Raw genomic sequence first — 71,255 nt, 5'->3', positions numbered from 1 at the left:
ACCAAGTGCCCTGGGTCGTTCCCTGCCCAGACCCATGACACATCTGCAGGGTCTGTAATTGCTGTTCCAGGCAGCTGCAGCTCATCTCAGCAGATATCATCTTCCTGCCTTCAGAAATGTGTTTTATCACTCCTGATCTCCAAACTGAAACAAAACCTTTTCCCCAGAACCTGGAAATATAACAGAATAAAAAATTCTTTCGCAAACCCAGCCTCCCAGGCTGGACTGGGGCACTGTTGATGTGAACTTTTGCTCTGCCATTTTCCTGCCGGTATTGAGCCTTGGGCAGAGGAAGGACAGATGGCTGGGAGAGAGCTGATGTACTTCTGTGCCCCCAGCTACAAATCTGCCTGGAAGGGTGGCCCTGTGCCTGCAGCAGAAAGCACATCTAGGAAAAGGGGAATTCTGCTGTGTGAGTCACAAGATGCACTAACTCTAAGCAGTGTTTTCTCCTCTGCCACCAAATCCTTATGGGACCTCAGTCACATCACTTAATCTCCTGGCACATCCAGTTCCCTCATCCAAAACATCCCTTTTGCCTGTTTATTTCCAGTCAGACTCCCAAGTTTTGTTGGAACAGCTTCCTGCCATGCTTTGCACCTACAGATGCCAACACCTCTGGGTCCCTGCATCACTCTGAGCACTGATGTAGTAAAACCCAGAGTGCTTGCCTTTCAAATGCCCTTAAAAATGTGAGGATCAAGATGTATGTCCTTACTCCTATTTATTCCCTCCACCTGCTACTACCTTTTTCCATGTGGGGAATAATGAGGCAAAATATTTCATACGGAATGGGCTCTCTCCTTTTCTCTCCTCAGCACTTAGCACCTGCTCATTAATGAATGTACACCCTGCACATCGACTGGGACTGGTGCTGAATTGAACTTTGAATGCCTTTTCAGTGCCATAGCCTAGTTAATAATTACTTCTATGACTCACTCAACTCCATGCTGCTGGAGCACCATTAGGAGAATTGACAGCAAAATAACAGAAACATTAAACCTAATGATTTCAAGAGTGTTAGAGTGTTCCCGGTGTCACCAAAGAAGAGCCTTTCCCTTTGGCAGTTGTCCCTCCCAGGGGGGTGTTTTCTTCCCATCCCTGGCATCACAGAGGAACGTCAGCTGGCTGGTCCTTTGAGTTGTGGCAGTAGGAGTGTGGGGTGCCCTCATGTGCCATGTGTGCACAGGCAGAGATCAGCCCCATTCCCGAATAGAATCCTAGAATCTGTTGGGCTGGAAGGGACATTAAACATCATCCAGTTCCAACCCTGCTGCTGTGGGCAGGGATGCCACCTATTAAACTGGGTTGCTCAGGATTCCATCCAACCTGCCCTCGAGCACTTCCAGGGATGGGGCATCCACTTCCCCGAGCAACCTGTTCCTGTTCCTCATCACCTTCTGAGTGAGGAATTTCTTCTTAATAGCTAAACCTCTCCTCTTTTAGTTTTAAAAGAACTTTTAAAACCATTTCTACCCTGTTCTATCACTATCTGACAGTGTAAAAGTTGCTCTGACAACTTTGTTCCTAACCAGCAAACTCTTTGACAAGTTCAGTTTAAGTGTGGTCTGGCAGCTCCCCACTGCCCCGACATCCTGGAATCCCTCCACCAACCACGCCCTGCCAGAAGCCCACAGGCTCACTGTTAGTTTGCCTAAATCCTCGGGGAAAACACACTCCTGGGTTTTCCTCCCTGTGCCACAGGGACAGAGGGTTACCCACAGCCTTGCTGATGGGTGGGTGGTAACTAATGGTAGTTACCACCATTATCACAAAGCTTTTTGAATGTGGCAACAAACCGGAGAGGTTTAATAAGAGACTTTGGTTCAAAAGGAGTTTCCCCCACTGTTATTCCCCAAAGCAAAGCTGTTTGTGTGAAGTAGGCATTTCCTTTTCTTTTAAGAGGAAAATTCAATTTCTCTTCCCTTTTTTGTTAGCCAGTTCCTCCTCTTTGCCTTCATTGCCACAAATTCCCTAATCTCGTTATTTTTGCGTGTTGGAAAAGTGTAATCATCCGAGCCATGAAATCGAAGACAACAGCATCACTTCCAGGGAGGTGACTTAAGTCAGAGGAATTAATTCTCCCAGCAGACAGCTCTTATTTAGAACAAATGTGATTGATTTTCAGAACTGAAGCTATGTATTTAATGAGGCTCTATGAAAACATATGTAGCCCAGAGCTGCTGGGAAATTCAGCCCCGTGCCAGAGAAATGCATCAAGTCAGGAAAACAACATCCAACAGGATCATTCAGTCAGTTCATCCCTCAGTTCCCTGCAGAGAAAACCCATCTCTGTGTTTCTGACCCTCAGAGATTGCTGCCCTTAACAAGGGAATCTACATGCATTTATTGGGTGTCTGAATCTGGCCCGCCCAGAAGGTCTATTTTGGGGTTTAATCAGGAAAGGAGATGGTGTTTCCCCCCTCTCCTTCAAAGGAAGCCAGCACACATGAGCAGGTGGATCTCCACACAACACAGGATTAAGGCATGGAAGTCCTTGCCCTGGGATGTTACAGATGTTGAGAGCTGTGGCTTTATTCTTACCCTGAGAAAAGCTGAGCTCCTCCTTTTCAGCTCTGTGCCTCAATTTCCTTTCTTGCCTGCTGTCATTCTCTTTACCCAGAGCAGGAACTGCCCCACTGGCAGCCACACGGCGAAACACCAGGGGCACGGGGTGGGGCGGGCTGCTGGACATCTACATGCTGTCAGACCACATTCAGAGAGATTTCCAGAGATTTATGGCTATGAAAATCCATTTATCCAGCAAGGACGCAGCAGAAGTTTTGGGGCAGGTTGGTATTTTCAGACAAAGGGTAAGAAAGCAAAGCCATTTGTAGACCACCATGTGGGATGAAGCTGGAAGGGAAGCCTCAGGGAGCTTTCTGTGCTGGGTTTACCTCTGGAGCAAACAGCTCTGCCACTCCCCGGTACAGCTGTAGCTGCCAGATAAAGGTTTTTTTTCTCCAGTGAATTCCCTGTGAAAGGCTTCCAGAAAATAACTCTGGCTACTGATTTGCACAAGCAGCCTTGGGGTGCAGGCAGCAGTGATGTGCCCACCCCTGAGTGAGCTGCAGAAGCCAGACCCCCCTGGGTTTGCCAGCAGCATGTCCTTCCCACATGTAAAATCTGCCTCCAAAAGGAGAGTGAAGAGACCTGGGGACAGCAAACAGGACAAAGCAGCAGCTGCTTGCCATGGGGGAAGGAGGATCAGCTCCTAATGATAGCATCATGTTTGCCTGGCTCAGCTGGAGATAAAAAGATGAACTATAGATCATACTGATTTCTCGTGCTGAGGTAACAACACAGAGGGATTTGTCTCCAAAAGAAGCGTCTTTTCTGCCTACATACCAGCAAAAGAAACCATTTTTCTGTCTGACTTTATAACTTCATCAAATATCCATCTGGCACCAGGCCAGAGCACTATGTATGAAGTTGTGTTTGCTGTCAGAGCAGATGGATGTGAGAAACTCCAGTGAAGATTTCAGCAGGAGAAACCTACTGTGGTGGTTTGGGGAGGGTACAGAGATCTTCAGAGTCATGGCTCATTAGAAGCACTGTTGCAGAGAAATCTGGCTTTTTGGATTTGATTGAAAACAGGGGGTCTGATAAGGAACTGTGGTCCCAAAGCTGCCTTTGAAGTTTGGTCCTTATGTGGAGACAGAGTTCAGCAAGATCTTTTTTTAGGGGTGCCTGGAGGATTGAGTAATAGAGCAGCACTCAAGTGTTTGGATCGGAAATTTCATCTGGAACCTGGGAAGTTTATTTCCTGGCAAAAGCATCATGAGAACCAGTGTATTCTCAGGACAGGCCAATTTCAAGAAATCAAAATTTCCAGATGACTTTGGGCTCCTTGGAAAAACTCCTGAGGACTCTGTGTGCATGAATGCCTTGAAAAACATCATCTGTCCTCCCAGGCCTGACTCTGTCTGTGCTCTGAGGCTCCAAGGCCTGGTCAGTGTGTGCAGGTCCTGCAGAGACAGGCCGAGGGTGATGATGATGATGATGATGATGATGATGATGATGATGAGTAGCAGGAGATCTGCTGGTGGAAACAGTGAAATCTCCTCTACCCAGGCTTTGTAAATGAGATGGAACAGAGGAAGGAGCTGTGTGGAGCCATCCTTGCTGAGCAGCCCTGATGGCCCAGCTGCCTTCTGCAGCCTGGGGGGTTCACTGGGTGAGCCATGGTCTCCTCCTTGCTGGAGCTCTCTGGGTCAGCACTGGGGGCAGCTGGGACAGCAGAAAGCCCTAGGCTGGCCAGCACTGCATGGGGTCAATCTCCAAGACCTTCAAATTCATTTTAAAATTAAAGAAGTCAAGCTCCTGGCTTCCTTAGGAAGTGTGTGAGAGCAAACTGTGAGACAGCAGCAGGAGCTGCTCCATATCCTTGGTGCATTCAGGGGGCTGTGCTGCTGGAGAGGATGGACGTCTGCTGTGGCTTCACAGCACTCTGGGGACATGTGGCAGGGCCACCCCAAACGAGGAGCTCCTTGGGGTCTTCAGTCTGAAATCCAGGAGTTTTAAACAAATTCTCAAACCTCTCCTAGAGCACATTGTAGTGGGGCTGCTGGAGTGTCTGAGGGTCTCTCCTACAGCTGCTGAAAGCTCAGCTGAGCTGACAACATCTGACAGTTGGAGAAAAACAGCCTTTAAATTGAGCACATTTGCCATGGATTCAATGGAGACTAATGACATAAAAGCTTTTTTTTTTTTTTAACAGAGGGACTCTGCAAATGGAAATTTCACATTTTCATGGATGTTTTTGCTCTTTCAGGGATCTTTCAGGGATTTTTTTTTCTTCTTCCTTTCCTTATGCAAGGAAAATGTCCAGTTTCTTGCACAAGACAGACCTGGAAGGTGGACTTGGGAGTCCTGCAAAAGAATGGCTGTTCAGGAGCATTCATGGAGCTCCTGAGCCAAAATCAGAGGAGTAAGGCACAGAGAAGTAAGGGCTCCTGGGCAAAGGTGAGCATTTCACAGGAGGGAAGGATGGAAGGAATCAGCCAGCCCATTGAAAGAAAAGCTCTAAGAGATCTGCAGCAAACCTAAATTTCAGGGAATAAAATTTCCAGGAGGTTAAAAGGTATCTTGGTTAAAAGCCATTGTTGGTACAATGATAAAAGGAAATAAACCAGCCACAGATAAATTTGGGCTGGAAATTAGAAAAAGCTAATTGCATTTCATAGAATGTTTCTGGTTTATTCTTCCAGATGGAAAGAGAAGCTCAGGTTAGTGCAGAGCAGCTACTGTGGCAGGAATGCTACAGGCTGCAAGTCCAGGAGGATGGCAGTGGATGCTCAGCAAACTCTCCTCTGTGCTTTTCTCTCTGGCCCCACTTTTAAAAAGGAAAAACCTTTCCAGGGAGTTTTTCCTAACGGCCAAAAAAAATCCTTTCTGCAGGGAAAAAGGTTTTCATTTTACACACATTGTCAGTGGAGCCTTCTTAGCCAGCTAATTTCTCAGGTCTTTAACCAGCCAGGCTGCCTGGAATGGAGAGATTTCCTCTCATCTCAAATCACTTGGCTGCACATGGAGGAGAAGCCCTTTGACGAGGTGAATTTGCAAGGCTCTCAAATCCTCTTTATTCTCGCTGTGCCATCCCTCCTTGACTCATCTCCAAGAGACCGTGTTGGGCTAAGCCCAGAACGAGCACAGAAAGGTGACAGCACCAATCCTAGACACACAGGCACACACAGATACAGCTCCCTCCCCTGCACCATAAATTAAATATCATCTCTACCCAGGGCTGGGGAGGATCAGCTGAAATAATCCAGTCCAGTCCTCTCTGATTCAGAGACACTGAATCAGAGCAGCCCACAGTCCTCACCCACCCCAGCCCACAGCCCTGCTCCTCCTGTGTCCCTGAGATCCCAGGGGCCCACAGTTCACATCTGGCCTGTCCAGGTACCCAGCTGGGGGTTAAACACACACCTGCAGCCAAAAAAGGCTGAATTTGGTTATTCTGTGTTAGTCAAAGCAATGATAGTGGGAGTCTGCAGTGGGACTAGTGTTTAGGCAACCAGGACTTCAAGGAAAGGTGGCATTTGAGAGGCAATGTGAATTCTTAGGGACACTTTTTCCTTGCAGCTGCTTGCACTGTCTGGAAAAACAAGCCAGAGAGTGAGGAGCACGAGGTAATATGAACACAGACAGGACTGGGGCACACACAGTCTGGGGATAAGGGAGAAGGTGGTTGTTAGAATGAAAAGGCAGGCAGGCCAAATCCTTTCTGAGTGCACTTATTTTAATGTGTCTCTCTTTTCCAAATTCCACATTGCACACACGGAAATAGCAATTTTTAAAAAAAATACTCACACCAGAAATGCTGACTTGGAGAACTAGGAACTCTCCTTATCTCCCACTACACAAGGAGGCACGAGATTCACAACAACATCAGGCACAGCTGATCGTGGGGGTGAACAGACAGACAGACATGGAAATTACAAAAGACAGAAGAAGGCAGGAGCAAGAAGGCAGAGGATGATCTCGTGGCCACCGTGCTGGGCAGGCAGCTGGGGTCACAGCTTGGTGGGCACAGCACCACACCAGGGCATCAGCATCTCACTGTTCCACCCCTCTGCCTGCCCTGACACCATCTCTGCTGGCTGTCCTCTCTTGGTCAGGCAGTGCATTATCCATCCCTGGTAGCATTTCACAGGGCAGCTGTGATAAGGAGTGATTCCAGGATGCTCTCCAGTCATGGCTTTCAAGAGTTCAGCGAACAAAGAAAGGAGTTATGTGGCTATCACTCGATTTTACTAATTTTTTGGCTCCAAGTGCTCAAAGAAAAGTCTTGCAGTAATGATATTCACACGGGAAATGTCTCTAAAAGATTTCCAAGCTGTTGTATGCTAGTGAGGCCAGCAAGCTGGGAATCAAACCTACATCAGCAAGCTGTTCTGCTTAATTGCTACAGCACTCACGGGCAGGCAAAAATCGAGGGAGCCTTTTTCTCAGCACAGCATTCCTGCATTCCAACAGGCAGGCAGTGCTGGGGGCAGAGCTCCCCAGGAAATGAGCTCTAAGGGGAATCACACAGGGATCAGGCTGTGCAGACCCATCCACCTCAGAGCAATCTCCAGATTCAGGTGTGCCAATGCCAACCCTGCTCTTTGGCAGCGCTCATCCTTAAAGCAGCTTTCTGTGGAGGTGTTTGCCCTCTCACAGCACCAATCAATGACTTGCCCAGGACCTGGAGGCTGTACCAAAGACTTGAACCTGCATCTACCCAGCCCTACGCAAACACCCTTCTCCCAAACCTGCCTCTTCTCCTCCTAATCAGTACAGACCCACCCTGCTAAAATCAAGAGGTAATTCATTGGTGGAGAGGAAGCTGTTGGAGGCAGCAAACTGCTGGAGGACTCAAGGACTCACGTTATGACTCTTTGGTTAACCTTTTGTCAAGGAATTACTTCAGCCTCATCCTACCTGGGCTCATGCAGGGGCCATCAGCTGCCCAGGGGCTCCCCAGAGCAGCCAGGACACCTCCTGCATTTCTCTCCAGGACACCTCTGGCTTTTCTCTCCAGCTCCTACATGGCTACATGTGGTCCATGGCACAGCATCCATGTGGCTCCCACAGCCTGGCCACACAGAGGTACCTGGTGGCCAAGGGGAGCCTTGGCCTTGCCACAACCCCTCTCTCTCATCCAGCACTTCCCCTTCAGCCCTCCCACCTCCCTCTACATGGATTTCTGATGGCTAAAGCCTCAGGGCTGTGTTGTCCTCAGCCAAGCAAGCAGCTGCTGCTGGGCTGAATGGGAAGAGTTTCCTCCCTCTGGCTTCAGGAGATGTAAAGTACTGTAAGAGAGAGATGGAGGGAACACGACCTGGAATGCACATCTCAGAAAACCCGAGTGGTGGCGAGGGCATGGGCTGCTTGCTGACCCTTCTAACCTGGGAAATTTGAGCCATCAAAGGGAGGTGGGAGGATGCAGGATGAAAAGAAGCCAAAGTGTGTCCCTCTCTGCTGCAGGATCACAAATGATGAGAATTGCCAGACAGTCAAGGCGCGAATGGATTATTTCGCAGGGGAGAAACCCATTCAGGGCTGCTACATACAGGCACCACTTCCAGCTCAGGAAGCTCCTAAGCAATAGCCCATTGGAAGCTGGGAAAGCACTTCTGGCAAGCAGCATCCTGGTTTTCCCCTATCTTTATGTTCCTCTCCAGATCTTGCTCTCAGCCTTGTCAGAAACTGGATTCTGGGCTAGCTGGGCCACTGTAGGGATGTGGTATGGTCCAGATGATTTCCTTGTCATCCAAAGGCCCAAAACTCACATTTCAAATATAGAGTTACCATAAACAGAGGACCTGTGCAGCCATTCCTACTAAAAATCTGTTCTCTTGCTGCTGCCTCCCCACATACAAGTCCTGCCTAGCACTGCTGTCCTTCCCCGCACTGATCCCACACGTGAACAGGGGTCAGAGCAACGCCATCAGCACAGCACCGTGTTCCCAGCCAGAGTCCCCCAGAGAAGAACACAAATCCTTTGCAGCATTATTCCATCAGATTAGGGTCTTTCTGAGGCAGAGGGAGCGTCTTCTCTTGATAAATTCTCTTCTGCAAACCCATCCCACTGCTCTGCAAGCCCATGAGCACCCTGAGCAGCTCATTTCCAGCAGCAAGGATCCACTCCTGGGCCATGGATCTCACAGTCACTTCAGGGAAGGTGGTACAGTCACCATCTTCCAGCACAGCTATTCTGAAGCCCATACAGTTATCTACTCCCTGCCCTGAGGCGTGTCCCAGGCCAGCCTTCCACAAAAATATGGGAACAATGTTGCCCAGTACTCAATACATAATCACGGCCCAAAAATTTAATTTGTGGGCTCCTGTTAGTCTCTGGTTACCCCAGGAGCTTATCCCCAAGGATCCAGCCTGACTGATCTTCCAAGAAATACACTGTGAGGAGTAGCACAGCTGCAGCTCCAACTCATTAACGTGAGAGGAAAATACCAGTGCTGATTGTGATCCTTGTGGTTCCTTCTCTTAGAATGGGCAGTAAAATCACCCAAATGAGGGCAAGATGGGGCAAGAATTTTCAACAGAGGAGAGATGGTTTCACACTGCTTTTTCAGTAGCAAAGACAGAGCTTTGTCCCTACTGCCAAAATGTCTGGCACTAAAAATGCTGAAATCTTCTTGTGACTGAGTGGCAGCAAGCTGTAATTTACTGCATTCCTGCTTCTTTTATGTCCAAGAATTGCTTCACTTCTGAGAAGAAAGAGCTGTCATTTGTCAGTCCCATGTAGCCTCTCCTTCCAACTGTCACATTATATCAGACAAATTAATTCATTCCCCTCTTCCTATCTGCTCCCCAAAATGGCAGCTTATCTCCAGGAACCAAGATCATCTTTTCACAGCAGCATCATTATCAGTTTTCTTTTTAAAACTGTATAACGGGCATGTTTCAGCAAAAATCTGGATTATTTTTTTTTCTGCTGTTGCTTCCATCTCCCTTAAAGTGGTTCAGAGAGACCTGACTGTGTCTGCTGGCTTTCCACAAGCACCTTCCCCACACCACTGACTGATGGTACATTTCCAGCCCACCCATTGCAGCGTGTGGCTGGCTGCTGACAAAAGCTTTGCCCGGGTTTAGGATGCGGCCAGGTCTCTGGGCAGGTTGAGCTGTATGGCCTCTCCCCCTGTGGTGTATTTGGCCACTGGCCCGTTGCCTTCCATGGTGAAGAGTTTGCAAGCCTTGGCGTTCTCGTGAACCGGGGTGGACTTTTTGGAGGAGATGGGGGAATTTGTGGGGCTCAGCTGGACAGCAGTGGTGTCCTGCACCGTGTGCTCGCTGGTTTCAATTTCAAAGGCTGTGTTGCCAGGTTTGATGAGGCCAATGTTAGAGCCTGGTTTGGATTTCCGGGCCCCGTGGGCTGGGGGCCTCCGGCTGCAGATGCAGCAGGCACCGAAGAACGTGAAGGCCACCACCAGCAAGATGGGTCCGATGATGATGGGAGGGTTGTTCACAGGGAGGAAGGTCCCAAAGGCAAATGCTCCCACTAAGGTGATGTTGATCCCTGCTAGCATGATGCAGAGTCCACAGGCACAGCAGAGAGCAGGGGAGGGGAGGCCCTGGGGTCGGGTCTTCTTCTGGGTGGGTTTTTGGGACAAAGAGGCGCTGCTCTTTTCACTGAACATGCTGGGAAGGGTCTTGGAGGTCACCTCAGTCCTCACAGGGTGAATGCGGTGTTGAGAAGGCTGTTTCCACTCTCCTGTGGCCTTGAAATCCTGGAGAGGAATGAAGAAGCAGCTGTTAGAGCAATGAACCAAAGCGCCTTTCCCCCACCATTCCTGGTGACCAGCATCTTCTCTGGGTTTGCTGGTGCCAGCAACTAAGCACAAACCCAAGCCTGCTTTCAAGGCTCTCCCTGACTGTGGTGGTCACATGTGGTCACCCTCAGGCTGGAGCTCCATGTCCTCTGCTCTCCCTGTGGATGATGGCCAAGTGAATCCGAGTGCGCCATGGCCGGAGCCTGTGCCACAGCTGCTGTCACAGGGTTTGTCACCTCCCACACAACACCTGCCCAAAATAACAGAATCCAGTACTGCCCTGAACATCCCTCGCTGCAGTATGAGAGCAATCTACTTTTGAATGGGTCACAGTTGTGACAGAATGGGGGACACTTTGCTCCATGTCTCGGTTCTCCAATAACTGAAACGTGTCATCCGGGTTGCCTTTCCAGCCAGTGGGGAATAAAAGGTCCCAGAAGATGACCCAGAACTTCCCCAAAAATGCCTGTACTGGGAGCCTGAGCTGACTACAGAGGCAACCCTGGAGATCCCTGGAGCAGGTAACAGCTGTATGCTCAGTGATACAAAAGCCATCCACAGACACTGAATGACACCCTGTCAGTCACACAAATCTGTGACAAAATGGAGCAAATGTGGGTGTTTTGTCAGCTAGACCATGCTCTCTACCATGCATCTCACCATCTTTGGTGTGATCATAGGAGACCCCACAGAAGGGGACTGTGAATCTGGTTTGCCTCAGCGGCCATAAACCCAAACTTCTACAAGGCTTGAGCATGAGCAGTATCAGCTCCAGGACGGAGGCTCATGGAAACTGAGATGCTGAAGCTGAAAAAGAGCCTGTGTGGGGATCTGTCTAGGACGCAAGGCAGTAACACAGCCCTGACAGGAGCAGCTTCTCCATGGAGGAGATTATTGGATGTGATGAGAGCTGGATTTGTGTTTGCCGTACTTGCTGGGAAGTCAAATTGCCAGAAGCCAATTTGTCAGCAGTTTGCTGGTGATGTCTTTGATTTTACAGGCAGGAGAGCATTTCTCTTCCCAGCCAGATTGCAAACAATAGCAGTCTGCTCTTCCTTCCTCTCCTGCCTAGCTCCCTAGCTTCTTCCCTCCTCTCCTGTCAAATCCCTTTCAAAAGTATTGTCAGCAAAAAACTGATACCACTCAGTTTCTATGGCAAAAACTAGGAATCTCTGTTGTGCTATCAACACTCTGTAGCCATTAAATTAAACAAAACCCAAAACAAACAAAACCAAAACAAAACAACCCCCAAAACCAAACAAAACCATAAACCCAAACAAAAACACCAAACAAAAAAACCCCAAAACCCAACAACAAATAACAAGGCATCACCCATCACACTGACACACGCCAGTGGGATCAGCCGGGCATTTTCAACATGTTTCCTTGGTTATAAAATATTCTGGCACCTCCAGCTGAGGCAAAGCTCTCTGCTGCTCTGTCAGGTGTCATATCTCATTTCCTTGGCTTGGGCTTTTGTTTAGACCTGAATGTGTGCAGCGGTCAACTTTCAGCAGAGTTCCTATTCAGGGAGGCAGCTGGAGCTGGCAGGGACAGGTGCATCACAGGATTTAATCCTTCCCCATCTGGGGATGCCTGACTGGGGAGAGGTCTCTCAGCAGGCAAAGATTTTTCAGGATACTGGGAGAGTGTGTGAGAGAAAGGGCATTTTCTCCATCAGCCAAGCTAACACACAACCATGTTTGCCTAGCAGTGTCCTTTTGTTCTGCCTGGGAACCCTGGCATGCTGATGGGAGCTGGAGCCCTGATTCTGCCTCCTTCACCAGCCCTGGACCAGCAGCAAGATAGCTTCTGGTTAAAAACACATTTTTGCACTGTTTGCAGACCAGTTCCTGCAGATGCCAGCCCAAACCTTTACCACACAGAGGCTGCAGACACCCCAGCTGGCTCTTCCCCTTGGGTTTGCCCCACATTGCCCCACTGCAAAATACCCACCAGGGAACTGTGGGGCCGCTCATGGTTACAAAACATCACAGATTCACTCCATCAGCTTTCTTCCTCCTGGCTTCTCACACTCACCTGCTTCCAGTCTGAAGGAATTCTCCCTCCTGGAAGAGCCAGGCAGCTGGGCTCCAGCAGGACACTAAACATTCCAGCTGCTTCTGCTCTTAGGCAAGGCATCACCAGAGGTCTGGCTGCCACTGAGATTTTCAAGAGGAGCTTCAACCTGTTGCCCATCCCATCTGTCAGTGGGCACCTGTAGCCACTCCAAAGAGACCCTGCTGGTTTCTGGCTGCTTTCAAGGCTGCAGAGATCACCCAGCACAGTCCCTCATAGCTCATTTTCTCTGCCTGGCAATTTTTGTTCACCATTACAGATCCCTGAGCACAGGGGCTTAAGCTTGTCACACCCTCTCTGCAGCTGCACCAGAAGTGTTCTGGCCGTGCTATGTCCAAGGCAAAACTTCTTTCCCCTTTCTTTGCTTGCAGCACCCACATGGGGCAATGGACCTTTCCCAGCAGAAAACAGTGGACTCACTGGAGATTCCTGCCTGGAACCTCTCCCATCAGGCTGGGGGCAGGAGATCTTGGAATTCAAGCATGACTGCAGGGCCAGAAGGTGATGTGCACACACACCACAGGGTAACTAACAGCACATAGAAATGTTTGGACTGGGAACATGTAGAAAGTAGATCAGTGGCTGCTTTTGTCTTGATCTCCATATGAAACATCAGGGATTGCACACAAGGAATTCCTGTTAGACAACCAGATGACATGGGGCTGAGAAAGCCAACAGAGCCGTGGAGGATAAAGCAAAAAAGAAACCAAAGCCACAGAATGCCTTATGCTATCCTCTACCTAACAAGGCCCCATGTCAACATAAAATCCATGTTTATTCTGATTGTCATGTACAACAGAAGCATTTTTGCTCTTCTGCCATCTCCTAAAGCACAGGCTGATGCTTCTCCATCCCCTTCTTAGCCACAAGGATGAGCTGATGTGGGTCAGCTCCCACTGCTGACCTGCCTGAGGATATCTGGCAGCTTTTACCTTTCACTACAGTGAAATCAATGGCTAAAAAAATTACCAACTTTTCAGCCAAATTATTCTCTTCAAAATGACCAACTTGTCTCCATTAGGAGTGGAAAAAGTTCTCTTTGGGCCCTTTGTTTGAAACAGGTTCTTTTCTTATCAGTTAGAGTGTAGGTTTCTTCTCCAAACAATATTTCAGCATGAAATGCACTACTGCAAGCACTGCTGTGCAAAAATAAAAGCTGCCCACTCAAGCTGGCATGATGGAAATCCAGAGGCTATAATGATTCCTTCCAGGGGAATAGCCACCCCTCCCTATACTCTCAAGGGGAACACAGACAGACTTTCACCCATATCTCTGAGAGTTCCTAGAGCTTGAAGGTCATACTGACATATTCAGCCAGCATTTTAGGAGCATTGTTTAAAGCCATAGCAGCAGCACCAGCAGCATGTACAGCTAAGCACGCTTCCCTCTTAGTTGTAGTGGAGAGAAATTGAGCTGTCATCCTTCCACACCGTCTCAGTGCAGCAGCACAATGAAAATATTTGACAGACCACAGATGAGTCCCCTTTCCAGAGATGTGATGGCACAGAAAAATAATGACAGTGATCAGCAAACTGAAATTGCAGTCAGACAGCTACAACCACCCCACACACAGGCAGGCTCACAAACACACAGGCACAAAACATTTAGCTGCCAGGAGAAGCACAAGACTTTTTTTTTTTCCTGAGCAAACTGCTGGGAAACTCTGTGGCAGGGCCAGAGAGAGCCTCGGCGTCTGGGAGGGGAGGATACTTACCTGGGCTGGAGCGTGGAGCCAGGGAAGGCGATGGAGAGAGCGGCTGCCCCGGGTCTCACCTTCACCCTTCAGTCGGGGATGGCAAAGCCGTGGCTAGTCCCAGCAGAACCGGGGCTGGAAGCCCAGCTGTGCGCTGCGAGGAGAAGGATCTCACATCCCTCCTCCCCTCTTGCCTCCGAGCTCAGGAAACTTTGCTGGGGTGTCAGGCGGGCAGTCCTTGGCAGAGCTCAGGGGGCTCTGTGCGGGCTCCGCCGCTTTCCCCCCACTTTCTTCCTTCCCCTCGGAGGACGACGCTGCTCTCCTTAGGCAGCCGCAGCATCCCTGCCCCGCCGCATCCTCTCCTGCCTCCTCCTCCTCCTCCTCGCAGCCCGCGGTGCCCAGCAGGCTCAGCCCACCGCCCACCGCTGTCCGGCACCGCTCATCCTCGCCCCGCTGCTTTTCCTTCTTCCTTTTCTACTTCAAGGCTGCAGCTCCCGCCCCCTTCAGCTGACAGAGGTGCCCGGAGCAGAACAGCCCCTTTTTCCCCCAAGGAGAGGAAAAAGCCGGGAGCGCATCTCCGCCGAGGGTCAGCCCCGGGGCGGAGAGCGGCGGACAGAGGGAGACACCGCCAAATGCCAAGGAATTGATGCAGGCTCGCCGATGCTGCAGCGAGGCACGGATCTCTCAAAGGTTTGAAACGCACATAACGAGTAGTAAAAAATAATAAAAAAAAAAATACAACCGGTGTTCGGTGTCTTTGGATGGTCGGGGGATGCCGGAGGGATGCGTGCGGGGAGTCCGTGCTGGGCGGCCGGCAGTGAGAGGTGCAATGTCCGGAGTGTGGGGAGCTGCTGTAAATAAATAAATAAACAAATAAATAAATAAATAAATAAATAAATAAATAAATAGATAAAAAGTCCCCAGATGCAAAGCTAATATTTCAAATGAGCAATCAGATCTACGGTACACTTAGAGGTAGCTGGTCTAAAACCGCGCCTCATGCTAGACCCTGTTTTAAGCACAGCCAAATCTTAACTCCCATATTAAGGGGCCAATTTCTGTTTGCAGAGCTGGCGAGCACAGGGGACATGGCAAACTACAGGCTGTGCACTGGATGGAGTAGAGATAATTCTCCCAGAGCTTAAGACGTGCTGACACTCAGCTGTCCTCGTCTGCTCTCCATGCTCCCACTGCTGTAACCAGCCTGGCTGCTGCCAGTGACAGCTGAGCACAGGATCTTCTCCAATTTATTGCTGAAGAATCCTCTATGAACCAGGCTGGAGATCATTGAACATCAATCATGCTCCACTCTCTTTCAGATTGTTGCTTTCATGAGAGAGAGAGAGAGGAGAAAGGTAACAGAGGCAGTGAAAAACAAAGGTCAAAGAGAGAAATCACTGAGGAGGAACTAATACTTCTCTCTGTTCTCCAGGCACCACTTCAGTCTGAGGATTCTTAATACAGCAGCATCCTCTACTGCACCATATAGCATTTCACTTTACAGGTCATCCTAGAAATTCAGGAAAAAAACAAACTTCACAGAAAGGAGTTCAGTCTCTGCTGAGGAAGCCAACTCTCTATTCTCCTTAGCTTGAGTAACGCCAACAGCACACGGCATGGCTTGAGCAACAGGGCAGGAGGATATCAGAAAACCAGCACTATCAGATGTGTTGACTGCCTGGGCTTACAGACAGAAATAACTGGGAAATCTCATTTCAGACCTTTCCAGAGATGCAGTGTCTCCTCTAAGGATTCCCTGGACCTGTAACATGAAGTTCAAAATGTACCAGTGTACTCAACCCTACCAGAAAACTGATGAGAGAGTGTAAAATGGAAGATTTTGTGGAGAAAATCTCCCCCTGGCACCTCTGAGAGAGACAGTTCCACATGTGGCAGAACTGGCGTTCAGTGTTTGCTGCCTGTTGCTGGGTAGAGAACTGGAGTGGCTGAACTCATTCCTGGTGTGACACCCCAGAGTCCAGCAGCAGCACTCCAATAAGTCATGTTTATGTGGGATCTGTGGCTGTCAGAGGGGAAGAGACTGTCAGGGTCATTGATTCGAGCCCACTGCTCTCACATTGTGTAATAGCATTCATAAAGCTCGGGCTCCAAAGGGGCCAATTAATACTGAACGACCTGTCAGTTGTGCCCTAATTGCACAAAGCAGTGATGAAGAAGGCTGCTCCTGCTTCCCTTTGGTTGTTGCATGACTCTCCATCACACTTTCTTCTTAATGGCCCATAAGCCCCCAAAAAAGGCTTTGCTGAAATGTTCCATTTTTCAGGCTCCACTGAAGCAGTAATTCTGTGTTTCACATATGTGGCCCTGACAACTGGCAGACTGCATTCATGTGATTAAAACAACTGCTAATTCAAGAACTAAAATTAAAGGCTAGATTTCCCACCGGTATAAATCAGAGCAGATTCATTTCCTTGCAGAGCTTTGATAGCTCATGAGCATTCATGATTTGCCAAGGGGTTTCTGCCAGACTGATGGTTTCTAGCTTCAAACTTGCCAGGGACTGGGAAGCCCTGCCTTTTTTAGAGGAAAGATCCCAACCCTGTGCTGATTAGAAATAATATTCCTCTGGGAGAAACTGTTTGTTCCCAGCTTCTGCTGAATTCAGAGATTAACTGAAGTCAGAAATTTCTGAATGTGAGGAAGCATTTCCTGCCTGTCCTTTCCCACTGTCAGTTCCTGACTGGTTTCAGCCCTAAGAAATCTGTCTCAGGCACTCCTGCATCCACCAAGGCTGGGCTTTAGTGCCACCACGTCCTGCCCTGAAGCAGATCAGCATGGTGAGTGCCACAATGCGAAGCCCTTAGACTCCACACTGCTTATGAGAGGTTTTTCTCCATGAGAGAATGGCTGAAAAAAGGGGGGAAGGGTGGGAATGTTCCATAGAGCTTCCAAAGGATTTTGGTTGGGACTGATCCTTGAGGGAAGGCACACAAGCAGCATTCATGAGAACAGCAGCAGGCCAGCAGCCTGATCCCTCAGCACAACAGGAGCAAAGTGCAGAGCCTGTGCTGCTGCCTGCTGAGCCCTGCCCATCACAGAGAGAGCACTGGGGAGTTTGTGTCCCTTAATTAGATCGTTAGACAAAGGTCACTGCAGAAACCTCCCCCTGCAGATTTCCATGAGGTCTCCAGATCTGGCACCTCTCTGTGAGTTTACAGTTTAATTGCCTCTTAAGGGAAGGAAATGCCAGGCTGAAGCTGCTGTTGCTCCAAACCAACTCTAAATGCCACCATGTCTGTGGGAAAGTTTGCACTACATCAGGATCCTCACTGGCTCGCGGTTCTGTGCTGCCTCTGAAATTGAGAAGAGGCAAAGGCCAATTTCTGCAATGTTTATCCATCTATAGCATCAAAAAGGAGGCAAAAAATTTAGTATTTGTTATTCCTAGAGGCAGCTGTGAAATTGCTATGCAGAAGATTTAAACCCATGAAGGACACACCTCCTTGTACATTGTGTAATTAAAATCACAGGACTCTACTGTGGACAACACCAGTATTAATGTGCTCAGACCTAGAACACAGACACAGCTGGACCTGTCAAACACAACAGACCAGCTGCAGCTCCAGGCACACGATGTCATCGCTGGGAAGGACCTGGGGAGGAGAGCTTGCTCTAGGTTTGCCACTGTCCTCCTAATCTGTGATACTGACAGCTGTTGAGGCAGAATAATAGGTACCAGCAGCCTGACATTCAGTATCACTAAAGCTTTGCCTCTACCATCTGATCTGCTGGTCTACCAGAACACTTCTGTGGTTTGTTACAGGTCTTTAAATAATCTGGAGACAGTTTTTTCCCCATCACACAAACAAATGAACAAATGAACTAAACAGGCTTCCAGAATTTCAAACAAGTTTCTCCTTCCCATGGCATCTTCTCACAACTCTAAAAGGTTAGTGGACAGGAAACCTCTGTGCAAGTGGCTGTCCTGTAACACAAACAGCTCAGTAGTTTTTTATAAAGCTTTCTCAAACAGGAGGAAATCAGTGGGTCAGTTATCAGCCAGGGGCAAATGTTTTTAATTATCTTGCAGGGAGGATTGGGTCTATTCTGTTTAGCTCTCAAAGGTTCCCACTGACAGTCTAATTAGCAAGCAGCATCACTGGAAGAGGAGGCCTGAAGTTACGTGGTTTTATTCGCCCAGCAGGCAAACACCCAGTTGATCTCCTCTGTCACATCATGGCTCTCTCTGTCACATCATGGCTCTCTCTGCCAGCCAGATCACATCAGAGTGCAGTTGATCTGGAAGAGACAAAACCACACTGTTCCCATCAGTAGCTCTACTTCATCATTTCAAACGCTGTTCATCAGGCACTTCAGTGTTACTTCAGTGTTAAAAGAAAGGCTGGTAGAGATTTTACTTGAAGGACTGTTTGTTCCTCATAAACTGAAATCAGAGTGTGCTTCACATCTTAGAGATTATACATTGGATATTACATATTACATTTTATAACAGTTTTCCTTATTTTTCCCTTCTTCTCCAGGAAGAATACACCAATATATCTGACCTGCTTTTGGGTACCACCACAAGAAGCACTGATGTACATGGGAACAGAGTCAGGCCCCACACATGAGGCACCAGTGAGCATGGAACTGTCCTTCCTAGAGGATTTATGTTCTGCTATTGGGAGTAGGCCTCAGGTGAATTTTAAGACATTCCTGAGGATGGGATTCAGGTGGCATCACAAACCAGCTCTGGAATTTTGATGATGAAGAAAAAAAGATTATGAAATCTGAGAAAAAACAATAACCTTTCTTGGGGCTGAGCCCTACACACAGGGAAAGGCCAGCCAGCTGTGCCACTTTCTGCCTGTGGATGATGGAGCACATGAGTCCATCATCCACTTGGGAATCAAATCCACCCAGGGATCTGTTATCCTGCCCAGGGATCTGTTATCCTGCCCACAGAGTTCTCCTCTCCATCCAAGCATGCCAGTTCCCCTTGAGCAAGGCACTGCTGCCCAGTTGAGCCATGCACAACATCAGAGCCTGACTGCAAACGTGCCCTCGGGTGCCTCAGATGAAGATATGTTCACTTCTCTCATCCCTGTGGGGAGAAGCAGCCACATGGTGATTTAGACCAGCAGAATCCATTTCCCAGTGGAAGCAGGCTAAAATACAATGAGTAAAATGAGAGATCATCACTTTCCACATTCAACCTGTTCCTGGGCGTGGAGACCAAACCCCTTTTGAAAAGATCTGCTGCTGCTTTGTGAGCCAACAAAAAGAAACTGAATTTGTGCCTTTTACATCCACCTGATGGTCAACTTGTAGCATGCCAGACCACAAGAGATACTAATTACCAGCAGCACAAATCACATTACTCTCGCCAGTTTGGATTCCTGGAAAATCTTGCTTTCAGGGATGTCAGACTCAACATCATGAACAGATGGTGTTTCTGTCTGAGGAGGAGACATGTCCTTGATCAGTCTGTCACTGCTTAGGGCGCTGACATTTTTGTTTCTCATCCAACAGTCTTCACCCAAGGGCTGAGGCTTTACAAGGCAGCCCAGAGTCTACAAAGATGCTTAGGACCTGGAAATACAGGCAGAAAAGCAATGTCAGGATGACAGAGTCCATGTCCCTTCAAAATATCTAACAGCTTGGGCACAGGTGTCATCTCTTCTGAGTTTTTGTGGCTTGCAAAATCTCTTGGGCCCCCCATGGGTTGATCTGCAGCATAACAGTAGAACACTTCTCAAGGTGAGTCCTTAACTCTTCAGCACAGCAAAACAGGCAAGAATTAAGTGACAATTAAAATCAGAATTAGAGTGAAGGTCTGAAAAGCTTTTCAGTGAGTATCTTCTCTCCTCAGCTGCGAGGTGCATAAAGAACCAGACTGCTCGGATCCTTCTGGGGCTTATCCAGACCCCACAGAACTTCATGGAAGTGGCTGCAGTGACTTCAGCAGGCTGTGAACAAGGTCTGTAGGATGCTGTCCTGTGAGTATTTACCCTCTGGTAGAGAGCAGATGTCTGCCACCTCAGTATGGGATATCAAGTTATACCATGACAAAGCACAGGTCATTAATCACATCCTTCAGTGAAGTGGTTATAAGGTCATCACGTCAGACCCTGCCTAGCACCATTGTGCCTGCACAAGTTTTATTTTACACAGAGCCCAGGGAAGCATCTGTTTAAAACACTTGACTCCAGCTCATTAGCTCTGCCACAAAGCCTCTCTCCTAATACACCTAAGCTTTCTGCCTCTCAGTTCCTACATCACCCTCCCAGCATCATCAGTACCTGCTGCCAGGAGGGATTCAGGCCTCAGACCCCACAGACCACAAGTCCTAGTTTTGTCTCTGGCAGACACAGAGAAGCACAGCCCCCTCAAGTCCCCATAACCACCCACTGGTCCATAGGGAGCCACTGCTTCCCACAGGTTTGAGATGCACTGCGTGTGGTAGATGTGCAGCTAATGCCTTCAAGAGCAGGATCCAGAGAAGGAAAAGAAATCCCATAGTGGTTATGTGCTATGAAAACTATGGCAGCTCATACATGATTAACTGAGCATGTCTTGGCATCAGATCCTCAGCGGAAAGCAGCACTGTGGTCTGATAACTCTTGCAGAGTTTTATCTACAGCAGCTGAAGAGAGAGGTGAGGTACCCCAAGTCAAACAGGTTCTGGCTCCTGGAAAGAGCAGTCACCTCTCCTTTCAAACAAGAGGCACTCAGCAGAGGTTCCTGTTTCACCACACCACTTACAGAGTGATGGGCTCCATAAACCAGGGAGTTAGGAAATGTACCTCTGCACTGTGACACCATTTCAGAGACACGGCAGGAGGTGTGGTGTCAGTGGGTTTGGAGCAGAGGGATCTGGATGAGCACCACCAGCCTGGAACTCTGCCAGCAGGTACAAGGAAGTGCTGCTCACCTGCTACAGCTGGGTGAGTAACTGATGGGGCAGGGCAGCAGCCAGCCAGAGACACCTTTCTGGAGACACTGTTTAGTGCTATTTCATTTTGTAAGTCGCTGAAATTGCACTGTTTCCCTCTCCCATCCCACACACAGTGCAGGCAGGGAAAAGCTGCCTTGAGCATCAGTGAGACCCTGCTAACTCCTCACCCAGCACTGATTCAAACCAGGTGAGAATTAAACACAGGGTTCTCAGCTATCATCACCTCCAGGACCACGTGAAATTCTTATTAAATCTGGTATACACTTTAGCAAGATGTGTAGAGCTCAGAAATCATAAAGTACTACTGAAAGCAGATGCTGGTTCACCAGGAGCACTTTTCCAGCAGCACAGATGTGGTCACAGCCACACTGCCCCTCCCTCATCACCTTTCAGTCTGCTTTTTGTAACACTAACATTCCAGCCCTTCCACAGAGCTCGGGGACCAAAGGTGTGTCTGTGTGCCAAGGGGACACATGATGTAAGGGATTTCTGTCTCAGAGAGCACAGGGGAATGGTGATACCCACATTTGGCACAGGAAGAAATGGAGGTACAGAGGCTTCCCAGAGTTTGAGCATCGTCCAGAGACACAGCACAACTGCAAAGATGCTGTGAACATCCCACCCCATCCCACTGCCAAGAGGACTGGCAGCCACCAGCTGAGCACTCTCTGAGGTCTGCAGAAGATAAAGGGTTTCACACTTTTTCACACTAAATCACTTGTAAAAAGAGAGCAAGTACACTTAAACTGTCGGTGTGAGGAGTCACTGTTTGTCTCTTCCTTGGGCAGTAGAAATGGTGCCTAGAATTATTCATCACCATTTTCAGCAAATTGGAAAAATCTAGTCCGTGTATCCAACATCTTGAAGATCAAACTGTGCAATAAAGAAGCCAGCAGCTCAGGCTGTGGGTAAGAAACTGGGGCTGGGAGAGAAAGCCTGGTCTGACTGAGGGAGGTGCTAAAGCAAACTGCTGGGGAAAGATCTGCAGGACCTGATGAAGCCAGAGTGGAACTGCAAACATTTCTCATGCCCAGCAAGTGAGAGATTGCCCTAAAAATACTGCAACGTGTTTGGACACAGGATGAAGTTGCCAGCCATTTCCTGAAAAGCCTGAGATGCTGTAAACATGATTAAGGAGGAGAAATAAAAATTAATAAACCAAACTGATGGAAAGACACTGGAAGACTGTTTCTGTGACTGCATAGAAAGAGTGAAAGAGTCTCCTCTAAACACAAGATTCCCCTTCATCTTTCACAGGTGCTCTTAAATGGATCATTCATTGCTCTAAAGAGGACAGGGGGTATGGGAGCATTCCTCTGGCTTTGTGGTGAGATGAGGACACAACGTTCCCTGCCTCCTCAGAGATGGGGATGGGGATCTGAGCTTCTGCTTGGTGTTCATTTGCAGTTCTGACCTGCAGCCCCTGCCCATCCAGCACAGAACTTTTCTCCAACAAAGAAATGCCCTTCTTAATGGCTGCTGTTGGTTTCCATGCAGACTTGCTTCTCTCACCCCTTCTCAGGATCTGACCCTGCACACTCCCATCCCTCTCCAATTAGGGGCTGAGCTGTGCTAGCAGCACCATGCACCGTTTCACTGTGCTTGGCACAGGCTGGGAGCACACACAGAGGCAGCTCTGGAGATTCAGCTAACGAGGGACACCTCATTAGGTACCTTGGGGAGAGCTTTCAGCTGATGTCCTTCCCTTTGCACCCAAGACAGAGGCCTGGAGCATTCTCAGGGAGTGCTGGAAGGAGCCTGCTCATGCCTGCTGCCTCATTAAGTGCAGTCGCTCAGTGACTTGCCACAGCTTTACAAAAGTCTGTAAATTATTAAGCATTTCCCTTATTGCTCCTTTCTGCTCCCTTAGCAAGTTTTCTAGCCTAGCCATCACCTTGCCATCATCTTTCCTCCCATGGAATTACTGGGGGGGACTTTTTGTGTGTGTCCCCAGCCTTCCCCCTCTGCTCCCCCAGCTCCCAGGCTGCCCACAAGAGTAGTCAGCACTGCTTTGGCTGGGAAGAAGCTCCTCAGATGGTCTCCAGCATCTTCCCCAAGGCCTCCAACCTCCTGACAAGCTTCACCTCACCAAGGGCTCCCCATCTTCTCTGTCTCCAGGCTTTTACCACCATATCACCCACGAGGGCATCTCCAGGCATGGAAGGATCACTGGCTCACCTGGGTGTTTGCCACATTTAACCCCATTTTATAAAATCAGAGGCAAATGCTCTCTCCATCTCTACCTCACCCAGGAGGAATCTTCTGCTGGCTTCCCTACGTGCTCAAACAGGTGCAATTTGGTGCTGGGTGGATTGAAAGTGCACTGGCACTTCCCTGTGAGATTTCCTGCTCGCTGCTGGGGCTTGTACAACACCTACTCATCTCAGTGGGAAATGGTGTGTGCTTCATAGAAAGAGCACAAAGCCAAAGTACTGAGTATGTGCATTTTTCAAATACTTCTTTATATGCAACTGCAGCTTATTCCTGATTCAAAAGCATGGTGATCCCAGGTTCTGGAGAGGCAGATTAAATCAATTACTAATTTAAAGTAATTTATACCTTTTATAACCATTCAAACCTATTTTCCAGGCCTGAGACCTGCAAGCCAAGCTGGATCAATGCCTGGAAATCTATGAGCATTATTTCAGGTGTAACTATTTATTGCCCATAACACAGCAACATCCTCACTGATAAGGAAACAGTTCAGCCCTTGGCTCAGCCAGAGAGCTGCTTTCTGGCATTTTGGGTCCAGTTCAGTTCAGTTCACTTGTTTGCTCCCTCCAGGTCACCCTGGGGGTGCACAAGTGCAGCACACACAGAGATGCTTTTCTCATCTAACTCACCACTGTGCTTCCTCCAAATCTCCTCCTGTACAGCCTCAGCCCACTCCTGACAGGGAGCCAAGGCCCAGGGCCCCTGGAGAGCATAGCTCCCAGCAGGCAGGCTCTCAAGGGGCTCTGGAGCAGCCCAGGGGTCAACAGGCCCTTGCAGAGCCCTCCCTGTGATCATCATGCAACAGAGTTTTGCTTGTTTTTCCTGGTCAGGAGATTTTACTCAGCTCCTGTTGATTACCACACCACCCACGGCACAGAGCAGGGATTCCTGCACCAGCCAGGCACTGAGAAAATGTTGCTGTGACTTTGGGAATGAGGGGATGTGCCCTTTTCTTCCTGCCTCTGCCCTGAATCCCACAGAGCACCTTTGGAATGGCACCATCTCTCTGCACCTTGCTCACCCCTTCCGCCACACATGGCCAATTGTGCTTTGAGCCTCTCAGTCTCCCTGGCTCATCTGCCCAGCCACAAACTCTGCTGCTCTGCACCTTGCTCCAAGTCTGCAGCGACCTGAATGACCAGAGGAACAGAAACAGCTGCAGAGGGACTGGACTGACAATGACCTGGATTTATGGACAGCATAAAGCTGATTCTGATACCCTTCAGTGGCAGAAGTGGCTGTGTGGGGAGGGAGGAGCAGAAGGATTGACTGCAGGAGATAAAAAGTTGTTGTTTTTTTTTTTTAATTAATGCAACACAATTTCCCAGATAGTGTATGACTGACTTCTACCACGAGTGGAGGGTTTGTTCAAAAGCATTAATAAAACTTGCAGTATAATCCAGGAGAATTCATAGGAAACATTACCTGGGAATTTATGGGTTTGCTGCAAAGTTTTATATTCTCAGTACTGAGGCTCATTTCCAGAAGAGAGGCTCTTGGGTGGGCTGGAAGCTCTCTCTGCTCTCCAGGCTGGAGGAGAAAAATAGAGGGAGAGAAGCCCCTTTTGGGGTGGCAGGAATCTCTGCTGGATTTAGCACTATGCCAGAGCATTTGCATTGATTGCTGGTCCCTCCAAGGCAGACAGAATTGCCCCACACATTGATTCAGGTTTTGATGTGGCTTTTTCATCTGCCAGAGCAGAAGTCAAATGAGTATTTCATTTGATCCCTCCCAGCTGTACCCCCAGTGAGAGCAGGAGGCAGGACAAGGCAGGGCAAGAGCAGGGCACCCTCAGCACAGAGCAGAGATGAACAGAGCGAGAAACAAAAGCAAAGCAGGGAGACACACACAGACTCATGAACAGCACCATGTGAGCCTCAGTTCTGAGGGAAACCTGGCCAAAAAAATAATTAAGACTTATTGATACCCTTGCCAGTTGGACCCAGCAACAGGCACGTGCCTCTGCCCAGGCATTTCAGAGCTCTCATTTCAGACCAACCACAGGTCTGTGGCAATCAGTGAGCAGCCAGGTGTGGTGGGGCTGGGACAAGGGAGAGGTGATGCTCTGAGCCTCCACTCACTGTGCACAGCTGCATCCAGCCCCAGCAGGCATCCAGAGATCCCTCTGCTGCAAAGTGAAAGGAGAAAGTGCAAAAGATGGAGAAAAATAGCAGGAATCAGCCAAGAATTGAATACCCTGAGAAAGTGCCAACAACCACCCCTTCTGCCTGTTATCATTCCTTTCCCATTTGCTTTTAGTTTGCTCAAGCTTTCGTTTGTTAAGCAGGCTGCCCAGTAAGGATCATCTCAGAGCTGACTGCTGTGCAGGTGCTGCTTCTAGCCTGGAGCAGAGAGAAACACATCAACAGCCAGGCTGGGGCACAGGCAGAAAAGCTGCTGCCTTCACTGAGAAAACACTGAACAGAACCTGCCCCTGCTGCTAACAGCAGCACCACAACGCAGCCAGGACAGCACACAGACCCAGGATAAAACGGGACAGGAGCAATGCAGGCACACAGATCACACAGGGAACCCACTCGGAACCCAGAAGGCCCAACCCACACCAGAAAGTCCCAATTTTTCAAGGCAGGAAGCTCTCTGCTCTGCATTTGCAGCACAGTGCTGGAGAGCAGGGTTCCTTGGGACGAGATGTGAGGAGCAGAACCAGGCAGAGCTGATCAGAAGCCTTTCAAACCTATGTCACACCAAGAAAACCATACAAAACCTCTTAGATCTCATGAATCTCTGCCGATTTTTTTGCAGACAGGATGCCTGCTTTCCTCCTAGACTGCCCAAGGCCTGGCACCGGGTCCCACAGCCTGCTGGAACGTGGATTAAACAGGGCAGAGATTCCTCTGCAGCTTTCCAGCAGAGACCTTGGAGCCTGGAGATGGCTACAGAGATCCCACAGAAGCATCAACCCCTGAAAGGCTTCAGCAGCTACTAAAGGAAGCCACACTCAGTGTAAACCCCACAGACATCCCAAGCAGATACCAGGCCTGAGAGCATCGAGCTCACACAAAAACAAGGCTCCAAATTGAAGTCCTCTACCCTGAAGAAAAATTGGATTTTTAAGCTTGCTTTAGACTCTCAAGGAGAGCTGCAATTCCCCCAACATAAATAACAAGATCTATTTGGCTGCTTAGATGTTTTGGGATGGGGGGAAATCAGCACGGCTGAGACCAGCACAGCCATTGGTTTGTTTGGAAAAGGAATCCACAATAAAGTATCAGCTCTGACACCTGCTGAGCTTTATTTTCCTGGGCACATAGTGAATGTTACAGGTCAGACACCCAGTGCCTGAGGGGGATTTATTGGGATGTGAAGGACACAGATTGACTTCAGGCCAACAAAAGGAGCCCAAGCTCACACTTTATCTTTTTTTCTTTTGCTTTCTGTAAAATTCCCTTGGCTGGGCAGCACCACTGTATTTTAGACCCTTCTGAAGACATTTTTTTAGCTATTTTTCATGGGTTTTGGAGTGCAATCCTGTGTCTCCAGCACTGCAGGCTCCCACCCCCGCTGCGTTCCTGCTGTGTGGGCACTCACTCAGCTCTCCTAGGTCCAGACAGAGCCATAAACAGTGTCAGAAGCAATTTCTGTCAAACAACACAGCTCAGCTCACACACAGGTGAAGCCACAGAAAGCAAAGGAGTAAAGGCAGCCTGTGCTCAGCCTGGAAGCCCTGTATAAATCAGGATCCTTTAATGTTCCCATAGCCCAGGTGCAATCCCCAGTGCCTGCACCCTGCAGATGTGTGAGAAATGCTGTTTGTCTCCTCTTTCTCTTTGATTTTCAATGACACAAGACAGTTTTGTGGCCAGCAGTTTGCATCAGCTGCAGCCAGAGCAACCCCTTTGGCTGTAGGGGTGAGGATGGGGGACACAGTTCTGGTGCTCCCAAGGACCATTCCCCCAGAACACCATCCCAGCCCATCCTGCCAGACCTGAGCCCTCAGGGGCTCCATCCCCCTTTGGCACCAGGTGATTCCCTCCTCTCTTCCCCACCCGCAGCCTCCCTGAAGCCCACACTGGTCCCCTCCCTCTGCTTCATGCTTGAGTTACACTCTCCTGGGCCTCTGGGCTGTGAGAGCAGGGCAAGGCCGCCTGGGGAAGGGGCCACGAGGGAGAGGAACACTTTGTGACTGGTTTTGGTGAAGATCTGTGACTAGAAAGCAGAAGATGGAAACAGATGTTCATCACCTGCTGAGCTGAGCTGTTTGGTCACTGATTGAGGCAGTCTTGCCAAGGCTGCAGCCGACACATCCCACCTGTAAAGCTCTAACTTTGCAAGTGATTATTTCAGGATGAAGACGAGCCGCTGTTTGTCTCTCTAAGTCTTGTGAGAACAGAGTGACCCGGTGTTTTTTACCCACTGTCCTCCTGTTTTCATACGTCATAGGAAGCAAACTTCAGACAACTTCCACTCAGGTTTCACCACCAACTAATTATTACAAAGGGGTAGGAAATAGAAGCCAGCCTGGCATCGTATCAGACGTGGGCTAGGAAAATTCTCAAGTTCATTTTCCGTAGTTAAGCTCCCTTATACAAGCTGAACAAGAAAGATTATTAAAGATAATTGTTATTGCAGTTTTGAGCCAACAGAGACAGCTTGTACTGGGAGGACAACACATTGTGCCTCAGAAAAGCTGCTGTAAGCATTAGATTACATTTGCTCAGAAAGGTATCGAGCTGAAAGATGGAAAGGCTCAAATCTTTGGTACACCAAACAGCAGCAAAACAAAGAGAGAGCTGGATGTCCCTGGGAATGGGGAAGATTAGGGAGAGCAATAGTGAATGTGGCTGCACTAAATCTTTTGGACACTGCTAAGCCAGAGCTGCTGGGGGAGTGGAAGCAAGGGGCTGCAGCAGTGAGGGAGAACATGCAGGACATCATAAACACCTTGCTACCAGCTCCCTTGCTTCTGATGAGCAAGGCCAGGTCTGTGTCCCACATTTAGGCCTTGCAAACATTACTGGGGTGGGCACGACCACTGTGCTCAGTGCAGCTGTGTCTGCTCCCCAGGACAGGATCCAGTCCCTCCAAGACGTGCTGACAGGCAGCTCAGATGTGCCACAAAAGAAATCCCCCTGGCCCTGTTTGACATGCTGAAATGAAATGGCTTTTGTTGGATCTCACCACCGGGCTCTAGCAGGCCTGAGGACTAAAACTGCTCTTTTCCCAACCATTCTCCCTCACCCAAACCACACTGATCAGGCCTTTGTCCTCATTTTCTCTCTCTGTAGCAAACCATGTACCAACTGATCAATCTGAATCTGCTGCTTGTAAAGACACAGAACCATTATTGCATCTAGTAATGCAGAAAAGCACATGTGCTGATCCTAATAATGCACCAAGCTCACCTCGGGGCAGCAGGAACGTCTTCACTAAGCCTTTTTTCCAGTCCCCAAATCTATTTCTACTCTTCTTCCTTAAGTCAGAAGCTGGGAGGGAGCTCAGCAGGTTTTCTCATTGTGGTGAGACAAAGAGGGAGCACCAATACAAGGCCAGGTGCTGAAGAGAGCAGGCAAACACAAGCACTGCTGACTGCACACAGCACACACATCCTCCATCCCGCACCAGCTTTTGCCACTTATACAAATGACATTAAATTAAAGAAAAGGGTTTTTTTTTTACTAGATCTGGCCTCTCTACTTGTTTCCCCTTTTGCATTAACCACCCAGATGCCCAGAGCAGAGCAGGACGAGGTTCTCTAACAGCTCAAAGAGCCCCAGCCAGTCTGGGAGAGAGGTTGTGTTCTCAAAAGTTGTTAAGGAATCAGGCTGCTAGGCAGACACGGGGGAATGCTTTTGCTGAAGAAAGGGCAAGAGCTGGCTACTGTTAAATGAATCCGGGTGGAAAACGAGACAGTCTTGGCCCAGTGAGAGTGAGGCTGCTCTGCAAATGCCCAGTGCTGAGACAGCCGGGGCGATGGCATCGCTGGGAGACAGGAGCTGGCACAGGTACCCTGCAGTGGAGAGCAGAAGAGACAATGCTTTCTGCAGTGAGGAGCCAGCCAGGGCTCTGCGAGAGTCCTTAACAGCCCATAAATAGAGCACTTGTGTGGAGAGACAGCTCATTCCTCCCGCTTGGAGCTGCCCTCTCCTCCCCAAGGCGAGAGCGCTGCGCAGTGAAGGACCTTGCCCCTTGGAGATGGTGCCTTGTTTTACTCCAGCAGCGGGGCCCTGGGGAAGGAGGAACAAGGAACAAACTGTGGTGAGAGCTTTGTGAAACTACAGCAGTGCTCCCCATGAAAGGCTCTTGAGGTTTGAGCTGAACTGGAAGGGCTGAAAGGAGGAGAAACTGCAAGGTCGACAAACAGCACAGCTCATCCCTGAAGCCACAGGGGCTCTCCACAGTCCAAGACTCCTCCCAGACCATGCAGAGTTGCATCTCTTTAGTGCTGACATTGCTTTGTTAGAGTGAAAAGGTGACAGTCACGTTGTGTTGGGCTATGTGGAAACGCAGGCTAAGGTGCTGAAGAGAGGATGTCCCAAATAAAACAAGGAGGCATAGGATGATCAATTATTGCATTTCCTTTCTTGAAACTGGAGGTAAATGGAGGCACAAAGCAGTTCCCAGGACAGGCATCTGTGTGCACAGCTCAAGTTAAGGGGGCTAGGCAAAGCAAACGTGCTTTGTGCCTCAAAATCTCTAGGGAATCAATCCAAAAGAAAGGAATACTGCTTTTGGTGACTGCATTTTTTAAAATACTTTGGGTATTTTGTGACATTTCAGAAATCGCAGCACGTATGTTCTTGTGCTGTATAGACTCGGCCCCTGTCAGGCCTCCAGCTTCTGTCTGGAAATAAAACAATGGGGAAAATCTGCATTCCTCTCTGGAAATGTTCCCACAAACAGCAGCACAACTTTAATTAATATAATTAGCACTCATAATATATTCTGTTCTTACAGCTGTGACAACACAGACACCTCGATCTATACTGCTGCCTCTCTGGTGTGAGCTGGCACGTTTTGTCCTTTTTCAGCATGTAATGCACTGCCCCAAAGGAAGCTCTTCCTAAATGTTTTTCGAGGTAAAGTCAGAAAAAAGGAAGATTTGATATTTCACAAGAGCCTCTGGTTCCCCATCCCAGCTTTAGAAACAGCTTTGTTAGATCCAGTCCTGACCACGCTGCTGAGAAGCCCCAAGATGTTTCCCACTCCCTGCAGTGGACAAGCAGGTGCCACAGTCTGCATCCCTGGAAAAGGCTGCAAGAAACCCTGAGCTGGGCTTCCAGCTGAGAGAGCTGAGGTGTGCTATCAGGCAGGTTCACACATTGCTAGACAGATCAACAGGGATTGATTTTTATGAGCAAGCCAAATACAGAGCGCTGAAGAGTTATTAAACTTATTTTCCACTTCCCCTTTTCAAAAGGGGGTCTGCGGGTTTTAGGTTGGTGGGTTGTTCAATCTGTGACCAAACAAGGTACCTAATGTCCCCAAGGGCAGCAGTGTTTTTGGGAAGCAGGGGCTTAAAATATGTTTGTTAGGGCGACAGAGACAAAAATGGCAGGGAACAATGGCCAGGAAAAGTGGGAAGAGTGCAGGCAGAGGCACCCCCAGACCCTCCTCTCTCACCTTTTCATCAGAGGCAGGCTCACAGCTGTGCCCTTTGCACTGCAAGATGCAGCTTTGGGACCAGTGATAGCTCTGGAATAAATTCAGAGGAAGGGCCAAGGATGCAGATTGAAAGACAACATGAATATGTGCCCGATGGGCAAGAGCCAAAAGGACCCATTATCCCTGTGGAGTGTGCAGGCACACAGCAGCAATCATTGACTGCAGCCAAGTGTATTATCTCTTCATGTGCTCTTCTCCTGCAGACCCAACAATTCATCTCATCCTACATCTCCAAACATCCCATAGCTGGGAGATGCAACAAGTGACATCTCACACCACAAGACATCATTACTCTGACTGCATCCACTCAAGGCTGTTCATTTTTCTTCAATACAAAGCAGAAACATTTAAAACCTTGATGTGCAGCCATGAGAACAAGTGAACCGAGTGCCCAGCACATCTGACAGTTCCCCTCTTTTGCACATTTTGCTAATTGATGCCCGTTGATGTCATGTGATAATTCTCCCCCTCATTAGCAATTACTTATCAGCCACAGAACTCAGTCTCCTCACTGATGCCCTGTGAGATCCTGGCTGTTTCCTCTCCCAAGGAGTCAAATACCCCTCTCACAGCTTCACTATCCCCTAGGCCAAACTTTGTTCCTCATCCTCCTGCTCCTTTTGCTGTTGTTGTTTCAAGAAATAAATTGAACCGAAAATTAGATTGTTTCTACCAAGAGAAGGTGTCAGCACCTCTGAAGCTTTTATGAACTAAACGTCAAAGAGGATTCCTGCTGGGAATGGGAAGATATCACTTTGCTGTCATCAGAGGACCTCCTGGGGAGAGCTGAGCCCTGAGTGTCCCAAAAATTAAGAGCACAAATTGATATGTGCTCCTTTGCTTCACAGAATCTGTGCGTCATACGAAGTAAGGGTAGCTGTTACCACGGTAACTAATCTAATCTTTATTTTAATTTCTGCTCTAGTCAGATCACAACAGATAGGAAATAGCTACGCTCAGAATTGGGGCCATTGTATGTGCAAACACACGCACAGAAAACATGCAATTGCACACGTGGCTGTGACTAAATGTAAAAAAAAAAAAAGACCTTTTAAAATGGGGGATACACTTTTTGAGAAAACAGAACCGTATTTGACTTGATCTCAGAGATGCCCAGAACACAGATAATTCCATGCACAGCTGTCATGTGCAGTGTAACTGAGCCTATTGGCATCCTAGGGACAGGACAGGGTACAAATTCCATACCTTCCTTCTGAAGAAGGACCTCACCCCATCCTAAACTGCCTGTTAGCTCATTCTGCATCCCATTCCAGAAACAAGGCTTCTTTTGTAGAAGAAACACAGGAAAAACTCAGTTGTGTCCTAATCATCCCTTGAGCATGTTCCCTGGGATCCAGGTATCTCAGTGATGTCCTGGTTTCAGGACACACTATCCTCTAGCTGGGATAGAGTTAATTTTCTTCCAAGTAGCTGGTGTAGTGCTGTGGTTTGGATTTAATACCAGAACAATGTTGCTAACTGATGTTTTAGTTGTTGCCAAGCACTGCTTACACTAAGTCAAGGCTTTTCTGCTTTCCCTACCACCCCAGCAGTGAGCAGGCTGGGGGTGCGTGCGAGGTTGGGAGGGGACAGTCAGGACAGCTGACCACAAGTGACCAGAGGGATGTTCCACACCATGCTCATGAGTCATGCTCAGCACATAAACCTGGGGGAAGAGGAAGGAAGGGGAGATGTTTGGGGTGATGGTGTTTGCCTTTCCCAGTTACCATCACACATGGTGGGGGTGGCTGAACACCTGCCTGCCCATGGGATGTGGTGAATTCATTCCTTGTTTTGCTTTACTTGTGTTCATGGCGTTTTTTCTTTGCCTGTTAAACTGTTTTTATCTCAACCCATGAGTTCCCTTGCTTTTACTCTTCCAATTCTGTCTCCCATCCCACATAGGGAAAGTGAGCAGCTGCATGGAGCTGAGCTTCCCATTAGGGTTAAACCATGACAGTACCAGTCAGGTACCACCTTAGGCCACTGTCACCACTAAAGGCTTCCAAAATGACAAGCCAGATCCTCTCCCACTCTGAGATAGTTTCCATGACATCATCAGCATAGCTCCATTGTTTTACATTAACTTAGTTTCATCCAAGGGTCCTTTTACAATGACTCTTGAGCTGGCTTTTCATTTATTGTTGTTTCCTTTTACCTGGAGGGCAGGATTTTCCATGAAAAATTTCCACATTCTGACACCTCTGCTATCAATCCAAACATAAAGGTCAGCTTGCCAACTTACAACTTTAGGAGACAGCACACAGCAAAACTCATCACCAGCAGGACCCACCCTGAAACATCCTGATTCAAGAACAACATCAGCTGAAATTCAGCCTGTCTTCTGAGCCATGAGGCTGCAGGAGGGCTGTGCCATGGGTGAATCAGACAGGAGGGAAACATGGAATAGGAGGTCTTCTATAAATTTCATAAAGGCAACTGACATTTCTACCTTTTCCTGACTGCACAGCACACATAAAATCCTTAAACTGCTGCTTGCCAAAGGCTGGGGGTTACCAGCAGGTAAAGCACAGTAATTACATTTCTTCTTTCAACATGTCCTCCTGGCCTCTGACTGAAAAAGGATCCAGAGTTACACAGGATTCAGCTTGACCCAAAACACCCCTTCCAATTCTCAGCAAGAAGCCAGGATGTTCCAACATCCAATTTAGAGGATGATGGCACTGTCAGCCTTCCCTTCAGCTATTACCAAGCCAGACCCCTATCTTGAGGGCCAAATCTCCTGTTAGCTCAGGAGGAGGCAAGTCAGGACTGTGGAATAACAGGTTCCCTAAAGATGAAGTTCTGTTCTGAAGCAATGACTTAATTTGGGCAGAGGAGAGAGGTGTTTAGAGAGAGATAGATGTTTGTGCCTGGAACAAGAACAAGCAGAGGAAGCAGCTCAGCAAATGATATGATTTTAGGTATTTTTAGTAAGGTAATGCAGCAGTAAGAGGAAAACAAAGAAAAAAGAGCAAGAAACAACAGAAATCAGTTTGGCTTCAAACAGCTAGAGTGGGATCACACTGGTGCCTCAAAGCAAGCTCCTGGTCACCACCTTTATGGGCAGGCAGAATAAACCCATTCCTGTGATCCCACTGTCCGACAGAAAGCCTAAGCCTGGAGTGGGACTGAGCACACCCCATCCCAGTGGATTTTAATCACACCCCACCAAGACATGTGCCTCTTTGCCCATCTGCTCCTGGTTGCTGCTGGGAACCCTCCCATCACCTCTGACTGCAGAAACAGCAGCTGCCATTTAATAATGTGGAGACACTCTCAAATACCCATCCTGGCAGCCATCTGGCTTCACATCACACACATCCCTGCCAGGCAAAGCCAAGGGTATTTCATCTCCTGCCACCAGTAGCAGAAGGATGGACTAAGACACGAGCAGGACTGATGGGAAACAGGAGACATTATAACCCAGCAAGAAGCAGAGGGAGCGTGCTCAGCAATACATCCATGCAAACAAAAGGGGCTCTGTCTTCCACAAGCAACAATTGTGAGTTTGCATTCCCCGAGGGCCCATTTTGAACAATGCTCCGTGAGCTCTCAATCACTCTTTTTGTCTGTTTTCCCCTGTTTTTCCTTACCATCATCATTTTTGCTCATCTCAATTTCCATTCTCCAGGCTTTGAGTGCAAACACAACAAGTCAGATCTTTACACGTTCTAATTTGGTGCAATTCCCTGGATGTCCATACAGCAAGGTTGATTTAATTCAGCCTTGTATCTTCAAAGGACCCTTTAATAGCAATTACAGGCCAGATGAGTGGGATTTTATTTTCCAATCAAGCCAGGTTAACTCAATTCAGAAGTGCTGAATTTTGCCCAGCTGTGCCATTCAGCTTAGAGTTTTGCATTCTGTGCAAATGCTGGCAACATAACAGGAAAGAGATGAGAAAACAACACTTCCTGAGAGCACTCTTTTGGACCCATGTTTGTGCAGTATAAATGGGACCTTGCCTCGTGTGAGATTTTTAGATGTATATTTTTAGATCAGTATTTGAGATAAAATCCCCTTATCAAATTAAGCATCTCATGCTACATCCATGGGTGAGAATTTGACCGCAAGACCTAAGATGGATATCTTCCCTGTGTGGCAGAAAACATCACAATGTTAACAACATCAAACTTGGATGCAGCGCTCGGTGTAATTTTAGTTCAGCTGCAGAATTTCACTGGGCAGGAATTTCAGATGAGAGTTTTGGTGTCAGACAAGCTGCTGGCTTGGGAGAGGACTCATCTGAGCCACATCAGCTCGACTTTCTGCCTGCTCCCCACTCGTGGCATTACTGTCCTGCGAAGGAGAGGAGGGACCTTGCAGATGTCCTCCCTAGTGGGACTCCTCAGGCATCCAGAGCTGCTGAACCCTGGGCATCCAGGAAAGGACAGATGCAGAGGACCACAGGTTAAACTGCTTCTCTGAAATATGTCAGTGTGGATCTCCATCTGAACAAACTCAAGGCAAAGTGATGTCAAAGTAATTTCAAAGAGGATTCAGCAACGTGCAAAAAGGCATCACATACTTATTTTTTTTAGTCCCCATCTCTATCACATGGACCATAAATCATCCATCTTTTAAAAAAATAATAAAGTTGGCAAAGAAAAAAAAAAGGCTTTCTACACAAACCTTTATTCATTAAAACATGGCAAGAAACAGAGCTGCCAACAGCTACACCTACACTCATCCTCTGAATTAGGTCTCTTCAGCAAGTTAACATCCTTTCCCCCATCCAGTTTTCCTGCTTGCAGATACTGAGACAGAATGAGGTTGCAAAGAGATTTCTATTACCATCACTTCCTTCCATGCACGCTTCACTTTCACACTTTGTTCTTCCAGGCAGGGCTTGGGTTTCTTTTATATTGTTTATCTTTTCTTGCTCGCCCGCTTAAGTTAAGACAACAACATTTTGTTCTGTATTGCCACGGCTCTTCCATGGTGATTTGTTAATAATGTTGGGTTTGCAGTCAAATGACTGGAAAGATAAAAAGCTGGCAAGCTGCTTCCCTCATTAGGGAGCAGCTCTCAAGCGCTCTGGTGCCAGCCCATTAGCTGAATTATTCAACAGAAGAAAAAACACACGACAAATAAAAATAATAAAAAGCTACAAGAGTAGGGAGGGAAGGGCAGTTCATCGACTTTGGTGCTGCTGTAAAAGTTTGGCAGCATTCCTCAAAATTCATTTTGGGATTAAACCCATCGAAGGAGCTGCGGCAAGGCTGAGTGGCTGCACAGCAGCAGACAGAGGCTGGCATTCATAACTCAGATACAGGACTGTATTGTTGCTGTCTTGAACTGATAATGAAGAAGCCCAAGGGGGAAATATTTCCAAAACCATAACGTAAGGGATCTGTTTGTGTGCAGTTTGTGAGTAACTGGTGGTGTTGGAAATCTTCCATATCCAGCCACAGGCTTTAAGCATTGAAACAACTCACCATGAGGAGTCACAGTAATAGTCTGTGTGTGTTCTTATTGTGCAAAGAATACTGTGTAATTCAGGGGAGCTTAACCACCCATGGCAGAGGAAAGTGCTGCCTTGCGTGTGCCACTGGCAAGAGGAGATGACGTGTGACATCTTGTGCCACAACAAAGCTGTGAACTGGACCAAAAACTGATGAGAAAGTTGAGATTGCCCAGCATCTGTTCTTGTGTAACCTAAAAAAGAGAAAGTGCTCGATTCAGGCACAGAATTAAGCAGGGTGGTGAAGACCCTGAGGATCCTCGTATCGCAGGGAAGCTGCATGCAAGTGGGCAAACCTGGGGTCTCCATCTTAACTCTTGAGGGAGATCAGAGATAAAACAGAGCTGGTAACCCAAAGATGCCTCCAAATCATGGACCAAGTCCTCCCCTGCAGAAGTCAGTACTCAGACTGGATGGCACAGAAGAGCATGGAGAACTGTCCATACTCCAGAAGCAACACGGACAGGGAGAAGGGTGTGTGTTGAAGCATAAATAGAGATTGTGGGATTTAGATATCAACTGGCAATCAAAAGGAGGAGGAGTTTGGATTTCTCAAAGCAAAAACATTCAAATATTGGGAAGAAAACAGGAAAAACACAGATGAGATTTCTGACTTTTCTTACAGCTTATATAATTTCCTGTGATAAAGCAAAAGGCATTGAGTTTTATACAGTTACATAAGTTATAGGCATCTGCTTATCTTAATTGGCATGTGATATTAGGAAGGTAAAACCTGAGGCTAGAGGACAGGAAAGCACATCCTTTAGCTACTGCAGAGCCTGAAAGAGCAGCACTGCTTATGCAGCAGGCTGCCGCCCACACTCATTCCCAGGCAGGTTCTTCCTTTCACCCAGAAACACTGTACAAATAGATTTGTGTATATTTTTGTGAGGAGATTGGTCATACATGCATTTTGTGCAAAAGTAACTTCAGTGACGTGAGCCCCTGAGAGGAATCTGCACAGAAGCCAGAATTCCATGCCATGGTCATGCTGACAGAACAGGATCTAACAAATGAGGAGAAAGCAGGAACAATGGAATTCAGAGAATTCCATTGGAATGGAAGCTATTAAGTCACTTTAGCTGATGACCCAGACAGAAAGAGAAGCCAGGCAGTGAGATCTGGTGATGACACTGAGCCCTCATTTAGAAGAGGACCCAAATATCACAAGCATGATATTAAAGAGCACCCCAGTAATGTAACAGGGCTGAAAGAGAACAGCAGCCCTGCTCTTAGGGAGCAATTAGAATTTTTGCTGGGAAAACTTGACCTCTGGTCTATTGCTCCCAGAGGGGAGGAAAGCACTGGATAAACAGAAGCAAGCTAGTGGCTGCAGATACCAAGATAACAGAGAAATCTTACACAGCGGGCTGAGAGATTTCTGTGGAGCAGGGAGGCATCAGGGCACTGTGTAAGGCAATGAGTTGCCTTGGTGCACACAGCTGGAACCAGAATGGAGGGGTTCCCACACAAGGGGCTCAGGGTATTTACCTGGAAATGTGAGGGCTCAGAAGGAATGTGATTACAAGGAGTAACATTTAGAAATGTAGAGATATTTACATAGGAAAATGAGGTTATTGCATGGACTGAGGGGTGGAGAGGCTACAAATGTGTTCTGATGTTCCCTTCAGGCTCTCCTCCAACCTTCACAACCCAAAATTTTTATGGAACCTTCTCAACAGCCCAAACCTTTCATGGCATCTGGATATGGCTTTGAAGGTGGGGAAGGCAAGTAGCCTTTACTCCCAACACACAAGCCCTGTAAAGATGGGAAGGCATGTCATGGGAAACAGGCTGAAAAGATGGAGCATCTTGGAGAAGCTCTGGTGCCAGCTTAGTGTCTTCCCCAGAGATCCCCTAAAATCACCATCCTTTGAGGTAATGTGTGTGGAAGGGAAGCATCCCAACACTAGCAGGATCTCTGTCAGGTGACAGTGTTTGCAATGTTACACTGATGACAGCTGATGTCTGCACATCAAGGAGATGAGTGCAAGTCACCATCTGATTTCCTAAAGATCTCCCTCATCACCCCAGGTTTTTAAGAATCAAAAGCAAAATTCAAATTCAAATACTTGGCTGAGACTTTTGCAAATTTCTCCACGGAATCAACAAAGCAGGAGAGGAGCTGCTGGTGCTGAGGAGTGCACGGCTTTGCCATTGATGAAAGTGGAGGCCTTGCTGCTCCACACACCTCGGGCAGTGCCTTTGGCAGTAGGAAGTGTGCTGACATGTTCCAGCCAAGGGCCATTAATCAGAAGCCAGTGTAATTGAACACTCCCACTGCTGCTCAATTAATCTGATCACTCCCCCTATAAATCCCCAACTGCAGCCTGTGACTGCAGCAGAGCTCATTGATATGCCAGCAAGGTTTCCAGTTAGGATCAGACAGACTGTTCTGGCATTTCCAGCCCAAGCCTCAGGACTGTGTTCATGCCACCAGCACAGATATCACTGCTGGCTTCTTGCAGTGCAACTGCATGGGGAAACCAGCTGCTCCAACAGCACATTTGGTGAAAAATAGTGAGATGAAGGCCTTCAAAGCTGCCCAAGCTGTTTAGACCTAAAAGGAAAAGAAGTGGGATTGTCAAACCTTTAGGAACCTCATGGTGTTTCCTACAGGAGTGGGAACCTGCTCTAGTTTCAAGAAAATCTTGAAGTAAATTGCTCAGAACAGAGCAGTTTTACAGCTGTTCTTGCCTGCATTGCAATGGATCTGAGAACAGGTGCAGGGATGGGAGGGAAACACTCTGTGCGAATGAAACACCCCACAAATGGCTTTGCAGGGCATCATAGCACTGTGGGGCAGCTGCAGGCCAGTCACAAGGAAAAGCTGCACCCTGATGCTGCTGGAAGAACATGTGGGGGATAAACAGGACCTTGCCAAGCCAGGGATGACATGAACTTTTCCCAAAATACAGAAAGACCTTCTGGATGGTGTACTCCACTTATCATGGAGACAATTAGGAGATTGATGTAAACTCAGCTTGAAAATACCCAAAGTAGGTTAAGAGTTCTCTGTAGAGCAGAAAGGATACGACACAGCTCAACACAAGAGGAAATCAGCCAGTGTGGGAGCAACACTTGCTGAAGTCACTTGGAAGCTTTGTACAAGAGCTTGGTGCTTAGGCTGAGCACAGAAAGCATTTGCTCCACAAAAGTTTTCCATGGCAGGGAAATACATTTTCCTCTGAAAGCAGCCCATGGATAATGTCATACAGAGCACACCACTCATGTGTGAATTATCCAAAGGAGTCCACTCCTGTATCATCCCAGCAGTGCTGAGTACAGCCCATTCTGCCCTCCCCTCTCCAGCACTACTCGCCTCAACCCCTCTGCTAGAAAACAAAAATCAATCTGCTTCATCCACCACCACCAGAAGTCCCTGGATGGTTCTGTCACCAACAAAATCCCTTGGCAAAGCTTAGTGACAAGCAGGAGCAGTCCCGCAGGTCTCCAGCAAACAGCGATGTGGCTCCAGGGGTTGTTTCTCCACCTCATTCCACAGCAGGCTGCAGAGGCCATGGCAGGCTGCAGGAGCAGCCTGGATAAGCAAGTGAATTTAGAGCTGCTACAAGAAGAACATCAGGGTGAAAAATAGGAATGAAAAAGGGAGCAGGAAATAGATGAGGCAGCTCTGCTTTCCCCACAAGTAGTCTGGAGCTGGGTGCAGGCACTACTCTTACAAAGGCAGCTGACAAGAAAAGCTCTGAAGTCCTGAGGGTGATGATTTTGGGCAAGGGAACAATGAGGGAAGCAAGATTCCCACCCATATACACACACAGCATTGCCTCAGAACTGGCCACAGGACTAATCAGATGCAGTGCCAGTTAGCTTTGCTGTGGATCAAAGAGAAAGCAAAAACATGAAGCATCTGACTCCAAGCCCCTCTGTACCCTCTGCTCTGCAGAGTCCTTGCCCTTGCCCTGCTTCCTGCCTGGCAAAACATTCCAGGAGGCCCAGTTCCCCCTTCCCTCCCACTCCAGGCTGAATCAGAGCAAAGTTGCTGAACTGGGGCTGCTTGTCAGCCTGCCAAACTTTGCTAACCAATCTTAGTGTGAAAGCAGCTGTGACAGGCAGCAACAGAAAATCTGGTGTCAAATTAATTAGCTGGAAGGGACCCAGCCAAACACTGGTACTGTGGCTCACAACCCCTGGATGAGTCAATTCTCACCCTCCTCAGTATTACAGATGTTGAGCTGGGTGCAGAGTCCAATTTCCCAAAGCAGCCCATGACAGCAAGCTCCCAGAAGACAATCTGAAGATGAAGAATTTCTTCTTGAGTTGGGTGGTTTTTTTCTACATTGTGAGTTTGTGTCTCAGTGACATCTCCCTCCAGACTTGAAAGAGTTTTCTTTTTTCGACCAAAACAATGGCAGTGAAATGGCACCATTGGTTTTACAACTTTTTTTGTTCTTCCCAGAGAAGTGAATTTCTATGGCTGGAGAATTTTAAAAGTGCTGATGGAATCTGACAGGGGTAACTAAACACACATGAGGAAGGGAAGGAAGGGAAGGAAGGGAAGGAAGGGAAGGAAGGGAAGGAAGGGAAGGAAGGGAAGGAAGGGAAGGAAGGGAAGGAAGGGAAGGAAGGGAAGCCTTTCAGTTACCATGGCAGTATGTTTCCATGGAAGCCAAATTTGAAGCCTGTTGCTGCCACTGGAATGGCCCGAAGAAAATTATTAGTTTTGAAAATTAACAAAGCTACTCAGTACCTTGAAAGCCAGCCCACCCACAGCCCTCCAAATAACAAAGGCATCTTTGCATCCTTGACAAAAGATTCAATAAACATGTGGGGAAGGAAGAGAGAGCAGAAAAAATACTACACAATGAAAAACGGGAGCTTCCTTTTATGCAACCAACAATGCAGAAACCACACTGGTAAGCACAAGGCTGAGTGCACTTTGTGAAATACTGCACATAAAGGTCAGCAAAATCCTACAGAACATCCTGCAGGATTGGCTCCTGAGGGGACTGCTTTGAGACTAGAGCTGCTTAGTTGCCAGTTGTTTGAAATTATTTCCCCATAAATCATGCTGATGGCTCTCCCCCAGCTTGCTCACCCACCTCCCAGAAAAACCTTGGGGATGGAAAGCAAAATTTTCTTGTGGGTTGCTAATCAATATTAAAGATCAGCTTAGCTGCTCTGATGCTCTCCTTGCTGGTCAGAATAACTTTCTGAATTCTTGAAGGTCACTTTGTGCCTTCCCAACCCAGTTTCCCCACAAGAAGACACTTTTCCATCATTTTTCAGAAGCCAGGGAGCCCACACAAGCTGCCTGGTGTAGTTTATCACAGGTAACTGAAGAAAACATGGCACAGATTCAGCCCTTCCCAAAGGAAGGGCACTGGGATTCAGTGATGAAGCATTCATGTTCCACAGGCTGCCAAACAAGAGATTCACAGGCAACATAAGCAGACCCAGCACTACCTCAAAAGCACAGATCAGAGTGCCTGATTTAGTGACCTTCCACCTAGAAGCAAGAACCTCTTCCTCACTGACATGAAAAGAGCATTGTAAAAACCTTCCAGATGAGGCCCTCTGGGGATAACTCACCTGAAGAAAGCTGAACTCTCAGTGAAGAGTAAAGATCAGAGGGAAAGAGGCACGTGTTGGATCATCAGCTGAATCTGACTTCTCGTTTCAAGGCAAAGAAAGATCCAAGACCTGCCCTACTGAAACATCACTCCTGTACCCCTGGCAAAAGGTCTCCTGTGCTCTCTGCTACCTCTCTTGTCCAGGAGGAAAAGAGAAGGAGAACTAGATCATTTTAAAGCAAGTTCAACTAAAAGCATTTCCTTCAAAAGAAAGGCAAGTCCAAATAAAGGGCCTGGCACCTGGTTTGGGATTCCTGCTCTGCTCAGATTTCACTCAGGGCATGAGCTGCACAGAGCACTGGGGAGTGCTGCATCCCACGCCTCCAGGAAAACAGCCTTCCCCACCCAAGAGCCACAGAGCTCCAAAGAAACTAAAAAATGACTCTGCAACAGGCACTCAGAACTAGACTACACATGAGAGCAGAACAATTGGCTTAAGTTAACACCTCTTCCCTGCTTGGCGCTTTTCTCAGTTCCCAATAGGAAATCTGAGACCACAGACTGATAAATAAAATAAATCAATAGAAGAGAGAGGTATGCCTAGTCCTCAGAGACTTCAACTGTCTTAAATCCAGTATCACACAAAAAAGTAATTCTCTTTTCTGTGTCACCAAAAATAAATAGGGGAAAAAACCACAACAAACTGCCAAATGTGTTAAATACATAACTTAGGGCATTTTAATTTAAAAAAGCAAAATACATTTCATCATTCATCGGCTGGCACGACGTATAAAAACTTTTAAATAACAACTTTAATATTAGTCACAAAATACAGCATGTTTTATAAAAATAGCTATATGCACTGATATTACTGATGTTGTAAAACCACTCTGAATAGGCCATGCAAAGACATTCAGCTCTGACCTTTCAACTTCCAAGTGCTTGTTGCATCTGCTACTTCATTCCTTCTCAGTCTGCTTGGGAGGGTTTTGTGCCGGCACTTGGGAGCCTCCTCCACCCCCCTGCACAAAAAGCCCTGGAAAAAGGTTTCAAAAAGGGCTGACAAGTTAAGGTGCATCATGGGCATCTCAGTGGCCCAATTTTCACAGCTTATGTTTCAGAAAGTGCTCAACATCTGTGTCCTTCTCCATGGACCTCCTTTTGGTCACTTAAAATCTTCAGCTTTTCAGCCAAAACCCTTCCAAATTATTCTTGGCTCTGTTGCACCACGGTATTGAAACTGAAAGCAAAAATCTAGACACCCAGCCTGAGATTACTACAGGAGGCAGAATTCTGTGGCTGCAGCACCATTTTTGTTCAGCTGTACTCTGCTTGTGGCATTTCTGAATTATTCACACACCAAAATTCACTGATGTCTGTCTGTTCACATGAGGAAGTCCAGGTAGGACACACAAAAGGTCATGGGAGAAATACAATTTTACAGAAAGGAAGGTTTAGCTGAGGATAGCATTAATATAATAAAATCCCACATTAGAATTAAAAAGCCTAACAGTAAATATAAACTGTTACATAAACAGCCTGTTGCACTGCAGTTATCAGATTTAAGAATGTAACTGTTCCAAGGGGACATAATGGATATCAAACTCCAGAAAATTAAAAAAGTGATGGTATGGAGTACATTAGAGTTAAGGGCAAAGATATGTCAGATAAAAACCCCACTCCTCCCAGTTTTCACTCCACATGCTGACACACAAACTATCAACAACATAAAAAAGCTGCAGAGCTCTCTCCATCTCTAGAAATATGAGCACCTTTACAGTCCCATCTCATTCCATTTAAGCGTAATGAATATAATGGAGACAGAGATCCACCCAGTCATCACCTTCATTCCTGAGTCTACAGAAAGAGAGGAGGGCACTGTTGGTTGAGAACAGTCCCTACTGCTGGCAATAACAGCAGCACCTTCAAGATGTGCCACCAAGAAGAGCAGCCATCAGCAGGCTTGATGTTCTGCCCGGCAAAGCGTGGGTTTTTCCTGATGTATTCAAGTTTGCATTTTAAACTGTGCTCTTCTAAGAAGAAAATGATGAAAACTTAGTGATTTATCACCTCAAATAATAATACAGCAGCAAACTCATCTTCTGCAGTTAAAAAAACAACCAAACAGTTGAATTATCTTAATGCACTAAATCTGACAGGCAAAAAACATTCCCATAAAAAGCTGTCCCCTTTAAGTTACAAGTCACATCACAAGAGCAAGCTCCTAATCAAAGTGTCGGAAGCAGAGCAGCTTTTATCAGCGCTGAAAATCCAAATAAGAACACAGACTCAACCTGCCCCCGCCACAGCAGCAAAGAACTTCAGAAGGCTTTATGGGGAACTGGCTGGAAGTCGCTGGTCTTGGTGGCGTGTGCCAGGGCCCTGCGCCGGGCCAGGCGGGATTTGGAGGGAGGGGACAGTTTCATGGAGCACACAGCGTGGGCGGCGCTCTCCTGCTCCGCGCTCAGCTCGCTCTCGTGCTGGGACAGCTGCCGGTTCAGGGCGATGGCCTCGGCAGCAAACAGGGTCAGGTCCTTTGTGCTGCTGTTCCTGGACAGGGAAAGGAAAGGAGGAAGCAGTTTCAACACAGGCACTTCACCCGCTTGCCCTCACAGCAGAGTATCTATTTCCAGGCGTGTTTATTTCTTCTACCAAATCATTGAGACAGCCGGCAAAATGACCGGTTAATATTTGCGTTTATCCTCACTCAGAGGACCAGCAATGCATGACAAAAACACTGGGATTTTGGAAACGGCCACAGTTCTACTCCTCCTTCTGCCAAGGACTTCTGATTATAAACCAAGGAAGCCACCTCAGATGTCACCTTAATTTCTACCTGTTCTCAAAGGATAGGCATATGGAGCCATTCTGCTGTCCTTCTCCAGGGAACTGCAGTCCCACTACAACTGCACCTGTGGCTTAAGGAAATGCTTTTCTGATGGGAGAAGCACCTGAAATCACCAGCAGCAGACACAGAAACAGATGTGTGACTCAGGCTCTCTGGCATACAGAGTCTCCCATCAAATCACATCCAATGAGGCTTGTCCTGCTCACAGTAAATGGATATTGTGAGTGCCACCAACTGCAAGGACAGTCAGATCCAAGTCTGTGTTTATGGTGATTATTCACCCATCAGAAAGCAGTCTCTTTGGGTAACACATGCCTTTATGCCTTCTTCTGCCCCTCCTGGGCAGAAAGCTGACAAAACGATCATTATTTCCTATCTAAGATGACCACTGCACTGCAGGAATTCCCTCTAATGCTTTCCCCACAAACAAGCAAGATTATATCATAAAGAAAATTCAGAGCTTTAATACTTCTGATGTTCTTAACAAAAGTAGTGTGGCACATTTATGAAGCTCCATTCTCAGCCAGGGATGTTACCTCCTAATTTGTCAACTCCTCTCTCCCACCCGTTCTTTCAGGAATTATTCTTGGCCAAGTTTACAGATGTTTAGAAAATAAACCCTACCTTTGAAGAACTTGAGGGGTGGGCAATCCCCTTTCAGGAGCCTGCTAGAAGAAGCATTGCAGAAGTTAGTTACATATTAGCAGCTGGGAAGCTTTCCCAAGAGTGACAAAAAACAAGTGACTCCCCCAAATCTTTACAGATATTGCAAATAAACAAATTCACTGTGGGCCAAAGCATATGTCATAATCTGTCTCCCCTCACAAGAAGATTTCACAGCTTGCAGGTATAAAACTACAGCTTTGGAAGCTCTCCAGAGGGTCCATTCCTTCTTTCCTGAACAGGGAACTGAAACAGAAGAGGAAACTGCTGTTCTTTTATAACCATATTTACCAGCATTCTACATTACTGTGTTAGCACAATAACTGGTGTACTGCAGTTCTTGCTATTCACAAGAAAGCCATTTAAAATACACAAAGCAATAATTAAACAAAAAAACACTTAAAAGGCTGACATATTCATCCAAATATTTACCACACAGAAAAAATAAAGCCACTGTGTATTATTTAATTAATCAAGATACAAGCCCTGAAACACACAAGGACTCAAATAATAAGTTCAGAGAGAGGGAACAGCTTATTTGTCACTCTGGAAGAAGAAGAACTCTTTATATAAAGGGGAATACATACTCCTTGAACCCATGAATGTTGCAAAACTTGAGCAGCACTAAGTCGTTCTTTGGCATCACAAACCAGAAGCTTTGAGATGAGATCTTTCGCCTCAGAAGAAATATGTGACCAGTCCTTGTCAGGAAATTCATATTTGCCTTCCTGAATGCTCTCAAAAAGCTTGTTCTGATAAAGGAAAAATATTCAATTGAAATACACTGCAACCAGAAGGTTTCTCAGGTGGGACTTCCCACTCACTTTTATCCACCTAATGTGGAGGGCAACAACTGAAACCATCCACTCTCCTTATGCAGTCAATGGAGAGTGACAGGCAGCTCCACAGAGTGGCTCAGTGCAGCCTAAGATGGACACAATACACTGTCTGCTGAAAACACTTCCCCCCACCCCTAAGAGGGCTGCTAAAATACTCCATTTTTAGAAAATAAATTCAGGCCCTGCATGGCAACCCTCCCAGGGTTTTATTCCTCAGCTTTTATCTGAGGAATTGCAGTGACTACCATAAACCACATCAAGGACTACAGAACAAAGGAGGATTCCAGAGTGGGGGAGAGGGCGAGAAGCTCTGAGATCCCACAACAGGAGGAAGGAGAGGCAGTTGCCCAACCTTACTTTAGAAACTGGTATCACTCAACTTCTATACTGCTACCTTCACTTTGCAGTGACAGCTCATCCTCCCAGCCACCTGCCAGCACCAGGCACAGCTCTCCACTGCTGACACTGCAGCAAGTTCTACACCCAGAGCTCAGGGGAGAACTCTGCGCTCCCCACACACCCAGGACATGCACACTCACCTGGCAAACCCTGCAGACTTCTCCTCTGTCCCAGCCACAGTCTGTGCCACAGTTGCCCACGAAAGGGGGGTAACCACTGAGCATGATGTACAGAATCACCCCCAGGCTCCACAGATCACACCTCTTGTCATAGAACGTGGCCTCCTCCATGAAGACTTCCACCACTTCGGGTGCCATGTATTCTGCAGAGCCACACTAAGAAACCAAATTCCATTAAGTTTTCAAAGGGAGGGTCACATCAAAACAAGACTCAGGTTTATCATTTTCCACTCTTTACACCAAATGGCTTGGTGGAAAAGCAGAAATTAGGCATCAGTAAATACTGACATTCCTATCGTTATTTAGCAGCACAACAAGCTGTTCTACATGGCTGTGAACCTTTAATCCAAGGTCAAAATATTAATTTACATCTTTCAGGTTTTTAAATCTTTTCCATTAGTTATCAGACAAGTGTATCAGAGGAATAGATTTCTGCAAGACTTCTGCAACACTGTCAGGTTTTTCTTTCACAGTAAATGGCAAAAGCACAGGACTGTAGTTTTTCAAACCAATGTGCATTATAAAGCTACACGCTGATTAGAGAGCTTGCATTCTCCTTAGCTCATTGGCTTGGCTACAGAACCAAACATGGGGAAATGAATACAAAACTAAGGTTCAAAGTCTGTCCATAAGCAAACAAAAATGGGCACAAAAAGTTTCCCCATCTGATTGTGTAAGAGATAAGCAGGACCAATGTGTCACGTGCTGGCCAACAGGAGAATTAACACTGAGCTCCTGTGCGTTTGTGTATTTGTTCTGTGACTGGGAAAGCAAGACAGCATTTACCACACATACACTTGATTGAAATGAACTGCCCAGCACTGGGTGTAGTGGCACTAAGCCCTTTGGAAAGTCTCCTCTGGAGATCAGAAAAATTGGTTTATAGTAGAACAAAGAAAGCACAAAGCCACAACAGGTCTCTCACCGGCGTTGTTAATTCAGGAGTAGTTATGGGAGTATATGCACTGTTGAGCTTCACCCCACTGCCAAGATCAAAGTCACATATTTTTACTGGTGATATCTAAAAAAAATAAGAGGTCAGGAAGACTGGGATTAATGCAAAACATATGAATATGTGAAGTAGAAAACCCCAGGACGGAACACAAATCCCTAGTGAGACTCAGCCCCTTACAGCCACCTTCTACTCCTTGCATTCACCTGCCCTGCCCCAGCTGCACCCACAGCACCAGCACCCGATCCTACTACATTATTTTTTAATTTGGTTAGGCAAGTGCCAGTACACATCAGGGCACTTTGAAAACTGATCATATAAAGTGACCAGCTGGCCTCTAAATGCTGCTTGTCTCTCTGAGTACTGGCTCAGAACAGATGAGGCACTAGGGTGTCACTGCTGTCCCTCTACAAGGCCAGTTGGCTTTTTATCTCTTAGCCAGATGTTAATATTTTCACAGCTCAAAGAAGAATTTAGTCTCCTTCAAGCTTCAGTTCTGTTAAATTTAGTTGAAGTTCACTAGTGAGTTCAACAGTTTTCAAGACGAGAAAAACCACAAGGATTCTTTTTGGGAACCAAGTTTAAAAAATTCAGTTTGGAAAGTTAAGAGACCAGAGCAGCACCTTTTCTGGAGATTCACACAGGATGTTTTCAGGCTTCAAATCCCTGTGAGCAATACCTAAACAGAGAGTACAAATGTTCATTAGAAAGAATGTTCATTAAAACAAAATGTTCATTAGAATAAAACTCTGCTGTTTTATTTCTCATAACTTCTCTTTATTAGAAGGTGTCCTGGGAAATATTCTAGGTCTGAGCCTGCTACACACACCTGCCCCTCTTAAATATAATAATTTAATTGTAAAGTGCAGCTGTTAAATGTCACTGTTGCATCCTGCTATATCCTTATCATCCTTAACTGGACAGGAGAGTCTGTCAAGCAAGTAAGAACCTAACATCAGAACTTTTTGTTAGCCCAAATTAATTATATTCCTTAAAACCAGCTTATTAAGATTAATGACCTGTAAGAAAGTTTAGTGGTTTACACAGTTGAATGAAATTATTTTGGTGCCTTTTACAGTGAAGTTGCTCTTTCCAGGTGGATCAATTGGCTTGCTGAACTCCTACCAGCACAGACAGTACTTGAGGCACTCTCCTCTGAAAAAAATCCCCCAATTCCCAGATGAAAATATCCCTTTGAGGTACATACTCATTGCTGAAGCAAATGAAAAATTAAAGTTTCAGTTAGAGATGCTGAAGAAAAGCTAAAGGAAAACAACCAAAAGGCCTCTTCATTCGACTCCTATCAGAATAGGCAAACCTAACAGGGAAGCACAAAGTTATCCGTGTAATCCACATGCAAGGTGGTTCTCTGTCAAAGAGGTTCTTCAAATGCCTAAAAACACAATTTCTGGAAGTTCTTCATTTAATATGATCAAACTCAAATGGAAGGTAGAAAATGAGAGGCAAAAAAAATCAAATCAAATGAGCAACTTGGCTGTAATTTAACTGCAGTCTAGTCTTGATTTAGCAACTTACACTCCAAGAACACCTTATATTACTTCAGAGTACAGGAAGGAAAATTCCACCAAACTCTAGGAAAGGGAGCTTTTAATGTCATTTCTTCAGCACACTCTACAAGATGTGGCTTAAAATATAACAGCACAGCCCCAGTCTCAAGGAATTAGTCTTCATATTGACACAGTGCACATGGCTTTGGCACAAAAGATGGCACAATGAACCCACTGAGGTGGCCGTGCTGACATTTGCAACAAGGCTGACCAAACTCCCAATGGTTGGCTTGGCTCACAATGGGAAAGCCAACAGTGTCTTTTTGTATTATTGTGTGAATTCAAATGTCTGATTATGTAATATTTGATTTTGCACTTGCACAGAGCACTGAGAAAACAACAGCCTTTAAACACCTCTCCAGTAGATTATTAGCAATAAAGCACACACATCCCAAGTGGGTGTAAGGCAGGATTATCATCCAGCTGAGTTTTAAACTACTCCTGTCAAAAGAATTAGTTGTCCTCATTCAAATTTTTTTAAAAGCATTTAGCTATAGGACTTCACCATTAAGCTGTGCAATAAAACTGCTTTAATTTCCTGTTTACTTTAGTGTTCTGTACCCTACTTACTAATTATTTTAATGTCACACGGAAGAACCATAAAGAGAACAATAAAATGAAAAGGGGATGTAGCTGATTCTGCAAGCTATATCCCTGCTGCCCCAGCTCACAGCAAACAACAAGAAAGCAGATTGCTGCTCTACAGCTATTTTAATCAATCACCCTACTCTTGTTTGGGAAAAGGGGAATTAAGACTAAAAGCTGAGAGAGAACTACAAAAAGGTATTAGCTCAGTTGGTGTTAAACCTCTTGAGTGGACTACCTGGACTTGCAGCTGTTAAGAAACCCACTACAGCCTTGCACATCAAAAAATATTTTTTCCACATATTCAGCCTAAGTTCCCTGCTTCTTATATGTCCCATATCTCAGAGTCAAAATCTCCTAAACACAGGGTATTCAAGAAGCACATTCTCTGAGGGTTTAATGTTGAATTACCACATAGACAGGCTGTGAAGATTCCATAAACTCTTGATCCAAACTAAGTTTGGTTTCACATTCTAATTAACTTTTTGCAACAGACACAACATGTGAACAAGATCCACATTCCTCAGGTTTACCCCTTTTATTCCTGTGCACCGATACCATTTTCTTTTTAATGGGTTCAACTTGTTGAGGTACCAGTGCTGTGATTCCAACTCAGCATATAAACAGTCCTGTGACTTGAAGGAACTAAACATTGATTGATCCAGGGCCAGTACTAAGCAATTTAGGCAGCAAAAGCAAATCTGCTGAGATCTACCAGGCTAATCAGAATGGCAAAAAGGAAAGAAAAAATGCATCAAAATAAGTAACCCATAAACAGTCTCCAATTACATGCCATTCTATTCAGAGCTAGTCACTGTCACAGTAACTGAAGCTGCAAGGCCAGAAAATCACAACCTAGGAAAAACTTCAAAGTATCCATCATGTTCAGCCCAAAAATATACTCTTGGATGACCATAATGCACAGAAATTTTTGAATTTAAACCAAAGTATTCCCAAGTCAAAAAAGCAGCAGAAAAACACTAACATAAAAAAAAAAAACACCTCTATAAACATAACTGCTTTAAGTCTAAGCAAATTCCAAAGGAATTGAGGACACCTTCAAATAAAGACTATGGTTCACTTAGGTCTCTCAATTTAACAGTGAGAGTCTAGATGGGGGGGCCCAAAAGCTACTGCAAACCAACTGGTCTTGTGACCAGCAGAAATTCTGAGTAATGACAAAGAAGTTAACTCTGTTGACCTGAAAAGATGAGGAAATTAAAATTTTATTAGATTCCTTTTGAGCAACCTTTATATGGTGGCTTGTGTAACAGGAACAAATAGACTCAACCCTAATGTTAATCCTCTCTGGATGATGATTCAAGTTTTCTTCTTGGAAAGCCTGTACCTTCTTAACACTCCCAATTACTGAAAATACTACAATATGAAAATAGCACCGTAGAGGAAAACAGCTTAGGTCATCTGGCACTGCTGTAAATGGGAACACGAGCAAGAGCTGGCCACTTAGAGATAAATGTGCTTTATAAACTGAGTGTACACTATTAACTAGTAAAGATGGAGGCAGCCTTCTCTCACCTTTTGTATGAAGGAAGTCCAGAGCAGAGGCAATGTCTCTCACCACTTTGCTTGCTTCTCGTTCATTGAAGTGCTTCCTCTTTTGGATATGGGCCAGGATTGAGCCTGTCAGGGTAACAGGTGAAAGGGAAAACCTCAGTACGAATGCTGAACTAGTTCCAAGCATCATGAATCCATAATCTCATTTTCACACTTTATATAGCAGCCTTTCACAGCAGGCAACTTCTGTGGAGCAAAGAGGGGAATGACTAAGAAGAAAAGGCACAACTGAGCAGCTTCACCACTTAAGTGTGCTAGAACATAATTTTCAAACAGTGCAGCTTCTAGTTTAGGCACAGCATGAGAGGCAATCACTTTTTACTGCCCCAGGACATGACTGGCCTGTTTTCCACACACTGGGACAGTAGAGATTTGCCAATAGTACGAGTGAAATTCAAATATCAGCTAAGGAGATGCATAAACACTTCAGCAAAACCCAACCTACCCCAGGTCATGGGTAGTCATACTCAAACTCTCCTCATTTTCTATGTCACCAGGGAAACCCTGCACTGAAAGCCAAGGATACATGTTTTGTGCCTCAACACCATCAAAGTAAAAAGAGATTTGACCTTTAAATACACATCAAATTCCCCACAGGCATCAAGGCAAGGCTTCTGCGCTGACTTAAAGGCAAAATTTGCCCAGGGATATAAAATCTGACAAAAGACCTCTAAATTAAAACATACTGAAGGGCTGGTAGCTTGCAGGCAGAGTCTCACTGGTATCCCTTTAACAAAGAATAAAGGGAGGTTTGATTCCTCATTTTCATAAAGTGAATTCAATCATTCCTCTCAAAAGATTAAAAATTTAAAAAACCATTTAAAAAAATTTTAGAAACCATGTAGTCCACAGAGGTCCCAGCTCCCTAAGCAGCCTTACTATTGCCTTCTATTTTCTTATTCAGAGAGGTGTATCTGTAAAAGCAATCAGGCAAAGAAATTCAAGTAGTAACTACCATTTGTTATTAGCCCCAGCACACTCAACATTTTCTGTCTCAGGTGATTTCACTTTTATTCTTTAGTTCTAAATGTGGAAGGAAATCTCCTACTGGGTAATTCCTGTTCTAATACCATCAACGCTACTGCCATGCCTCCACAGTGAGCACTCAGAGAGGAAAGAGGACATTCAAAAAGAAGAAAGATATGCTCAGATATGCACAGCCAAGCTGTGTCAGCTGGGTGGAGGAAGGCCACTTTGGACCAGGTTATCAGATTTCAAACACAGACATTTTCCCTTGCTAAAACCAACACCACCTAGTTTGCTACAGATTTCTTGAGTGCACAGAGTTCAAATGGCTTTACTGGTATAGCTGTGCTTTGCACCTCTAGAAAGCAGTAACAGTTCTTCAATGTTTCCAGCCCTGTGGAAAAGACCCCACACAGTATTGTTTCTTTGCAGGAAACAATACTGAGCCACCTGAAGCGCTCATTTCACTCAGCAGATTTATCTGAAATTACCTTTCTGAATAGAGCTGATGTTCAAACTCTCAGATAAGAATTATATCAATATCAATAAAAACACACTTTACTGACTTTATATTCAGCCCACATAGAGAATTCTCACGAAGAAAAAATAGCAGGGCACTAGTTGTTCCTACCTCTCCAGTACTCAGAGAGAAAGCATCATACAGTACCTCTCAAAAGGCATTTCAGAGGGGAAAAAAAAAGAGGAAAAAATTCTAAAATCATGCCAGTTCAATCTGATCAGCTCAATTTTAACTCATTCAATTACAAAATACTGTCAGACAAGGACACTGAAGGGACTCCGGACATCACAGTGAACTGAAAACAGATAAAACAGGAGCAGAGCTCCTTCAGTTACCACAGCCACTGGAAGGCAACGTTGAAAATGCCCAAATTATGCTCCAACACTGTAAGTAAGAGCAGCCTCTGAGACTGGAGTTACTGAAGTAAGACTTGCATTGAAGATTAATATTCTCATTCTTGCCAGCCTTGCCATTCACATCAGAATCTGCAGTGCATCAGATCTGACCCTAATTCCTATTCTTTGTCTTCAAACCACATACCTAACCCTTTAAATACTGATTTTTTTTTAAGAGAAAACTAGCCTCAGCCCTAGCTGAGCCTGTAAAATCAGTAGCCAAGAGGGGAGTAGCATTATTATCCTCTCAGCAGCCATGCAGGTACACTGACAACCACAGACTCACAAAGAAGAGGGTTAACTAACGGAAGAGTGTGGCAATGAAAAAAAAAGACAAATGCAGATTCATCTCAATCAGGCCCTATTACAGCTAATTTGTCAGAGACATCTGTGCATTAAAAAAAAGTGTTATGGGAAAATACAATAAAAAGGTGCAGAATTTTGAGAAAAGTTAAATAAAAGCTTCTACTCGAGAAATATACACATCCCTCTCTTTCAAAAATAGTTCTGCATCTATGCAGAAAGAATTTTTATTTCTTGCACATACAGTTTGCTCCTGGAAACATTCTTGACCAGAGACAATAGATGATGTTCTCTGGGCAGCAGGATACTCCAGAAGCTCAGTTCTCCTTTGAAGGCTTGGCCACACTAATTCCAGGTTTTGCACAGCCATGGAATTAGCATGTACTGTAATTATACTCCATGCAGACAGATGTGAGAAAGTCCATGAAGTGCTTGCTGCAGCTTTCCCATCCCCAGATGAGTGGGAAGTGCTGGAGCCCAGTGATCACTCAGGCTCACTTGATGGGCTCTCAAACACCCCCAAGCACAACTGGTTCTCCGTAACAGCAACCCCAGGCACAGGCAAGATGATTTTCATAACAGAGTTCCAGGCAATGAAGTCAATCCTACATTAAGAGAAAACTCTGCCAGAGTACACAGATGCTGCACTAAATTCTCAAGCATTTAAAGTAAGTTCTTCAGTTACTACTTTAAAACAGAGGCAAATAGGAGCCAAAAGATTCAATCAGCAAAGGCACACAGTTTCTGCACAGTACCTCCTCGCAGCTTCTCAAAGACCAGGTAGTATCTTGTGTCATCTTCAAAAAATTCTATTAACTCCAAAATGTTCCTTTAAAAAAAGAAACAAAAAGGAAGGGAATAAAAGAAACAAGCATGGAGTGTACACAAAGCAATGAAGAGTTTCAGCATGGATAACTAGGAACTGCCAGAAGTAACCAAAAATGCAAGTTCTAGCTAAACAAGTTGCTTTGGTTGACTGTGGCATTAAAACATTTCCAACTCCCACTGAAATTTAAGCCTGGGAAACAGGCCAAACACCACACTCAGACAAGATTGTGAGAGCTCTGCTACTGCTCAATTGACAGGAAGATAACTGGTAGTAGGTTGTATTTAATAATTTAAAACATTGCATTTGTGCTGAAGGCAGAAATAAAGAAAAAATAATTAAACTGGCGTTCTTCCTCTCTGGAAATCACAAAACATAACACAGAGGGCTCAAAGGAGACAGGCATCTGTCAACAAGATATTAAATCCAGCTCCTTAGTTGCCATTTTTAGACCAGCTCCTGTTTAGCTCATGTAAATTCTTTGCAGCACAAATATCCCAGGTTGCTTTGAATGTCAAACGGGTAAGTCAGAATTTTTAACCGAAATTCTGCATATGGTCATGTGAGTTTTTCATCCGCTGTGCACCAGATGACCATTTACTCTTAACCTCACAGAAGAAGAAAGACATGGTCTGCTTCTCTACAGCACAACATAAGCCCATGAGTTTGGTAAACAAGTTGGTTTTGAAATTATTACTGTATGTTATATTAAAAATTCAATATAAGCTGCACAATTGTAATATATATACCATCTGTTGTATAGACATTCTAGATTAACAGAGACATCTAAAAGTAGCTTCAGAACTGCCTCAACTCCATCACAGAGCTCCCAGAGCATGCTGCCAGTGCCTGCACAGCTTTTCTTCCTCTTCAGGCATGAGTAGCAGCTTTACAGTTGCCTCATCCTGTGGCTGCATGAAATCAGCACACATCCAAATGAGAACTGTGTTAGTTTTCTGCTGATCTAAGAGTTCCAGTGCAAAAGCAGGAAGGCTGACACAAGGAGGAGGACAAACCACACATCAGGGAAAGGAATGGTGAGATTTCCTTTCCACAGCAGCTGGTATCATGTCAGCTTTTGCTGATGGTGAAATCACAAGGGGGAAGAGTGTCAAAACGTTAATTTTTCATCTGTACAAAAGCCATGCATCATTGAAGCACAATCAAGCTACACTGACCTGGCTGCTAATAGAGTTATGTAATTAATAATCTGTAAATAATTCCCCTAAATTTCACAGGTAAAAAAGGAGAAATTCTTAATATGAAGTAAATCAAGTCCAAATTTAAAAGTGTTTTCAAGGAGTCTACTGCAAAGCTTCTAACCTTGTCACATGTAAAAATTTGAAAACAAATAATCAAAACACTTAAATAAACAAAGACAAGAATATACTTACTTGTTACCCTGGCACTGGTACAGAGTTTCTATCTCACGAAAAACCCGACTCCGACTATGCCCAGCATTTTTTTCAATGATCTGTGAAAAAAGAGTTTTAAGAACTCATATTTGAAAAATTACTGCAGGAACTATGCATATAGCTCTGGAATTAAATAACTGTTCCAAGGTTTGAATCTAGGGCATGCCCACTGGAGAACAACACTCCACCTTTGTTTGTTTGTTCAAGTTCTCATCTGGCATTTGTTTACAGAGCAGTGTCAGCAGAGCTCTGGAAGGCACTCAGAGGACAAGAGAAATTAGGGCAGGAAGAGAAGAAAGGAACTAAGTCCACACATTACACAGCCAGTGACCAGTTACCACAAGCTTTTTCTTGCACAATTTTAACTTTGCAATGTGCAGAACAGGATATCCTCTTGAGTCCTACCAAGAATAGATTTGAGTCACATCAGACACTGAACAGTCAAAAAGAACAGATCTGCCATTAGAGGGATTAAGCAACAAGTACCAAATTCAACACAAAATTAAAGTTTATATTGTAAACTTTATGGAGGCCAAATAATAGAAAGAAAGAAAACATACATTCAATCTCAGAGCCATCAGAAGTCACCTTCCTTCACAACATCCTCAGGTTGAAGAAAGAGGACAAGAGGCTGAGCCTGAATGTTGCTCAAAGCTCATGACATTACCAAGACATCACCACCATCTGTATCCAGGACTCGTTTCTTATTTCTGCAGCCTGAGTTCTCTGGTGCAGAACAGGCAACCATTCACCAGTACTACACAGGTCTCTGCATCTGATCACATCAAATTCCTAATGCAGAGCTTTATTTATTTCAACCTTTAAACTTCAACATTTTACAAAGTACAGAAAAAAATTCCAGCATCTATAGAACTACATTTTTAAAGGGGCTTAAAATTTTGTGCCTGTTTTTGAATAGAGTCAAACATAAAGCTTCCCTATTACTGTTATTTGTGTTTGTAATTAAATGGGGGACTCAGGATAACAACAGATTTGTAAATGAGCCCAGCTTTTCAGTGATATTACAGAAAGAAGATTGGCCTCTATCAAAAATTAAAGCCAGCTTGACATGAACCATTGGCAGCACCTGATGCTCTCTGAACAGCACCCAAAAGCTTGCACTATTTGGGAGGCTATGCTGTATAATGACTTGGCCTCTTCTTTCATAAGAAGAGACAAAGGTTGACTAGAACTAAAGCAGGGCATGAGAGGAAAGCTTGCCCTGAAATCAAATCACAATGATTTACTGTTTGTGATTTCTACCTGCAGCTGATAAACCAGTTCACTCCAGAGGCACAACACTTAAGATGACAGGTTTACTCAACACTTATAAAACAAGCTAATTTCAAGCATCAAAAATTTCCTAGAAGGATTTGCTATTACCCACTCTACTGCAGGTTTTCCCTGAAATAGTCAGAGGGAGAAGACATCACAGACAGAAGTGATGCTGCTTTTAGTCTCTACTTACTTTGACTGCATATTCTTTCCCAGTTTGGAGACTGACAGCACCCTGAACTTTAGCATATGCTCCCTCACCAAGCAGCTCAGCAGTCAGCTTGTACAAGTCTGCCAAAGAAATCCAGAACAAAGGACATATCCATCAAAGTGAATTTTGAAAGCGAAAGTTATTTTAATGAATAACGTCAAGACAAGCTCTTTATGTGATCAGCTTCCCTCAAATTAATGTAGTATTAAAGCAGACATGCCAGTCTTAATTACACTCCCTTTTCCACCTCCCTCTTTCAAGTTCCAGAAAAATTAAGAAGTAAACTTTATTACAGCATCAAAATTGCTGAGATAATAAAACATTTCTAGTGTGAAGCTATGTGTAATCTCTAGGACCTCAGCCACTTTCCCTGTCTTCATGTAAAACTCAAACATTTTTCCGGTGGAAAACAATTCTTTGCTCAGAAAGTGCCTACCATACATAATCTACTTGCAGAGATGGTGTTTTAAGTTATAACAAACTTGAACATTTAAACCTAGAATGCTGCTACCATTTTTATTTGACATGTACCTCCCATTGCTACTTGCCAACTAAGAAGTTTTATACTGCTCAGTTTTCTCACTGAACTATATTTTACTTACAAAACTTCACAGCATTTGTGCACACATCTATTCAATCAAAACCTTTTGACATCAGCCCTGTTCCTTAAAAAAAATGCAATGTTTAGCTAAGAAAACAGCAGAAGCAAAGCAGACTGTAACAGTTAAAAGCTTTTAAATTGTCGCCAACCTTCAAACTTCCCAGGGACCTGATCTGTGGCTCTGGTTCTTTTCTTCTTTTTCCTTTTCCCACTGTCTGCTATGGGGACAGGCTGGCTGCTGACCATCTCTGTGTGGCAGAACATAGAGGTGACTTTAACAATCAATGACTTCAGGAGAAAATACACATGCTCTTGTGTGTTTATGTCCTTATCTATCCAAAGGTTTCTCTGCTTTTCTTCACCACAGGCTGCCACCTCTTTCCCAAATATCAGAGGAAACCTAAAAAGGAAATTCAGGTGCCAATTAATAGTTTTGGGGGTTGATAAAGAGATGTAAAAACATCTCTAGGAGGAAACAATAATGCATTTATACTGAATACTTATCTCACAGCACAGTAAGGCAAGGCACAGAAATAACCCACAAGAGAACACGTGCCCTGATACCAGACAGCACTTGCAGCCCTCACAAGGGCACTCCTCTGAGCTATTCTGCTGTTTTACAAAAGAGATTTTTTTTTCAAATCAGCTCAAGGAAATGAGCCTCCAAACCAGCAGGAAGGTGTGGGGAAGTTTCAAATCACTCAGTGAAACAAAGCAACCACAGGAGGTCAGGTATCACAGGAGCAATCTAGGTCAGTTGATGCTGCCAAAAGGCCATAAAGAAAACCATTTCTCACAGAACCCTAATGTACCTTTCTAAACCACAGATCAGTGGGTAATTTATGCTCCAAAGCAAGAATTGTTTATGGCTCTTTTTTTTCCTACATTACTAGCTGCAGATACTACAAGAGCTTAGTCAGAGATAACAATTCACTGATGCAAGATAGTATGGCAGAAAAAAACACCTGCACATTGTTAATAAGGCCTAAATAAAAGCATGGCCATATTTGTACAGCTAATCTATCTCCAAAAAATTAAATGATTCCACACTGAGGTTCTAGGCAGGAGCACTTCACACCAATCACATCCAGCTAAGTTTGCCTCAACAGTTTAAAATCTCAGCTGAAAGTCTTCAAGGCAGTAGCAGAGTGCACCTAAGACATTCTACAGCCATGAGGAATTCTGACTAAATTCACTTTTAGTCATCTTGTACTACAGAAAAAGCTAAATCAATAGAAATAGTGTAATTATGAGAACACTGGTAATGAAAGAGCAAGTCCCAAAAACTTCTGTCAATTCTCTTTTAACAGAGATTGTGATGAGCAGTTTTTCCTGCCTTTCACTGTTTCTTAAGTATTCAAAACATGGAAGAACCTCCAAGGCGGAAAACATTCCACAACAACCTACCAATACATGAAGTACTTTTCCTTTGCTCCATTACATTTTTCTTGTTCTTACCTGTCAGTAATAGCTACTGTGAGTGTCACTTAGAAGCTACATGTCTGAAAATTTAGGATGTTATTTTGAAAGTCCTTTCTCCTTAACAACTTAGTGAAACACTTAAACATATATCACTCAGAGCATCAAAACAACAGTAAATCCTTATTTTCAAGTCTTAGGCAGAATGTGTTCAGAAATAATCATGATGGATGTTTTATGTGACTTCTTAAATACAGTAATATAAAGCACATTTTACCAGTTTCTGAAGAAACACCTTCCTTTTAACTCAAACTGACACACATACAGCTTCAAATTTTAACATGAAGAGAAGTTGAGCCTTTGGCAGCTAATTCCAGCTCTCCTCTTTTTCAATCCAACCTGTATCAGGAGTTATTCAGAACTGGGACTAAAATGACACCTGTGAAGCTGCTCTGCTTGAAGGTGGTGCTTGATTTCCACAAGGTGTCAAACAGATAACTAATGACCTGACCTTCTACAAGCCATAGCTAGACAGATTCTATTCCATTTCAAATATCACAGCTTCAGAGCTGGAAACTAAAAATCTAGCATTGACTAAAAATCTAAAAATACTATCTTTGACTAAAAGTCATCAAAAACTCCAGAATGTGAATCCTGTCTCTCAGCACAGCTGATAGCTTCATAACCAGCTCCTGCACTCTACCAGCTGGCTCTGATATTTACAGTCAGCTGTTTATTAACTCGCTTCATTATTTCAATTCCCTTTAGTCTGACTCTATTCCTAAATTACAGAGAATTGCTTCCCTGAAAACAGGAAGTTCACTAGTTATGTATACAGAAACCAAATTGCTGAAAAGTTGACATTTTTAACCTATAGTCTTGACTAAATTTGCCATCACACTAAAGCATGAAATGTTAGTTGTATTAGATTCTTATCACTGCTCTGGTATGCTATTTCACATCATTGTGAAGCTGCTCACTTCTGTCAACACAGCTCATCCTTTAAAGGTATCACAGCGTCACTCCCATTACTCATTTGTTATAATGAACCAGTACTTAAGTAGCAGCTGGTACTACAAGAAAAAGCCTTTAGTCCAGCCAAACACTTTAGAGATTTTTCAAGCTTTCAAAGAAATGTTTTTTTTTTTTCCTGCAACTGTACAACCAAAAGAGTTTCTGAAGACACCGAAGGACAGTGTGCCTCAACCATCCAAGCAATGCTGAGGTGTTCTGCCTACTGCAGGAGTGCTTCTGGTGACAGGGACACTGTGGGCTCTGAGGCAGCTCACCCTGCCAGACAGAGCTCAGGGACTGGATGGACTGCTCTGGAGGGAAATGGCCCGTGGACACATCAGGTCCAAGATGAGCGTCTTCAAATACTGATCTCTCCTTCACCAGTCAGGTTAGGATTATCACTCACAGGGTAATGTTACAAGAAAATCCACAGTGTAAGTAGAATGAGAGCAAGTTTCTGTCTTAGCTGCAGTTTTGTTGAAGCCCCTGAATTTTATTAACATCATCATAACTGAGCGTTGAGGCAATATTTAACACACACACTATTCAGAGCCTGTGTGGGAAGGTAGTTACAGCCCTTCTCTTCTGCTGTAAAGAAAACTTGCAAACAAAGCCAAGAGAAGAAGAAAGGGAACAATTACCACAAGTTTCACTTCATTCAGACCTTAAGTCATCTTTCATCTTGCTTCCTAACGCTCCATATATGAACATGCCAAAATCCACTACCCAGACCTAACTCCCCTCTCATTCTAATCTGCTTCCCAAAGGAAGGAAGAGTATATTTGGAAAACAAGCACATGTGTGCAACAGGAAGCACTTGGGAACACAGAAGAGGTGCCTTTTTCTATTAAGAATAAAATACCTTGTTTGTGCGTTTGAACTCAGAGGAAGAAAGCAGAGTTCAGGTACCACCACCTCCTGCTCCAAAGCTGAGTCCTCCGTGAGCCAAGTTGTTCTGGAGCTGAAAAGAAACACCATCACATTACCACTCAGAAATCCTGAAAATGTTTTTCCACACATCCACGTAGTGCCCAGAGCCTAAAGACATTGCAAGGACCTGTTGTGCTGGGCTTCACATGAACACACAGCAAAAGCACATCTCTACAATTCCACTGGAACAAAATGAAAACAGACTTCAGTCCAGTTTTCCTCCCAGCTCAGTGTCTCACATTGCTCCTGGACCCTTCCTCCTCCATCAACACTGATTCCTACAGATGTGGCTCATAATGAAACTGGACACACTCAGCAGGTGCTGATTCTGCAAAAACCATCTAGCGCAGGGAGCTCAGAACAACCCAAGCTGCCTTTATAAAGCAGCTACATAGTGATTGATTGTGTTTGTAATGTTACACATCAAGAGATACAATTTGAAGAGGAAGAATGTGCAATGATGTATGACAGTCCTGTGTCAAATCAGAGAGATTATTTTGTACTCATTCTGTATTAAGTATATTAATTTCAAATTGTAAGAAGTGAACACTCTTACTTGATTTTTGCACTAGTTTTCCACAATTCATTCTTAGCTGTCAGAGTTACCTTCTCATTCCACCTACAGTACAACTTCTAGTTTCATTTAATCTGAGTTATCCATGAAGGGAGAGGAACTTAAAAACATTCCATCATCTTCTCAATAATATACAAGAGCATTAACATTTTCAAATGAACACCCAAAAGTTCACAGGAAGCCCAAGCAATCCAATTTCATGAAAGAGCAAGTCTGACAAAAATTATTGATCCAGGCTTATCATAGCATTACTGTAACAACCCAGAGTGTCACAGCTGACACCACCTGCCTGAAACCCTTCATACTGGGGAAAAGGTTACAGCAACCTTTCTCTTTACGTCCATGCTTCCCCCTGCCATTCCTTCTGTCACACTTCCAGAAGATCAGTGCCACATCATCTCCTGCTTGAGCAATTTGCACAGTAACTCTTTGGTACTTTCAGCTGACACTTCCCTTGCAAACTAAGAGGGGTTTTCTGAGGTTCCCAGTCAAACCCTCCAGCAATGGGTGAATCACACTTTTCAGGATAGCACATCAAGTTATTTCAGATAGATTCCTCCCATCCCAATTTCTTACTTCTCCAGGATTACTGCTGGGGAAGCAGGGAGAACCTTGATGGAGAGGAGAGCACGCAGCTCTCCTTTTCCTCTCATGTTGGAGGAACAGCATATTTTGACACGCATGCTGCAGACATGAGACTTCCTAAAATCAGCCTGTGCTTCCCCAGGCACACATGCATTCCTTTAAAAGCATCAGTTATCATTCAGAATGACAGCAAAAGAACTCTTACCATCCCCACTGCAAAGACAAAGGCAAACAAGAGAAGTGTCCTGATCCAGCTAAGACGTAACAAGTAAGGAGAACAGCTTAGACTGAATGTGGCTTAAAAACACTGTAATCTTTTTAATTTCTTGTTCAAGGACAACGTGTCTCCAAGGCAGCCACATGGATGGGAGGATATAATAGGGTGTATTGCACAGGGCTAACAAATAACTGTGAATGGTGAGCTCTGTTGGGAACAACACGGCACACACGCTGGTTATTGCACTAAAGAACATCCTCTGTCCTTCCAGAGCCAGCAGAACAGTCAAACAGAACATTTACTGCTACTGACCACTGCAGATAGCTCATATTTAAGACTTGCCATCACAGGGCAGTAAGAACTTAGCAGCAAAGTTATTTTAAACTCCATCACACACATTCTAAATGAGAGAACTCCTAGCAATAGTGTGTTGACTCAACTACTTAAGGGCTCTCCAACCCCTAGAGCACTTTTAAATTAAGGAGATATGCAATGTAAGTAGGTTCTGAGGGCCCCTTACTAAACAGCAAGCTGTTTGCTCTCTTCTACATCTGATGGAATGAACAACTCTCAGAAGATTGTCTCTGCATCACGAAGTAGCTCCTCTAATCCCCCTCAGCTCCTTTGTCAGTGTAAACCAAAGAGAAAAACTTCTTCAAAGACAACTTTTCTTTTCATACAGATACAAGATAAACATTTCCTGCTCTTGCTCCACACCTACGAACGATCAATCAGATAATCACATTTGTCACTGGGAAAAAAAAGCTACACAACATACACCTACATCAGCAAGCAGCCTTGTTTGGAAAAGCTAATCTAACTTAATGTTTTTCTAAAGCTTGAAGCAAGACTGATTTTTCTTTATTTTCCCCTCTCTGTGCTTTCGACTCTAAAATTAAGCCATTAAACTCCACTGCATTGTCACATTCGATGTCACATAAGATTTGTACCAGTGTTCTAACATTTGTTACCAGGAAGGTACTAGAAGGAGAGAGGAAACTCCTCACAGCAGTAAATACTTTTTTTGAAAGCATTACAGAGTACTGGTACCATGAAATAATGTCATAGAAGCATTTTGGTTGAAAAAGACCTTTAAAGAAGCAATAAAGTTTCAAATGCACAAAGCACACCACTTTACCTGGAAGGCTGCCAATACAAAACACCTTTAGAACTGAAGTGAAAGAGGTTCACCTCTGTAGGAGTGTTTTGCTTTGCTTCCATCCAGCACCTGGGAGGCATGAAGAGGAGCTCTGTTTAAAAAAAGAAAAAAAAAAAAAAGTTCTTTGAAGTTATCAGAACATACACCAATCTTCCCAAGCCCAATTGTGAGTCATAACATTTTATGATAGAGGCTTTTAGAAGCGGTCAACTTTTAAATGGAAAAAAAAAAAAAAAGTGGCTTATTTCCCAACAAATCTGACACTTCACAGACAAGTGCCAGTGGTGTCAGGGAATGGGCTGATTTTTGGCTATCACAAGTCCTGCTGATGCCAGCAGCCGAGCTGTCACCCAGGGCTGTCCCGCTGCTCTCTCGCCTCAGAAGGTCACCCTGCTCGAACTAATAATGCCACAAAGTACACACTCGGCAGACTTTCAGTGTTCCTCGGGGTTCACAGCTCTCGTTTTATGCCAGAGGAAAAACACAGGAACGAAAAGATTTCTCGTGATCACACCTAGAAGCTGGTTCGTTCGCCTTTGCGTGCTATTTTCCCACTGCAGCAATGTCCTCAACAGAAAGCGGCAGCCGTAGGGGAGTACACACTTACCACTCTTTATTGAAAAACGCACTAGGTACGAAACACAGCACTTTAAACCTTCGGGGAGCAGATTTCCAGCTCCAGACACGAGGAAACTCCCTCATTCCTTGGGGAGGGCCCCCAGACCCAAAGCTGCCGGCCGGAGGGCTGAGGCACCTTCCAGCCGTCCCCGAGCAGCCGGGGCTGCCGCCGCTCCCGCGCCCGAGCGCTCAGCCCGCCACGCTCCGGACGAGCCGCAGGAGCTCCCGCGGGCACGGAGCGAGCCCCCGGGGACTCCCCTCCCTCGCCTCCCCGCAGCCGGCCGAGCCGGGCAGCGCCGTGAGCGCAGCCCCCCGCGCTCACCTCCATGGCGGCCGCGGGTCCCTCCTCGGCGGGGCGGCACCGCCCGCCCCCGCCCGGAGCCGCGGGGAGCCGCGGGAGCGCGCCTGCGCGCGGCACCGCCCCCTCACGGGAGCGCGCCAGGCGGGGCCGCGGCTCTGTGAGGGGAACGGAGCGGGGAACAGGATGGGGGCACGGCGGGGAGCGGGCCCTGCTCCCCGGGCTGGGCTGGCTGCTTGCCGCCTTCTGCTTCCCCCATGAGCGATATCACAGAATCACTTCGGCTGGAGAACCGGAGATCGGCCAGTCCGGTCCATGAGCGAACACCGCTGTGTCAAGGGACTGCCGCGTCCCGTCTTTCCTTAAACACCTCACCGTCTTGCCTTAAACACCTTCAGGCAGGAGAGACTAAGAACGGAAAGGACGAGTAAAATGACAACAACCAAGAGCTTGGGTTAAGCTAGGGAGGCACAGCATGGAAACCCTGCTGTTGGACAAAGAGTCCAAAGGACTCCGAGAAGTGGTGCTGAAAACCTCCTCGGCAGCAGCGCTGTGTCCCACCCTCACTTGCTCCCATCCCTTTTGCGATAATCAAAGTCCTTCTTGCATTTTTTTTCTACTCGACCTTGAATAATTTAGATGCAGCCTGTTTTCCTCCAGCTGATTCCTTACCTCTCCACAAGTGATCTCTTTTTATATTAGCAGTGAGACATATGTTCCCTTCGTGCCCAGTACAGCTGCAGAAGAGAGGCAGCAGTGTAAGAGCAGTGGGGGAAAGACAAACATGCCACTCAAATACCTTAAAAATATTTTTAACAACTACGATTGAATTAGGCTTTTAATCTGTCAGTTTTATTCCTTTTTTAGATTGATCTTATTGCCAGAAAATATATTTGATTGGAAAAACAATCAGGTTTTCTTCTCAGCAGAGACACAAGGCACCTGCTTTGTATAACAGCTCCAAGAGAAAAAATAGTAGCAGAAACCTTGCTTTAGAGTTTGCAGATGAGTCCAGTCTTTCAGTCTTACAAAGAACTTATTTACTTCACAGGAAGTAAAAAGCACAGAAAGGAAAAGTTTAAAAAGCTCAGGAAGAGAGACCTGTCAGTGCTATTTCCTACTGTAAGGCTGAGCAAGAAGGTGGATTCATTTGTGGACAGGGTGGCAAGAAATACCTAATTTCCACATTACCTCAGATTGGCATTTTATAAGGTTATTCTCAGTTTGGGTGACATTTCAGCTCTCATTTTAGTAGAAAAAAAAAGAAAATATGTAAATTTGGTAAATTTAGAGTTTGTGTTAAGAAGAAAAAAAAGAGTAGGTGAACTCCTGTGAGATACTACTCACTATCACTTGTTTGTGATGCAGTATCATTTCCATAAGGATTTCAAACATCCATGGAGATGCTAGTTTTGCTGGGAAGTGGGAGATGCTGATGCCTAGAGACTGCAAGCATTGCACTCTGTGGCTGCAGATACCACTGCAATAATGGGAAACTTTCAAGCAGAACCTGAGCATGCCTGGAAAAAAAAAATCCAAGTAAATTGCAAGTCATCAAGTTATCAGGACTTTGAAAATCATGTGTAGATGTTTTAGCTCATTTTAGTTCGCATTTGTGAAGATCTGGGAATTTTCACACTGTGTTACCCCATTTCACCTGGGAGATGGAAATTGCCAAATAGCAAAAAGCCTGTAGGAAAATGGATGGCAAAGGGAAATAGCCCTTTGCACCTAGAGAGCACCAGGAACCATCTTCAAGGTGCCCCAAAGTGAGAAAAACTTCTTTTAGCAATACTGGCCCAAACCTTTCAACTCTGCTGCCATATATAGGGTTGGTAACTCGTTGATAACAGTATTTGTCACCCAGAGCTGTTCAATTCCAGTAGTGTTTGCTGTTGTTGAAATGGCTCTGGTTGAAACACAAAATTTGGGTTAGTTAATGAATTACAGCTTTAACCCATAAGCATCCCAGCACTGCACATTTTCTGGATATGCAGCTTGATATCCTCAACTCTCAGAGCCACAAGCTCAGCAAATCCAAGGCAAGCTACATGTGTTACCCACTCTTGCTGCCCTCTTTGCCAAGGGGCCAGGAAGGTGCAGCACAGTTTGAGAGAGCTGCCAGTTCCTCCCCTGGGTTCGAAGGATGCAGCTCAGAAGCAGAGCAGTGCCTGCGACAGCCGCAGCCCGCAGGTCCTAGGATGGGATGGGGTTGGTGGCCACCCGTGGTTCCTCTGTGGGATCCTCTCCCAGGATGAAAGCATGCTTTGTTCTTGCCACCAAGCTGGCAGTATAAACAGCAGAAGCATTGAAGCCTGCTTTCTGAGGGATGCACTCGTGCAAGTTGGTGCAGTATCTGACTTCTAAGAACATGCAAGCCCAGGAATATTTCTGCACAGCAAAGCCAGCCCCAGCAGCTGTTCCCCACAGGAATCTCTGGTTGCCCATCCAGGCTGAGGATGCTCCTGTTTCCCTCTCTCCCCTCAGGGAAGGGATTAGTAGTCTTTGCTTTCCACTAGCTGCCCACCTATTTCCACAACACGTCAAAAGCTTTTATCCTTGTGCAGGTCAGGACTCAAGTCTGTACAACTTCTCACGTTAATCTCCACTTGAAGAGAAGTAAAGGTTAGACTGTAGGAGTAGCTCAAATCCAAGCAACCACATTCAGACTTTCAACATCTAGAACTGTATCTATTCAGGGGAAGTAATGTCAAAATTTTGTAGAGTATTTTCAAATTTAATTAATTGTGGTTTTTAATTCCCATTTCATTGCTTCTCATTCCACCTTTTTCTGCTGGGTTAAAGGGCTCTTACACAAAACAGCATCTTCTTGCTGTGGGAGCAAATGTCTGCTCTCAAAGCAAGGTGTATATACTTGAGTTTTTGTTTTTCTGTCCCTTTTGTTCTTTGAAAGATAACCCAGCTGCACAACACACTTAACCAGAGGGCAAATCTTGTTTCAATCTAGTCTGTTCTAAAGCAGGAGGGGAAAATAAAATATTTAAAAAAAAAAAAAAGTGTTTTGGTTTTCATTTTGTTGTTTTTAATAGAATAGGCATGGTATTTCTGGGAAATGTTTATGCTAATCTTTTAGGGGTAAGTCCCATGTAAAGTGAAGAAGAAAGCTCCTCCTCAAATGGTATAATTAACTTATTAACTACAATAAGCTGCTCTTCCACGTGACTTTTCCTTTTATTTTTTAATAGCTTTTCAAGTGCATGGCTGCTTTTTACCCATGCAGCATATGCAGCAGAGAAGAGAAGGAGCCATCTGTGTTGGCTGTTAGGCAAAATAAGAAGTAATTATCAAAGCTACTTTTGATTTAGCAGTTTTACAAATGGATCACAGTACTCTGGCCTATGTTTTACTGCTGAAATTATTTCAAGCCTTGACTAGAATTATTCTGCTCTTATCTGCCCACAGCCAAGCACCTGAATCTATATTTAAGCACCTGCAATCTATTCTGATTTTCAGGACACACAGCATGTACTGTTCTCTCTGATGTTCAAGGAATCTGTACAGGCTCAGTTTCTCTGAAAATTTAGGCAGTTAAACCCAGCAAGAGAGGCTTATGCAATCACACTTGCCAGGATCAAGCTTCTGGGTCATTCCTTTGTTGTGAATGTCCCTTGTTCACCTCCACCCCCTAAAAAACACCAGGAAGAAAGAGAGAAAGCACTGTTCCTTGCAGGAAACCTTATGAGTCAGATGTAGTGTATCAGTAGCATGGGATATCTCTACCCCTAGAGACCAGGTTTCAGTGTTCCATCTGGCAAAGCTCTTCACGTCAGGGGACAAGGAAAAATTCTCAAAATGGGCACTAAAAATTTCCATGTGGATGTGAAGGCCAGGCTAAAACCTGCTTTTCCTGTGGCCATATCCATGAGGAGTACTCACAGCTTAACACACTGCCACCCCACTGCCCTCTGTGACAGAGATCCTGAACTGGCTGTTTAATGGAGAGTAACGTGGGACCTGGAAAACATATGGCCTTCTGGAGAGCAACAACTCAAACCTTTTGGACACAAGCAGCAAAAAGCTTGTGCCCGCTGTACAAGCTGGTCATTAGAAGCTCTTACTGTGCAGCCTGAACTGCCCCATCTACCCCCAGCAGCTTCTCAGCAGCAGCAGGGACTTCCACCAGTCCAGACTGCATTTCATCCTCAACAGTTCCTCACTGGACAAAAGGGTTGGGATCTGGTGATGTTACACGTGGTGTTTTGATGATATATTCCTATTAAAATGAGCAGGGCTAAGCTGTCTCATGTCCTTGGGTTCCCTGGGATATTACCCAGATGAGTAACAACCTCTTTGGCCAATTTCTTTGGGCACTGCAGTTTTATCCCATGACGTTGTACATGCCACATCTCTCTGAGCTGTCCAGAGGTTTAGGCAGTATTTGTACATAGGTAAAAGTCTTGGGGCCAGAGATGATCAACAGTCCAGTGAGTCCATTTGATAAGGGAGGGTTGATAACTTCATCCTACCCAAGCGGGTTCCTCAGCTGGGAGAGATGCTGCTGTACAAGTGATCAGCACTGATCAGGGAGGCTTTCAGAGTCTTCTTTTTTGTGCTTGTGCAGGAGAAGGAGCTTCTTTAATCCTCCTATTGCTATGGGCTTGTTACAAGATAGTGTAATATAAAAGTGTCTGTGAGTTTTAATGAATTTGTAAGTCATAGCACAAAAAGGGTGTCTTGGGGAGAAGATTGTTGTCACTGCTGGAAACAGAAGTGGGAAGATGATTTTCCCTCTGAGTGGTGACATTTTCAAATGCAGAATCCCAGTTTCATCTCATGTTCCTCATCTATTTAGGTATTTCTTTTTGCATCAGAGAGCCATAATACCCAGCAGATTGCTGCTGGAGGATTACCCAAATTGCAGTGAGGCTTCTTCTAACGCAGGCTGAAGAGTCGTACAAGTTGAAGAATCCTGAAAATACGGATCCTCTCTCCTCATGATTCTTGTTCCGGGCAGCAGATTACTAAATGCATACCACCACTTGCTGTGGAGTAACCTGTGTCCAGCAGACAGCACCTGGACCCAACTGTTCTGTAAGAAAAGCCCTACAATCCAGGATTCCTACAAAGTCCCAAAATTCCTTCAGGTTTTCTGCAAAAGACATGATTCGGGAGAACAAGTGCCAAATCCATTTAAAAGCAGCAGTTGTGGAGCTGCTGTGCTCACTCAGTATCCAATGGGTATTGCCTGAACAGTGCTATCCCAGTTATCCTGGTTGCTGCCGAGGAACCTGTGGCTGGCCCCACTGGTGATCCAGCTTGGATGGATGAAAGGCTGGGGGAGCTCAGGCGTTGGGAGAGACCGGAGATGATGGGGCAGTCAAAGTGTGGCCAGCACTGAGTGACTGCACAGGCAGTCAGTCCTGCCCTGTGGGTGTCAGAAGCAGATGACATCATCTGGAATCCCCAATGGATAAACATAAGGTGCCTCATTGGAGATGAATGGATTGTGCTCCACTGAAACCTTCAAGAAATTTGCAGGCAGACCACGCTTTTGTTTCCCTCACAGCCACCTCCACAGCAAGAAATTCTCATGTGTGAAAGACCTCATGGTGCTCTGTTCTCCGTGCAGACATGACATTTCAGGGTCTCTTCACAACAGGGCCCTGAACGCTGCACTCTTGCATCAGGGTTTTCCTGACATTTGAGTCGTTTGTCCTTCCCTGACCTGCATGAGGGAACCTGGCCAACCAGGCTGTGTCAGCAAAGTCATCACTCCCCAGAAAGTAAAAGCTGTACACATTCAAGAGAAGTACTCTTGTAGCTAGTTGTGAAAGTCTTTTGAGTCATGTTAGCTCAGTTGCAAAAGAGTGAGCAAGGAATTAGCAGTGTAGTAAGTGGAATTAACTTTACCTAGTGTTTTAACCCATCTCTGATCCCCTTTCTGATCCTGAGTGGATTCATGGTCATCTTTCAGCAGGGACAGATTTTTGACCCTTGGAAACAAAATATTCTAATTGTCTCTTTTTTTGCTCATGCCCAGACTTCTCTTACATTTCACAAACTTTTACCAGGAGAGGAATATCTCAGCCCAGATCGTGTCATGGTTATTGTGAGCATTTATCCAGGACTGTCCAGCCTTATCTTGGGCGGGTTTAAGCTCAGGAGCCACCACTCAGACCAGCAAACCCTCCACCACCACCCCATGTCCTGCCAGGGTAGGTCAGCCTTGATTCCTGCCTATGCCTGGCCAAAGGCAGTTTGCTTCACTGGCTGAGCCCAAGCCCTCTCCATGCCACATCCCTGTGGCAACTGGGACAGCAGCCATTATGTTCCACAAAGCCCTTTTTCTTCCATCCAAAGCTATTCCTAAATTCCTCAATGTCTGCAGATATTGCCTAGCACAGTCTGTCCCATTCCAGCCTCTACCTGACCTGGTGACCAGCCCCACAGCATTTTGATCAGTTCCAAAGGAAATGTTGGCTGCAGAGATGAAAACCAAAATCCTGGCAGTAGCACATCTGCCCTTCATCACAAGAATCCAGGAATTCTGCATA

At 45.6% G+C, this 71,255-nt stretch overlaps 2 protein-coding genes across 5 annotated transcripts; both read right to left on the bottom strand.

The window, feature by feature from the left end:
- Positions 1-5,093: 5,093 nt before the first annotated feature.
- Positions 5,094-14,850, bottom strand: TMEM275 (transmembrane protein 275). Its single transcript, XM_038144480.1, has 2 exons — positions 14,071-14,850; positions 5,094-10,235 (listed from the first exon to the last, which is right to left on the bottom strand). Exon 2 carries the CDS (start codon positions 10,143-10,145, stop codon positions 9,597-9,599), a length of 549 nt encoding a protein of 182 aa, XP_038000408.1. The 5' UTR covers positions 10,146-10,235; positions 14,071-14,850; the 3' UTR covers positions 5,094-9,596.
- A 27,667-nt stretch (positions 14,851-42,517) lies between these two features.
- Positions 42,518-64,859, bottom strand: MKNK1 (MAPK interacting serine/threonine kinase 1). Of its 4 annotated transcripts, none has more exons than XM_038144476.1 (14): positions 64,765-64,859; positions 63,804-63,915; positions 61,222-61,320; positions 58,076-58,326; positions 57,308-57,405; positions 55,819-55,898; positions 54,354-54,427; positions 51,376-51,480; positions 48,310-48,365; positions 47,660-47,755; positions 46,696-46,890; positions 45,905-46,069; positions 45,279-45,322; positions 42,518-44,356 (listed from the first exon to the last, which is right to left on the bottom strand). In XM_038144476.1, the coding sequence occupies exons 2-14, from the start codon at positions 63,902-63,904 to the stop codon at positions 44,128-44,130; spliced, it is 1,593 nt and encodes a 530-aa protein (XP_038000404.1). In that variant the 5' UTR covers positions 63,905-63,915; positions 64,765-64,859; the 3' UTR covers positions 42,518-44,127. The 4 variants fall into 4 exon arrangements, with proteins under 4 accessions (XP_038000404.1, XP_038000406.1, XP_038000405.1 ...); XM_038144478.1 differs by having other exon boundaries at positions 45,279-45,319; XM_038144477.1 differs by lacking the exon at positions 64,765-64,859 and adding an exon at positions 64,432-64,741.
- Positions 64,860-71,255: the final 6,396 nt, after the last annotated feature.

This window comes from Motacilla alba, chromosome 8, assembly GCF_015832195.1.
Source record: "Motacilla alba alba isolate MOTALB_02 chromosome 8, Motacilla_alba_V1.0_pri, whole genome shotgun sequence".
In the NCBI taxonomy this organism is placed as follows: Eukaryota; Metazoa; Chordata; class Aves; order Passeriformes; family Motacillidae; genus Motacilla; species Motacilla alba.
Note: the sequence above shows the minus strand (reverse complement) of the source record. Positions and strands in the feature narration are given on the sequence as shown.

Bases quoted from the DNA above. Each gene is read 5' to 3' on its own strand.
- TMEM275 (XM_038144480.1), bottom strand. From the start codon at position 10,145: ATGTTCAGTGAAAAGAGCAGCGCCTCTTTGTCCCAAAAACCCACCCAG.
- MKNK1 (XM_038144476.1), bottom strand. From the start codon at position 63,904: ATGCCTCCCAGGTGCTGGATGGAAGCAAAGCAAAACACTCCTACAGAG. The intron at 55,899-57,307 runs GTAAGTAGAGAC...CTTTTTTCACAG, and splicing joins GGAAAGAATATGCAGTCAAA to ATCATTGAAAAAAATGCTGG. The intron at 54,428-55,818 runs GTAAGTATATTC...CTTTTTTTAAAG, and splicing joins TACCAGTGCCAGGGTAACAA to GAACATTTTGGAGTTAATAG.